This window comes from Pristiophorus japonicus, chromosome 5 (genome assembly GCF_044704955.1).
Source record: "Pristiophorus japonicus isolate sPriJap1 chromosome 5, sPriJap1.hap1, whole genome shotgun sequence".
Lineage (NCBI taxonomy): Eukaryota > Metazoa > Chordata > Chondrichthyes > Pristiophoridae > Pristiophorus > Pristiophorus japonicus.
Genome location: NC_091981.1, coordinates 57,960,808 through 58,032,896, shown reverse-complemented (window position 1 = coordinate 58,032,896; position 72,089 = coordinate 57,960,808). Strand labels below are relative to the sequence as shown.

Genomic DNA, 72,089 nt, shown 5'->3' with positions numbered 1-72,089 from the left:
CTTTAAAGTTTTGCCATTGCCGTCAAACCCTTTAAGTATCATTCGCCAGTCTATCCTAGCCAATTCACGTCTCATACCATCGAAGTTACCTTTCTTTAAGTTCAGGACCCTAGTCTCTGAATTAACTGTGTCACTCTCCATCTTAATGAAGAATTCTACTATATTATGGTCACTCTTTCCCAAGGGGCCTCGCACAACAAGATTGCTAATTAATCCTCTCTCATTACACAACGCCCATTCTCGGATACCAGCTCTCTAGTTGGTTCCTCGACATATTGGTCTAGAAAACCATCCCTTATACACTCCAGGAAATCCTCCTCCACCGCATTGCTATCAGTTTGGTTAGCCCAATCTATATGTAGATTAAAATCACCCATGATAACTGCTGTACCTTTATTGCACGCATCCCTAATTTCCTGTTTGATACCATCCCCAACCTCATTACTACTGTTTGGTGGCCTGTACACAACTCCCACTAGCGTTTTCTGCCCTTTAGTGTTCCGCAGCTCTACCCATACAGATTACACATCATCCAAACTGATGTCCTTTCTTATTTTGCATTAATCTCCTCTTTAACCACTAACACTACCCAACCTCCTTTTCATTTCTGTCTATCCTTCTTGAATATTGAGGTTAGGTGAGTAGGCAAATGCATGACAGATGCAGTATAATGTAGATAAATGTGAGGTTATCCTCTTTGGTGACAAAAACAGGAAGGCAGAATATTATCTGAATGGTGACAGATTAGGAAAAGGGGAGGTGCAACGAGACCTGGGTGTCATGGTACATCAGTCATTGAAAGTTGGCATGCAGGTACAGCAGGCGGTGAAGAAGGCAAATTGCATGTTGGCCTTCATAGCGAGAGGATTTGAGTATAGGAGCAGGGAGGTCTTACTGCAGTTGTACAAGGCCTTGGTGAGGCCACACCTTGAATATTGTGTACACTTTTGGTCTCCTAATCTGAGGAAGGACATTCTTGCTATTGAGGGAGTGCAGCGAAGGTTCATCAGACTGATTCCCGGCATGGCAGGACTGACATATGAAGAAAGACTGGATCGACTAGGCTTATATTCACTGGAGTTTAGATGAATGAGAGGGGATCTCATAGAAACATATAAAATTCTGATGGGATTGGACAGGTTAGATGCAGGAAGAATGTTCCCGATGTTGGGGAAGTCCAGAACCAGGGGTCAGTCTAAGGATAAGGGGTAAGTCATTTAGGACTGAGATAAGGAGAAACTTCTTCACTCAGAGAATTGTGAACCTGTGGAATACTCTACCACAGAAAGTTGTTGATGCCACTTCGTTAGATATATTCAAAAGAGAGTTAGATGTGGCCCTTACAGCTAACGGGATCAAAGGGTATGGAGAGAAAGCAGGAATGGGGTGCTGAAGTTGCAAAAATGATCCGCCATGATCATATTGAATGGTGGTGAAGGCTCGAAGGGCCGAATGGCCTACTCCTGCACCTATTTTCTATGTTTCTATGTTTACCCCTGGATGTTGAGTTCCCAGCCTTGGTCACCCTGGAGCCATGTCTCCGTAATCCCAATAACATGATATCCGTTAACAGCTATCTGCGCAGTTAATTCATCCACCTTATTACGAATGCTCCTCGCATTGAGACACAGAGCCTTCAGGCTTGTTTTTTTAACACTCTTTGTCCTTTTAGAATTATGTTGTAATGTGGCCCTTTTTGATTTTTGCCTTTGATTTCTCTGCCCTCCACTTTTTCTTATCTCCTTTCTACCTTTTGCTTCTGCCTCCATTTTATTTCCCTCTGTCTCCCTGCATAGATTCCCATCCCCTTGTCATATTAGTTTAAATCCTCCCCAACAGCACTAACAAACACTCCCCCTAGGACATCGGTTCCGGTCCTGCCCAGGTGCAGACCGTCCGGTTTGTACTGGTCCTATGTCCCAGGAGACGGTGCCCAAGTTAAAGAGTTGCTCATAGCACACAAGCAGAGATATAATTTAATAATTCTTCTGAACTAAAATGGTAGAAATGCTGAGTGTTTGCGATCAGTGTGTTTCCAGTCATTCCTTTGGCTCCAATTTTCGATCAAAGCATTTAAATAATAATTCATACTATTGATTAAGATGTATCTCAGAAAGATTAGAGTTAAAGGGCACAGGTTCCGACCCTTAGTCTAAAGCTTAACAGGGAAGTAACCCAAGATTACCTAGCTTCATTACAATCCGGCAGATTTACATTCTAATTAATGAGCCAGTGCATCATTACAATTATAAATGTAATATTTTAATACTTACACTTGCAGATGCAACAAGACTGTTCCATCGCTTGGGGCACTGGTCTGGCTCTCTCATATCATGAGCCACCAATATGAGACTACCTCAGCAATATCAGCACATATTTTCCTGTATTTTCTTGGGGGAGGGGGGGGTTCCCACGCCCACCCTGGGTTAATTGGACCCACCGAGTCTCCACCTCGTGGACCAAGGCCTCGTTCGCCTCTTCGGAGAACAGTCTCGCCCTCCTTCTCCCTCCAACCTCCCCAACACTCTCTCCTGACATCTCCATGCTATCCAAAGCTCCACAATAAACACCCTTCCCTCAGAAATCCTCTCTCCCTCTCCCTTTGCGTTCTGAGCATGCGCATATGAAACTTGTCCTCCCGAATTTTGGGAAAAATTCTATGCCTAAAACGTACATACGCAGAATGGCCATTGCTATGGATGTCAGCCTTGCATGACTGAATACATCGCTATCGCCCATTTCACATCACTAAGGCTATCGCCCAAATTAAAAAGGTGGAACTACCGCTTTTTAAAATGGGCGATATTTCGCCGATCCTGAAAATTAAAAAAACCACTAAGGCTGGAAATATCGCCCAAAATGATCAAAGAGGAAAGTCTAGCCCAATAGGTTCTCATCCCTTCAGTTCGGTTTCCATCCCGCCCCTGTCCCCCTCTCGGGCTTCATTTGATGCTGCTGCATAGTATAAGAGTTCTCATCCCTTCAGTCCAGCTTCTCCCCCACCACCCCCGGGGCTTCTTTTGAAGCCGAGCCCTGAACCCATCTCCAGGCAAGGGAGCGATTCCCATGGTCAACGCTCCGACCCTCGAGTCCGGTTTGAAGACATTTCGTGGTAGTGTGGCACTTTGGAAAAAATCCAAAATGAAAGAATTGCATTCAACTTCCATTTTCTGCGTTTTAAGTTAAAAAAAATTATGCTTCCTATTCATGCATATTTAACGTGTTCTCAACTCCCTCCAAAACTTCGCACAAAAACAATGCCATCTTTCTGTGCTGATTTTTTGATGTGCACTGGTTTTTCTTAAGTGTGCAGAAGGTTTTTTGGGAATGGTCACGTACGCCATCCTAGGAGAAATGTAAGTTGGCCAAACGTGCATAAATGTGAAAAACTGGCGCAGACATCAAGTTACGCCCCCTATGACGCAAAACAAAACAACCTAAAAAAATCGTAATTAACTGAGTTATGCTGGCACACAATCTTTGGGGAAATTTGGATTTTTAAATTTAGGCTAAAAAAAACAGCACGAGCCAAAAAAACAGTATAAATCACTGGGGAAATTGGCACCAAATAATTACGTTCAAACAGCTCTGAATATTGAAGAGCTAAAATGAAGTATAAACTAAACTCACAATAGAGTAAAAGTGAAAATCTCAGAATTTATGCCCAATCACTCCCAAGTGTAAACTTCACACTCTCCTAGCCTTCCACACACCACTGACCTCTTGCATGATTCTATAATAGTTTGTTGTTTCCCAAGATCATTAGTGGTGTGTGATAGCTCCTCTAGTCAGTATTACAGGGCATTTATTATCTTCATATTAAATTTCTTACAGCTGACCGTCAATAAAGTGTTTTAAGTTTCTGTGGTTTGAATTTAGACCCTGGGATGCTCATTAACAATGCAAACTCCAGCATATACTGGTAGGACTCATGCATCATAGGCCCTTTGCAGCTGGGTTTCATGGATGCCTAAAACTAGCTCTGGTTTGTAAGAGATATCTCTGCCTGTCTTAACTTGAAAGTCAATTTGAGATGTGTGTAGATGAGAGCAGAACATTGGTATATGTAAGAGATGTCACTAACTGAACAGCACCAATTGGGATTTTGATTCCTGATCGCTGTGGACTTTGAAAGTCAGTCACATAAATTCATCATCATCATAGGCGGTCCCTCGTATCGAGTATGACTTGCTTCCACGCCAAAAAGGGATGAATTCACAGGGACACATAAATGACAGCAACGGGACAAGCCATACAATGATGATTTAAAAGGTAAAGTTTATTTTATTTTTGCAGTTCAATCTAGAATCAGATATGTGAATCAAAACAAACCAACTGAATGGTTATGGTTTTAGTGCATGGTAAAATACTACATTCCAAAATGATCATTAGCCATCAATGTGTAGGAAAGGGTGGCTGAACAATTAATCCAGTTGTCCACACAATAGTATCATATAGTTTCAGGTGGGGTGGAGTGTGTATGTTGTGATACACAAGGTATCGCAATTGTGTGGGACAGGCTCGATGGACCAGATGGTCTTTACCTGTCCGTCATTATTTGTATGTTCCTACCTAGATTTCAGTTTCTTCCTCTCGCTCATGTACAGGACAGGAGTGTAGAGAAGTCCAGAAAATCATGATAGGTGTCAGGTATGGTTCTGCAATCTGCACTCCTAGCAGGCTAGTGGGATCTGCTTCCTGCCGGGATAGCCTGATCATGGAATCACCCTGTATCTTTGTTACAGCATATTGCTTCCAACCTTCTAAGCACAGACAAATCATTGGAATTTAAACATCCCCAAATGTTTAATACCAGAATCATAGAATCTTACATCACAGAAGGAGGCCATTCAGCCCATCGTCCGTGCCGGTTCTTTGAAAGCACTCTCGAATTATTCCCACTCCCCTGTTCTTTCCGAATAGCCCTGCACCCCTTCTAAAGCCTCAATCATTTCCACAATGTGAGGGGGCCAAAATTGGACACAGTATTCTAACTGAGGCTGAACCAAGGTCAGAATGGAAAGAATTTCTAGCTGCACACAATTGGAACCAAATTATTTCAACCATTCTCTACATTACTTCATTAATCAGCCTGCTCAGTAGTCACTGTGATAATTTGTTAATTTTAGTAGAAGACAATTGTAAGTGGTTTCCCTTAGGTGTTTTCAACACATCCCCACGTTACAATAGTTCTAGACCTGGGAGTGATTACTATACTGAACAGATGAATGAGTTACGGACAAATATCTTGGTCTCAACCGTCAATGCTTTATTAAAGCTACCTCAACACAGCAAAACTACAAGGAAACACAGTGACGATGTAGTACAATTCAATACCCTGGCATGTCTAAACCGCTCCTATCACGAAGTACTCAACGTCTAAACCCTCTGCTTGGATCCACAGTGTATCCCCGAATCTGTACCAACTGGCAGGGCGTACCCCTATGGTCCTCGCAGCAAAACCTCCCCACTAAAACCCTTCTAAGGCTTGGTTGGGAGAACACACGACACCTCCTCACACAGTGGTTATGATCTTAAAGATGCGTGGACAGTGATGATGCTCACCGATTTGTTGGCTTACTCGCTGCTTCTTCTGGTTCGGTACTGTCTATGGTTTCTTCTCTGTTAATGAAGAGAGGCCTCAAAACCAGGCTCTCCCTTGTACACCCGGATCTCAATGATCATGTCGAAACCAGAAGGCTACGGCAGAATGGTATCACAATCGTGCGGCCATATCACGTGACATGATCCTGTGTTAGTCCTGAATTATGGACATGGTCCAAAGTGGGTTGCTGGCACGGTTTTGGCCAAGGAGGGGAACAGGGTGTTTGCAGTCAAACTGTTAAATGGCCAAACATGCAAGAGGCACATCGACAAACCAAACTGTGATTCGCAGACAACACAGAACAAATTGAAAATGACATCATCATCGACCAACCAACACACATCCAACCATCAGTTGACCCTTGTGTCATTCACAAAGACGAACCTATCATCCCCGACAGTCCTGTCAGACCGACTGCTCCGCAATGCAGCAACGGTCCTACTAACTCACCCAAGCTTGGGTTCGAACTAAGAAGATCAACCAGGGAGCGGAAGGCCCCGGATCGTCTTGACTTGTAAATACAACCTGTAACAAGGACTTTGGGGGGGAATGATGTTATGTATGTTAACTGGGTTTTAACTGCCACCGGAGGGCGCGACTGTCGGAGTCCTAATGGTGACTGGCAGACACGTGCACGCCGTGTATATAATGTTGGCAGCCATGTTGAATCCTCACTTTGAGAGTAAATAAACTGGAGTACGGTCATGCCTGAACTAGCTCACTGTACTTAGCCTCGTGGAGTTATTCGATACATAACAATACCTATGTTAAAAAATCCCAATAGAGCTTGTACTTTAACTAACCTTTTTGCAGCCCGATGCCAATGGAAATATTCAAATCATACTGTTCTTTTACCCCATGAGGTGCACAAATAATCATATACACTGCAATACAAGCAGCTGAACCTGAAGAAGACCAAAGTATGATTTGCAAAGCAGCTGAAGCATTTTAAAGGCTTCCAGTGAATGCCTTCATTGGGCACTCATGCATCCAACTTGTCTCTTTCCATTTCTCCAAAACAATACTGGTTTGAGTTCAAGTGTACTAATTGTGGTTTTAATATACATGTAAATTTTGTTTGTTGCCACCCCAGCTGCAGAGCCTCGCTCAATAAGATTGCAAAGTAGAGAATTGAGAGTGCACAGTATTCCTGGTTTTCATTGATTAATTTTAGGGACCAGAACTTTGAGAACATTGCGGATCCTGCCCAATTTTCTGAACCATGATCTGGTCAGGTGATTCTCTACACCTTATGCTATATAAATGCAAGTTGCATTTGTTGTTGTTTTTATACAAGGCATCTTAATCGCAGTGTAATTTTGCACACCATAATTGTATTGAAAATATGCAATGGTACCTTTCTGTGATGTAATTATTCTAAACTAATTACAACATAATTGCTGCTCAGACATTGAACATCCACAATGCAGCCTCCACAGTACATTCACATTAATATTTTGGGGGACAGGGGAAGCACTACAACTGTTCGATTTATATAAAACATAAATTCTGTGTTGAGGTGATGTGGAAGAAAGGATCTATGAATCTATGGCTTATGGAAAAGGGAAGGGTTAAATTCAGTTTTTGCTATGCTTAAAGAAATAATAGGACTAGAAAAATAGCCACGCTTTTTAGCCTTGAAACTTAGAGATGCAATTAAATGACCATCTGGTATTAAAAGGGAGTCTCCTTTTGCCTTTGCTTATCAGACTGTGAATAGAGAGAAACTATGCAAGGATAGATAGAGTGTGTACCTCCCGAGACGACCTTTGTACTCGCGGGACTAATGAATAAGATTCCTTTTATATTTCTGTATTCAATTTCTGTATAAAGATAGGGACAATTTGCCTGTACGGCAGAGTTTTTGCCTTGGTACGGTCCAAGCAGGCGCTCCAAGATATCTTGCTTTTTAAAATAAATTCTTTCTCTCGAAGTGCAGTTCTGAAAGTCTCCGCCTGAGTTAATTTAAGCTAAATATTTCCTCGACAGATTCTGGCGTAGTCCGGCAGGATCTCTAAAAAAAACGAGATCCAAAAGAACTAAATTTAACTTTTAAAGAGAAAAGAGGAATTTTAAGGACCTTCCTAGCTGAAAGGAGGAAGGTGCCTAGGCCGTCCTAGCAAAAGGGGGACGGGCCGCCGAGATCCCCGAGAGGGTGAGGCATAAGGTAGCTACCGCAAAGAAGCTAAAATAACAAAAAGGCAAAAGGAGACCCCGAGCTGAGCAGAAAAGAGAACACTGGTGAGCGCTTTGTAAATTATTGTATATTTTGTAGGATTGTCCTAACTCTCATTTCAGAAAAGACGTTGCACCCGGCAGAATGGGAAATGGCTCTAGTCGAGCAGGGCGCTCGTGCCCAGTTTCTAGAAAAGGAAAGAAGGACGACCTCTCAACTGAAAGAATGAAAGTACATCCCAAGACCGAGAAAAGAATCCATAAGGTAGTAAAGCAACGAGAGAAGGTAGGAGATCCCATTGTGCCGCCCGGCTCGCCGGCGGACACTGTAATTAAAGAAACAGGAGACGACAGATATGCGGTAATGTTTAGTAGCGATTTGTACGGTTGGTCTGATGGGGATTGGCCATATGGAGGAAGTTTTAAATTGTCCTTAATTGAGGAATGGAGACAGACCACCAAAAATGGGACAGGGGACCCCACTTGGGATAAAGATTATATGGAGAATTGTTTTTAAAAAAAATATATCAGCCGCCCCTAATCCTGTTAAGAAGCCAGTAGCCTTTCACAACTGGCTTGAGCAAACCTGTACCATTTATAACCCCCTCCCCGGAGATGTGAAATTATTACTGCAGGCAGCATATGGGTCCTCTTGGCAAGGGGTAAAAGATGAACCTTTGGCAGTGCAAACCTTGTTAAATTGTATGTTGCCACAACAAGCAAGAACATACAAAATAAAGGTTTTGGATTGGCAAGGAAAAAGTTGGAAAGAGACAGTTACAGTACTGGCTAACATGGATAGAGAGGGACTATTTACCTATAAGGAAAATAAGGCTAAAACAGCAGGTCAGTAAATCAGCAAAAGGGACGAGGACAGGCACAGAATAATCAGCATAGGGATACCCCTGAGGCTTAGTGGTACAGGCGCCAGCCCTCCACTTATCGGCAGACATAGAAGAAAACCCTCTGGCAGTAGTAAAAGTAGGAGACACTTATGTGAAATTCCTGGTGGATGCCGGTGCTACTATGTCTTCTGTACCATCCTCTGTGGGATTACCTGTAAGCAACACCACCGTCTTAAGTATGGGTGTGGCCGGTATCCCCATGAAAGAATTTTTATCTGAACCTACCAAATTGATAATTGAAGGACAATCAGTTAATGATGAGACTTTGATAGTCTCTAAAATGACACCGCTCCCTTTATTGGGAAGACAGACTTTGTGCAAACTAGGAGCCACAATTTATTGCACAAAGGAAGGAATGTACATGGAGCTCCCTCCAAATAATATTCATCAGTTCTTTAATGGGATTGAAGAAGAGAGAAGGGAGGATAACAAAGAAAAGGCTGCCCTCTATTGTTAGCAATTGATTGGCAACTTCTATTCCCCCTTGATACATGAAGTAATACAAAACTTAAAAGCTAAATTTGACTCTAATACTGAAGAATTGATGTATATAATTTTGACAAGCTTTGAGGCAGTTCAGCTTCGCTGTACAGCCTGGTACACTTGACAAAAAGCTGAAACTTACCAGTGTTTGGTACAATCCTTTTTAAATAGAGAAGAAATAATAGAAGCTACGCCCCGCATTTATTTTGGACCAGAAGGATTGGGGGTAGCCATGAATTTGACACCCTTACAGCAACAGCGGTTTAGAGAAGCGAACTCGACACCCCATCTGACCTTGGCTGTAAAACCGCCAGCGAAACCTAAAGATATGGGTCCGATGATTGTAGGAATAGAAAGAGAAAAACAGCAACACGGCTATCAACCTTGGGCAGTAATAAAATTGCAAAATGTTCAGATAGACTTTATCACCCACAACAGGGGGATTCTCCAGTGGAAAGGTAAAAATCATGCCTCCACTTTTGAAAAACAGCAACCCCCGGAACAACCAAGCCCTAAGCTGCCAATGGCATTGAATCAAATATCTTCTGAACTTTGGGCAAAGCATAAGAATCATGTTGGGCAAGTACGTTCTGCAGTACCCCATCGGGTACAATTGATAAAAAACGCCGTGTTACCAAGCATTAGGCAGTACAGACTGCCTCCAGAGGCAGAAAATGGGATAGAGCCAGTCATTTCTGCATTGTTGGAACAAGGAGTTTTAGAAAAGACACAGAGCCCGTGTAACACTCCGATACTGCCCATACCAAAGGTTAATAGGCCGAATGAATGGAGATTTGTGCAAGATCTGAGAGCTATTAATAAGATAGTAGTCCCTATCACCCCTGTGGTACCGGACACCAACATTATACTATCTGCTATACCACCAACAGCAACTGTCTTTACTGTAATAGACCTGTGTTCAGCTTTTTTCTCTATCCTGTTAAATCAAGAGAGTCAGTATCTGTTTGCTTTCACCCACAAGAAGCAGCAGTGCACATGGACCAGGTTGCCCCAAGGATACACCGAAAGCCCCGCAGTATATGCAGCAGCAGTAAAAAGAGACCTCGAAGACTGTTCATTATCAGACCAGTCTGTACTGCTGCAGTATGCGGACGATTTGCTTGTGGCTTCTAGCCACGGATACAGGTGCATGCAAGATTCCCTGAAACTGTTACAGCACCTATGTGAAAGAGGGCACCGAGTGTCGTTACAAAAGTTACAATTTTGTCAGACTCAAGTCCAGTACCTGGGTTTTCACATATCTCAAGGCCAGAGGCAGCTAGGACCAGAAAGAATGGATCCCCGATCGAGAATGGGATGCGGTCCTAAGATCAGCTGCCCTGAATAATGCCCCACCCAAGGTGGAGTGGTGCCCAGAGAGAGAGGAGGCATTTAAAGTTAAAGAAAGCCATTACTAATGCTCTAACGTTGGGACTTCCGAATTATGGTAAACCTTTTCAGATGTATGTGAATGAGAAAGAAGGATTTGCAACAGCAGTACTAACCCAAGAACATGGAGGGGGAAATTGTTTTGGATCATCCATGTACTGTCATTACAGCCCATGCTGTGTTATTACTTTTGAATTTAGCTGCCACACAACACTTTACAGCGTCTCGAAGAACAGGTTATGAAGTATTACTGCTGTCACACCCTAACTATACCTTTCGACGTGCACCGGTAGTGAACCCAGCCACCTTTCTTCCTACTAAAGAAGTAGAGGATCCAGACCAGCATGATTGTCTGTTAACGGTGGAAGTAGCCACTTTACCAAGACCAGATTTGCTCACAGAGCCCATGGACAATCCTGATCTTAGTCTCTATACGGATGGATCATCACATAGGCCGTTGGATGATTTGTTTTTGGCAGGCTATGCTATTGTAAATCCCCACGAAACTGTTGAAGCATTCGCCCTGCCTCCCGGAACCTCGGCTCAGGCTGCTGAATTGTTTGCCCTCACTAGAGCTTGTATAATAGCTAAAGATCATACTGTTAATATCTATACTGATTCTAGATATGCATTCGGTGTGGTCCATGATTTTGGACAACTGTGGAAAAACAGAGGCTTTATCACCTCTGGTGGAAAGCATATTAAGCACTCTCAACTGGTGCTTAGTCTATTAGACGCCATTCAGTTGCCAAGTAAGGTAGCTGTTATCAAATGTGCAGCTCACACAACCTGTGAGGATGAAGTATCAGTAGGAAATAGGAGGGCTGACGAAGCAGCCAAACAGGCCGCTTCGGCACAGGCAGACTGCCTTCAAGCAGTCTCAGTTTCCCCTCCACAGGTACTTGACATCCAACAACTTAAAACAGCCCAACAACAAGTTACCATGCAGGAAGGAAGAACTTGGGAAAACCAGGGTTGTTTTCTAAAAAAACGACATTTGGTATCACCCTGATGGGCGAACTGTTTGCCCTAGATCTCTATTTTTGCCCCTGTCTCGCCTAGCACACGGTCAGGCTCACATGGGCAAAGGAGGGATGATACATGCTATTAATGCACAGTGGTATGCACCAGGAATAACAGTAGTAATTGAGAAAGTTGCTAGGACATGCCAAATTTGTCAACAAAATAACAGAGGTAAAACACCTGCTGGATATGATCATCTACCCCAACCAAGTATGCCCTTTGAAAATTTGCAAATTGACTTTGTCCACATGCCTCCAGTATCAGGTCTTAAGTATCTATTAGTCATAGTAGATATGTTCACAAGGTGGGTAGAAGCGTACGCCACTAGGAAAGACGATGCCCGAACAGTAGTAAAAATTCTATTTAAAGAAATAGTACCAAGATATGGGATACCTATGTAAATCAACAGTGACAGGGAACCCACTTCACTGGAAAAATAGTGCAAAACCTTGCAGAAGCGTTAGGTTTTCAGTGGAAGTTACATATACCATATCAGCCACAGTCCTCAGGAATGGTAGAAAGAGTAAATGGGATAATAAAATCTACCCTTACCAAGGTATGTCAGGAGACTGGACTGAAGTGGCCAGAAGCCTTACCATTAGTATTGTATACAATGAGAAACCAGAAAAACCGAAACACTGATTTAACACCACATGAAGCCTTATTGGGAAGACCAATGCCTACTGGCGTAAAACCACCACTGGCAGATGAAAAAATAGCATTAATTTGGAATGATGAAAAATCACTAAAGTATGCTCAGGCCATGTGTGAAATAGCAAGAAGTCTGCATGAACAAATAAAGCAGACACAGGTGCCCCCGTCGGAAGGAAATATGCACCTTTCAGACCTGGAGATCAAGTGTTAGTAAAAACATTAAATAAAGAATCCTTTTCTCCTAGGTGGAAAGGACCATATCAGATAATTCTCACAACACGAACTGCTTTGAAGTTGGAAAAGCACCCGAACTGGGTGCATGCAACCTGCTATAAATATTATTTCCCCGACGAATTATAGCCGAAGGAAAAGGCATTGAACCAGGACGTACTACGGTCGCCCGACTAAGAAAACAGCCATCTTCTCGCTGAAGAACTGTACCTGCTATTGTACTAAATTTGGACTTGAAAATATTGCCCAAAATTCACGGACGGATGTCAGAGCTCATTTGTGTGCCAGTTTGGGCCTTTATTATTTGGGTCACTGTTACTATCGTGTGGACGTGTTGTTATTGTAACGACTTAATTCAAGAGTGGTATAGAAACAAACAAGAAAGGGAAGATGGGAAGGGACTCTTGGAAGAATTATAAATGGACGTTAGGTATACTGATCATTTTAGCAACAGGGAACTCCCGGCAGGAAGAAGAAGTCCTAAAAGAAGGAAGAGTATGGAAGGGAAATGTGAGGCATGTGGAATGAAGGAAGAAAGAGGGGAGTTCCAATTTATATTGGGGAAAGGGTATCAGTTGTTCATAGAATACCAGGCCGATGTGTGGATGAAGTGTACCGGGAGCACAGGAAAAAACAAGAGATGGGGGTACATAGGAGGGCCGGAAGGGAGAAAAGACTTCCTCCGTTATTCATATACAAGTATGGTAGAAGGGCAGCGGATGTTGTGCATGAATAACACCCCAGTGAATGGAGGAGACCCATTTGTGGTAAAATGGTCAGTAAAAGAATCCGGCCACCTAGAAGACCGAGACCCGGGACATCTAAAAAGAATACTGACCACTTGCATCCCAGTGGTAAGATCCCCAGGTGTATTAAATCTAACAATACGAATTAAATATCCCCCAAAGAAAGAAGATGGTTGCCACACAACCAGTGTTAAGGTATCTTTTGAAAAAGAAAGACCCCAAAGAAAGAAACGGGATGTATTAGAGACTGTGTTAGGTGGAGTGGGAGCAGGAATAGGAGCATTGAACTCCATGGATAGAGAACCTAATGAAAGAACAACAGGGAGTAAACAAGTACACCCATTTCCTGTTTAAAGAAATGATCAGACAGCTATTAAGAGCCGAGTTAGAAAGGAAAATATTATCCTGGGCAGGACCGGAACCAATGTCCTAGGGGGAGTGTTTGCTAGTGCTGTTGGGGAGGATTTAAACTAATATGGCAGGGGGATGGGAACCAATGCAGGGAAACAGAGGGAAACAAAAAGGAGATAGGGAATGGAAGACCAGCAGGAAGAGTAGTGCAAGGAAGGTAGTGCAGGGGTCCCCTGTGGTCATCCCCCTGCAAAACAGATACACTGCTTTGAATACTGTTGAGGGGAATGACTCATCAGGGGAGGGCAGCAACAGCCAAGTTCATGGCACCGTGGCTGGCTCTGCTGCACAGGAGGGCAAGAAAAAGAGTGGGAGAGCGATAGTGATAGGGGATTCGATTGTGAGGGGAATAGATAGGCGTTTCTGCGGCCGCAACCGAGACTCCAGGATGGTATGTTGCCTCCCTGGTGCAAGGGTCAAGGATGTCTCGGAGCGGGTGGAGGACATTCTGAAATGGGAGGGAGAACAGCCAGTTGTCGTGGTGCACATTGGTACCAACAACATAGGTAAAAAAACGGATGAGGTCCTACGAAACGAATTTAAGGAGCTAGGAGCTAAATTAAAAAGTAGGACCTCAAAAGTAGTAATCTCGGGATTGCTACCAGTGCCACGTGATAGTCAGAGTAGGAATCGCAGGATAGCGCAGATGAATACGTGGCTTGAGCAGTGGTGCAGCAGGGAGGGATTCAAATTCCTGGGGCATTGGGACCGGTTCTGGGGGAGGTGGGACCAGTACAAACCGGACGGTCTGCACCTGGGCAGGACCGGAACCAATGTCCTAGGGGGAGTGTTTGCTAGTGCTGTTGGGGAGGATTTAAACTAATATGGCAGGGGGATGGGAACCAATGCAGGGAGACAGAGGGAAAAAAAAAGGAGACAAAAGCAAAAGACAGAAAGGAGATGAGGAAAAGTGGAGGGCAGAGAAACCCAAGGCAAAGAACAAAAAGGGCCACTGTACAGCAAAATTCTAAAAGGACAAAGGGTGTTAATAAAACAAGCCTGAAGGCTTTGTGTCTTAATGCAAGGAGTATCCGCAATAAGGTGGATGAATTAATTGTGCAAATAGATGTTTACAAATATGATGTGATTGGGATTACGGAGACGTGGCTCCAGGATGATCAGGGCTGGGAACTCAACATTCAGGGGTATTCAACATTCAGGAAGGATAGAATAAAAGGAAAAGGAGGTGGGGTAGCATTGCTGGTTAAAGAGGAGATTAATGCAATAGTTAGGAAAGACAGTAGCTTGGATGATGTGGAATCTATATGGGTAGAGCTGCAGAACACCAAAGGGCAAAAAACGTTAGTGGGAGTTGTGTACAGACCTCCAAACAGTAATAGGGATGTTGGGGAGGGCATCAAACAGGAAATTAGGGGTGCATGCAATAAAGGTGTAGCAGTTATAATGGGTGACTTTAATATGCACATAGATTGGGCTAGCCAAACTGGAAGCAATACGGTGGAGGAGGATTTCCTGGAGTGCATAAGGGATGGTTTTCTGGACCAATATGTTGAGGAACCAACTAGGGGGGAGGCCATCTTAGACTGGGTGTTGTGTAATGAGAGAGGATTAATTAGCAATCTCATTGTGCGAGGCCCCTTGGGGAAGAGTGACCATAATATGGTGGAATTCTGCATTAGGATGGAGAATGAAACAGTAATTTCAGAGACCATGGTCCAGAACTTAAAGAAGGGTAACTTTGAAGGTATGAGGCGTGAATTGGCTAGGATAGATTGGCGAATGATACTTAGGGGGTTGACTGTGGATGGGCAATGGCAGACATTTAGAGACCGCATGGATGAATTACAACAATTGTACATTCCTGTCTGGCGTAAAAATAAAAAAGGGAAGGTGGCTCAACCGTGGCTATCTAGGGAAATCAGGGATAGTATTAAAGCCAAGGAAGTGGCATACAAATTGGCCAGAAATAGCAGCGAACCTGGGGACTGGGAGAAATTTAGAACTCAGCAGAGGAGGACAAAGGGTTTGATTAGGGCAGGGAAAATGGAGTACGAGAAGAAGCTTGCAGGGAACATTAAGGCGGATTGCAAAAGTTTCTATAGGTATGTAAAGAGAAAAAGGTTGGTGAAGACAAACGTAGGTCCCCTGCAGTCAGAATCAGGGGAAGTCATAACGGGGAACAAAGAAATGGCAGACCAATTGAACAAGTACTTTGGTTCGGTATTCACTAAGGAGGATACAAACAACCTTCCGGATATAAAAGGGGTCAGAGGGTCTAGTAAGGAGGGGGAACTGAGGGAAATCTTTATTAGTCGGGAAATTGTGTTGGGGAAATTGATGGGATTGAAGGCCGATAAATCCCCAGGGCCTGATGGACTGCATCCTAGAGTACTTAAGGAGGTGGCCTTGGAAATAGCGGATGCATTGACAGTCATTTTCCAACATTCCATTGACTCTGGATCAGTTCCTATGGAGTGGAGGATAGCCAATGTAACCCCACTTTTTAAAAAAGGAGGGAGAGAGAAAACAGGGAATTATAGACCGGTCAGCCTGACCTCAGTAGTGGGTAAAATTATGGAATCAATTATTAAGGATGTCATAGCAGTGCATCTGGAAAATGGTGACATGATAGGTCCAAGTCAGCATGGATTTGTGAAAGGGAAATCATGCTTGACAAATCTTCTGGAATTTTTTGAGGATGTTTCCAGTAAAGTGGACAAAGGAGAACCAGTTGATGTGGTATATTTGGACTTTCAGGAGTCTTTCGACAAGGTCCCACACAAGAGATTAATGTGCAAAGTTAAAGCACACGGAATTGGGGGTAGTGTGCTGACGTGGATTGAGAACTGGTTGTCAGACAGGAAGCAAAGAGTAGGAGTAAACGGGTACTTTTCAGAATGGCAGGCAGTGACTAGTGGAGTGCCGCAAGGTTCTGTGCTGGGGCCCCAGCTGTTTACATTGTACATTAATGATTTAGGCGAGGGGATTAAATGCAGTATCTCCAAATTTGCGGATGATACTAAGTTGGGTGGCAGTGTGAGCTGCGAGGAGGATGCTATTAGGCTGCAGAGTGACTTGGATAGGTTAGGTGAGTGGGCAAATGCATGGCAGATGAAGTATAATGTGGATAAATGTGAGGTTATCCACTTTGGTGGTAAAAACAGAGAGACAGACTATTATCTGAATGGTGACAGATTAGGAAAAGGGAAGGTGCAACGAGACCTGGGTGTCATGGTACATCAGTCATTGAAGGTTAGCATGCAGGTACAGCAGGCGGTTAAGAAAGCAAATGGCATGTTGGCCTTCATAGCGAGGGGATTTGAATACAGGGGCAGGGAGGTGTTGCTACAGTTGTACAGGGCCTTGGTGAGGCCACACCTGGAGTATTGTGTACAGTTTTGGTCTCCTAACTTGAGGAAGGACATTCTTGCTATTGAGGGAGTGCAGCGAAGGTTCACCAGACTGATTCCCGGGATGGCGGGACTGACCTATCAAGAAAGATTGGATCAACTGGGCTTGTATTCACTGGAGTTCAGAAGAATGAGAGGGGACCTCATAGAAACGTTTAAAATTCTGACGGGTTTAGACAGGTTAGATGCAGAAAGAATGTTCCCAATGTTGGGGAAGTCCAGAACCAGGGGTCACAGTCTGAGGATAAGGGGTAAGCCATTTAGGACCGAGATGAGGAGAAACTTCTTCACCCAGAGAGTGGTGAACCTGTGGAATTCTCTACCACAGAAAGTAGTTGAGGCCAATTCACTAAATATATTCAAAAGGGAGTTAGATGAAGTCCTTACTACTCGGGGGATCAAGGGTTATGGCGAGAAAGCAGGAAGGGGGTACTGAAGTTTCATGTTCAGCCATGAACTCATTGAATGGCGGTGCAGGCTAGAAGGGCTGAATGGCCTGCTCCTGCACCTATTTTCTATGTTTCTATCCTTCCATGCTAACACATGGGAAAGGTTGCTGGAAATTAACAAAAGAGATAAGCTTCTTAATTTAACCATTAGCCCTCAAAAAAGATATACCAGTTGTAATTCAAAAGGATGTAACGTTACTGGAGAGATAGTAAGTATGACACGAAAATAAATTTGGTGTCAGTTCCAAGTAATGCCCCAGCTGTTTGGACAGAACTTCTTGTACCCAGAATTTAAAGGAGATTGGGTCGATGAGAAGAATATGACACATCACCAGAGGGGATGTGCTAGGTGGCCATTCGGAATATGTCCCTATCAGACCGCCATACATGAACCATGCTCACTGCAGCACTCCATTGGAATATGTAAATGGGAATTAAAGCTAACGAATGACACTGATATAACGGAAATAGGACAGAATGAGATCTGTGTGACAGGAAATAAACCTGTCTATCTGGATGGAATTTTGTATAAACCCCCAATTAATAAATGCGTGAGAAGAGTCTACACCCTGTATGACCCTGAAGTAAAAAGAACTTATACCTTTGGGCAGTGGCAAAATGTAGAAAAATATCTGTCTATGCACAAGATTGAACCCTTACCCGCTGTAATTAATTTGACCAGACTGCACAATTTGATACGGAATGACAAGAAAATTGAGGAAGCTCTGTCAAAGCAAGGCAGAGACATCCACCAATTTAAAGTCGAAATGAGTTACAAGAAGGGGCAGCTAGTGAGAATCGCAGATGAAGTCACCTCTTTGACAGTACACCACCGGTGGGATGTGTTTACCGGATGGTCCCCAAAAGCTTCCGCAGTACTGAAGCTTGCTATACACCCCATAGTAATCGTAGGTGTGGTTATGCTTGTATTATTAATAATCCTTTGCGGAATGTGGATAAAATTAAAAAATGTAATTAGTCAAGTAATAGGCCTGCTCTCCGAAATAGAAAGAAAAGGTGTATGCATGAAAGGGAGGTTAAGTCGCTTAGAGGAAAAGGTTGATGAAACCGATTATCTCCAAATGCGACCCTATCCTGAAGGGTATACACCCCCTTTTGCTCAAGAAGAGAATACAGGAAATTGTGTTGATCTAAAACAATAAAAAGATCAACAAGGAGGGAATTGTGGAAGAAAGGATCTATGAATCTATGGCTTATGGAAAAGGGAAGGGTTAAATTCAGTTTTTGCTATGCTTAAAGAAATAATAGGACTAGAAAAATAGCCACGCTTTTTAGCCTTGAAACTTAGAGATGCAATTAAATGACCATCTGGTATTAAAAGGGAGTCTCCTTTTGCCTTTGCTTATCAGACTGTGAATAGAGAGAAACTATGCAAGGATAGATAGAGTGTGTACCTCCCGATACGACCTTTGTACTCGCGGGACTAATGAATAAGATTCCTTTTATATTTCTGTATTCAATTTCTGTATAAAGATAGGGACAATTTGCCTGTACGGCAGAGTTTTTGCCTTGGTACGGTCCAAGCAGGCTCTCCAAGATATCTTGCTTTTTAAAATAAATTCTTTCTCTCGAAGTGCAGTTCTGAAAATCTCCGCCTGAGTTAATTTAAGCTAAATATTTCCTCGACAGGTGATCACTCGTACAATGTATTAAATCTGTCCTGCTTGTATCCATTATGATGGCAGCACTTCATCAGGAATTTGAAGCCCACGAGCAGCAGCCAAAGCATTTTCAATCAATCTCTCCATCATTTTTTTACTGGTCTTATCAGTGGCAGTTCCAAGATGGGGAGTCAGAATGACATTTGGTAAGTGCAGCAAAGGATGATCCCTTTAAAAAAAAACATACAAGATAGTTGTAATATCAGCTGGGTTTCTGTAATTAGGTTACTTACTTCTACTTTTCAAATTAATATTTCTGGTATTTTGAGTAAGTAAAAGTGACAAGATACCTTGGAAGTGGCTCTGGGTCAGTAACATCCAGAGCTGCTGCACGTATAAACCCCTTCTGAAGCACTTTCACCAAAGCATCCTGATCAACCACTGCACCTTAATACATCAATAAAACAAACTCTATTAGTCTGGACTACATGTCCTAGTGAATGAGGAAAATGGATTGTAACTATGCTAAAACCTTGCCTGCAAAGCGGCAGTTGTATACCTTTTAACACCAATTGTACTACAAGAATCTATCCCAAGATTCTTTTACTACAATCATGAAGATGAATCATTAATTTATATTGAAATAAATGCCAGAGAAACAAGCAATATATATAATTAAAGATATTGCATCGAGCGCACGTTCATAATGTAAAATTTTTCACAGATGTCACACCTCACAAACCTCATAAATCCATAGGGCAAAAATACAGACGCACTTATTTGTACTGCCAAAATGACCACCCTTTGTCTATGATTGATCCACTTGGAGGATAAGCCACACCCAGAAGTTTCACAGGAATGTGTAACTGGAACCGCCCATCTCAAGGTCTCACTGACTTTGCAAATTGTAACTCGTGAAGCAAGAGGACAGAGCGCCCCAGAAGACAGCAAGGTCCAGCTAAAGTGCCTTACCCCAGTCAAAGTGCCTGTCCGCCCCCCCGCCACAGCCTACCCAGCCTAAGTGCCTTACCCCAGTGCAAGTGCATCTTTCCCCCAGCCAAAGTGCATCCCTCCCCTGGCCAAAGTCCCTACTTACACCAGCACAAGCGCATGACCTTACCCCACCCACCCCTCCAGAGATGGGGCATCGTGTATGGATTGTTAACAGGTTTATTGGGTATGAAGTTAATAGTGACAGTGTCGTGACTTCTGGATTTCATCCACTCCAACGATGACCCTTGTAGGGGGTCGGCTCTCTCCCTCTCTCTTCCCCAAGTCTCCCTCTATCTCGCTCCCTTCCTCTCCTCCCCAGTCACTCTCTCTCTCTCTCTCACACCACCCCCCACCCCATCCTCTCTCTCTCTCTCTCTCTCTCTTCCCCAGCCTCTTCTCTCTCTCCCCCCCCACCCCCAGCCCCCCTCCCTCTCTCTCTCTTCCACCCCCCTCGGCCCACTGCTGCTTCTCTCGGCTGCCCGCTGGTCCTCTGGGCCATCCGCTGCCACACTCGGACGCCTGCAGATCCTCTCGCCCCCGCCAAGATCAGGTCAGCAGTCTCGGGCCTCAGGTTCTGCTTCTCGGCACCACGTGAAATGAATGATTCGGGGGGTGGGAAAAGGGGGGCACAGCTTGACAAACGCATGCGCAAAAAACCCGCAAAAATAGATGACTGATTCAGGTAACCACTATCCGCCCCGCTCTTCTTGGATTAGTGTCATGATATCTTTTTATAATCAACCTGAGAGCAGTCTGGTTTAACATCTCATCTGAAAAACGGCACCTATGCTCAAATCCTGGAGTGAGGCTTGAATTCCTGATCTTTTTATATATTCCAATGGTTTCTCCTCCCTTCCCACGTGGTCATTCTGGTGTACCTGAGGATTTCATTCTTGGTTCTCCTCTCTTCATTGTCAAAATGCTGCCCATTAGGATCAGGAATGCGATGACACTGCGTTTTACCTTCCCAAATCTTCTTTTGATTCAAAGGCTATTATTTTGTTTGTTTGACATAAACTCTCGGATGAATTGAAATTCCTTCCAACTCATTGCAGCCAAAACTGAAGCCATTCTCTTTAGCTCCTGTCAACTCTATGGCCTAGAATTTCATTTCGGGCGGTGGTGCAAAACGGGAGGTATTGGATTGGCTGCCCGTTATATGCAGCACCTGATATTCAGTTGCATTGACTGCAATGGACCGGAACCAATGTCCTAGGGGGAGTGTTTGCTAGTGCTGTTGGGGAGGAGTTAAACTAATATGGCAGGGGGATGGGAATCAATGCAGGGAGACAGAGGGAAACAAAAAGGAGACAAAAGCAAAAGACAGAAAGGAGATGAGGAAAAGTGGAGGGCAGAGAAACCCAAGACAAAAAACAAAAAGGGCCACTGTACAGCAAAATTCTAAAAGGAAAAAGGGTGTTAAAAAAACAAGCCTGAAGGCTTTGTGTCTTAATGCAAGGAGTATCCGTAATAAGGTGGATGAATTAACTCTGCAAATAGATGTTAACAAATATGATGTGATTGGGATTACGGAGACGTGGCTCCAGGATGATCAGGGCTGGGAACTCAACATCCAGGGGTATTCAACATTCAGGAAGGATAGAATAAAAGGAAAAGGAGGTGGGGTAGCATTGCTGGTTAAAGAAGAGATTAATGCAATAGTTAGAATGGACATTAGCTTGGATGATGTGGAATCTATATGGGTAGAACTGCAGAACACCAAAGGGAAAAAAACGTTAGTGGGAGTTGTGTACAGACCTCCAAACAGTAGTAGTGATGTTGGGGAGGGCATCAAACAGGAAATTAGAGGTGCATGCAATAAGGGTGCAGCAGTTATAATGGGTGACTTTAATATGCACATAGATTGGGCTAACCAAACTGTAAGCAATACGGTGGAGGAGGATTTCCTGGAGTGCATAAGGGATGGTTTTTTAGACCAATATGTCGAGGAACCAACTAGAGGGGAGGCCATCTTAGACTGGGTGTTGTGTAATGAGAGAGGATTAATTAGCAATACCGTTGTGCGAGGCCCCTTGGGGAAGAGTGACCATAATATGGTGGAATTCTGCATTAGGATGGAGAATGAAACAGTTAATTCAGAGACCATGGTCCAGAACTTAAAGAAGGGTAACTTTGAAGGTATGAGGCGTGAATTAGCTAGGATTGATTGGCGAATGATACTTAAGGGGTTGACTGTGGATGGGCAATGGCAGACATTTAGAGACCGCATGGATGAACTACAACAATTGTACATTCCTGTCTGTCGGAAAAATAAAAAAGGGAAGGTGGATCAACCGTGGCTATCAAGGGAAATCAGGGATAGTATTAAAGCCAAGGAAGTGGCATACAAATTGGCCAGAAATAGCAGTGAACCCGGAGACTGGGAGAAATTTAGAACTCAACAGAGGAGGACAAAGGGTTTGATTAGAGCAGGGAAAATGGAGTACGAGAAGAAGCTTGCAGGGAACATTAAGACGGATTGCAAAAGTTTCGATAGATATGTAAAGAGAAAAAGGTTAGTAAAGACAAATGTAGGTCCCCTACAGTCAGAATCAGGGGAAGTCATAACGGGGAACAAAGAAATGGCAGACCAATTGAACAAGTACTTTGGTTCGGTATTCACTGAGGAGGACACTAACAACCTTCCAGATATAAGAGGGGTCAGAGGGTCTAGTAAGGAGGAGGAACTGAGGGAAATCCTTATTAGTTGGGAAATTGTGTTGGGGGAATTAATGGGATTGAAGGCCGATAAATTCCCAGGGCCTGATGGACTGCATCCCAGAGTACTTAAGGAGGTGGCCTTGGAAATAGCGGATGTATTGACAGTCATTTTCCAACATTCCATTGACTCTGGATCAGTTCCTATCGAGTGGAGGGTAGCCAATGTAACCCCACTTTTTAAAAAAGGAGGGAGAGAGAAAACAGGGAATTATAGACCGGTAAGCCTGACATCGGTGGTGGGCAAGATGATGGAATCAATTATTAAGGATGTCATAGCAGTGCATTTGGAAAGAGGTGACATGATAGGTCCAAGTCAACATGGATTTGTGAAAGGGAAATCATGCTTGACAAATCTTCTAGAATTTTTTGAGAATGTTTCCAGTAGAGTGGAGAAGGGAGAACCAGTTGATGTGGTATATTTGGACTTTCAGAAGGCTTTCGACAAGGTCCCACACAAAAGATTAATGTGCAAAGTTAAAGCACATGGGATTGGGGGTAGTGTGCTGATGTGGATTGAGAATTGGTTGGCAGACAGGAAGCAAAGAGTAGGAGTAAACGGGTACTTTTCAGAATGGCAGGCGGTGACTAGTGGGGTACCGCAAGGTTCTGTGCTGGCCCCAGCTGTTTACACTGTACATTAATGATTTAGACGAGGGGATTAAATGTAGTATCTCCAAATTTGCGGATGACACTAAGTTAGGTGGCAGTGTGAGCTGCGAGGAGGATGCTATGAGGCTGCAGAGCGACTTGGATAGGTTAGGTGAGTGGGCAAATGCATGGCAGATGAAGTATAATGTGGATAAATGTGAGGTTATCCACTTTGGTGGTAAAAACAGAGAGACAGAATATTATCTGAATGGTGACAGATTAGGAAAAGGGGAGGTGCAACGAGACCTGGGTGTCATGGTACATCAGTCATTGAAGGTTGGCATGCAGGTACAGCAGGCGGTTAAGAAAACAAATGGCATGTTGGCCTTCATAGCGAGGGGATTTGAGTACAGGGGCTGGGAGGTGTTGCTACAGTTGTACAGGGCATTGGTGAGGCCACACCTGGAGTATTGTGTACAGTTTTGGTCTCCTAACCTGAGGAAGGACATTCTTGCTATTGAGGGAGTGCAGCGAAGGTTCACCAGACTGATTCCTGGGATGGCAGGACTGACCTATCAAGAAAGACTGGATCAACTGGGCTTGTATTCACTGGAGTTCAGAAGAATGAGAGGGGACCTCATAGAAACATTTAAAATTCTGACGGGTTTAGACAGGTTAGATGCAGGAAGAATGTTCCCAATGTTGGGGAAGTCCAGAACCAGGGGTCACAGTCTAAGGATAAGGGGTAAGCCATTTAGGACCGAGATGAGGAGGAACTTCTTCACCCAGAGAGTGGTGAACCTGTGGAATTCTCTACCACAGAAAGTTGTTGAGGCCAATTCACTAAATATATTCAAAAAAGAGTTAGATGTAGTCCTTACTACTAGGGGGATCAAGGGGTATGGCGAGAAAGCAGGAATGCGGTACTGAAGTTGCATGTTCAGCCATGAACTCATTGAATGACGGTGCAGGCTAGAAGGGCCGAATGGCCTGCTCCTGCACCTATTTTCTATGTTTCTATGTTTCTATGTTTCTATGTTTCTATGAGCTGAGATTCTTTCCCTGCATTTTTCTGTCACCAAAAGCATTTCTTCACTTTCAAAACGTTGTTTGCACCTCCTCCTCTTAACTGCTGCAACTCTAATCCCTGCTTTTTACACCCTGAGGCTTGACTTCTCAAGCCAGCTTTCCTGTTTTCACTTTCCTTATATGAATACTCATTCAAAATGCTGCTGCCAGCGTCCTTAGCCATTTTTCATCATCCCAGTTCTTCCCAAGCTCTACTGTACTTCTTTGAATCAATTTCAAAATCCTTACTCTTACCTTAAAATGTCATCATGTCCTCATCACACCCTCTTCAACTTCTGAAACCCCTTCAGCCCTATGACCCTACTTGTAATTTTTGCTCCTCCAACACTGGTCTATGCCTTGTTCCCTTCATGACCCAGGTGCTCTTTTGGCCACCATGCATGCATGCTGGAACTCCCTCCCAAGTTACTCTACCTTCCATTCTTTCAAAAGTTTTCTCGAAACTTTTCTTTGCACATAATTCCATTTCTGTCTGTTCTTTTATCTTGCTCTGTGAAATGTATGACATTTTTCTAATATAATTTGATAGGGTACACTATATGCAAAACTTTTATTGTATTATCATTCTATATCACTTCTGTAGCACTTTTATGTAATGTTTCTTGATCACTCGAACCTAATCAAATTAATTCTACAATATCTGCTAGAGTCACTGGGGCCGAAATTGCCCACCACTGGAAACGGGACGCTCCCACCCCATTTCTAGCATTTTCACCACCACGGTGGATGAGGTGGCCTCCTGAGCGAAATTCTGTTGGCGGACAGGAAGTTTCTCATAATGGGTGCAGATATGCAGTGGTAAGCACACTTGAGGGGTGGAAGTTGGGGATGGGCGGAGTGGCCACCGCCATCAGTCATCAGCGTAGCGCTGATGACATCATCACGGCACCACGTCACTATGGCTCTCCCCTTCACTTGAAGGGGAGAGCCTGCGCGATTTTTAAAGTTTGGTCCACTGGGCCACCAGGAAGGGTTTCGGCCAGGCCATGGCAGTCGGCCGACAAAAAAAAAATGGTGGCAGCGGCAGTGCGTCCTCCCCTTTAATGGGAGTCATACCGCCATTTCAGAAGCCACAGTGTCACTGCACCATCTGAAAAAAGCAGCTTTCGCCCGGCGTGAGGAAGATTTTCTCGGCGGAATTTCGGGAGGAACATCAGTGGTGCGCACTTTGATGACGCGTTTAGGATGGATCGGCAATAGCGGAGCGGTGGGGGGGGAGCGGATCACTGCAGAGTTACCGCAGGAGCGGAATTTTGATAATGGCAGCCATTACACGAAAGGTCGATGGCCATTGCAGTCCGCAGCGTTGCCGCCGATTTCTGGTGATAAAAGACCTTGAGGAAAGGGGCAATTTCGGCCCCACACGATTGACTCCCAACCCTGGTCTTGCCAGTCCTTCGATTTTCTCAACAGCTGCAGTGCACTAGGGAGAAGTACATTTAAAACAGTTGAAAAGTTGCACGTTAGAGCTTGTTCTTGTTCCCTATGATGCTTATCTTCAGGAAATTGAATGTCAAATGCCTATGCTTATAACTGTAAATTTTATCATGGCAATCATTTGGAGAAATCATGAACTAATCTCAGTAAAATGTCAAAACTAATACTAATTATGAAAAGTCACAGATTTTATGATGACCAAACTACCTTTACTTTGCTTTAGTTCTTTCAGTTTTTTTCTCCTTCACTCTTCTCTCTCTCTGTCATGACACAAGCACCTGCTTACTAAGAGGACTATATCTTGATAACGGGGAGTGAGAATGATTCCCCCTTCCCATGAAGAAGAAGAGAAGAATTCCTGGGAATTATTCCCCCTTCCAACCAACATAAAAGGTAATCCAAAAATATTCAATAGGCATATAAATAGGCATATAAAGGGTAGTAAGAAGGGGGGTGGGGTCAATTAGGGAGATCCACGCATGGAGGCAGAGGATATGGCTGAGGTAATAAATGAGTACTTTGCATCTGACTTCACCAAGGAAGAGGATGCTGCCATTGACATAGTGAAAGAGGAGATAGTAGAGCCACTTAATCGGATAAAAATTGATAAAGAGGCATTAGAAAGGCTGGCTGTACTTTAGTAGATAAATCACAAGGAGTGGATGGGATGTATCCTCGGATGCTGAGGGCGGAAATCGCGGAGGTACTGGCCATAATATTCCAATCCTTCACAGATACAGGGGTGGTGCCAGAGGACTGGAGAATTGCAAATGTTACACCATTGTTCAAAAAGGGGAGTAAAGATAAACCCAACAACAGGCCAGTTAGTTTAACCTCGGTAGTGGGGAAGCTTTTAGAAACAGTAATCAGGGACAAAATTAACAGTCACTTGGATAGGTGTGGATTAATTAAACAAAGCCAGCATGGAGTCGTTAAAGGCAAATCACGTTTAACCAAGTTGATCGAGTTTTTTGATGAGGTAACAGAGAGGGTTGATAAGGGTAATGCAGCTGATGTAGTGTACATGGATTTCCAAAAGGCGTTCGACAAAGTGCCTCGCCAACAAAATTGAAGCCCATGGATTAAAAGAGAGTGGAAGCATGAATACCAAATTGGCTAAGTGTAGTGGTGAACAGTTAGTTTTTTGGACTGGAGGAGGGTATACAGTGATGTTAATGACTTGGACGTGGGTGTACAGGGCACAATTTAAAAGTTTGCGGATGACACAAAACTTGTAAGTATAGTGAGCAGTGAGGAGGAGAGTGATAGACTTCAGGAAGATATAGGCAAGCTGGTGGAATGGGTGAACACGTGGCAGATGAAATTTAATGCAGAAAAGTTTGAAGTGATGCATTTTGGTAGAAAGAATGAGGAGAGGACATATAAACTAAATCCTAAAGGAGGTGCATGAACAGAGACCTGGGGGTATGTGTGCATATGTCATTGAAGGTGGCAGGGCAGGTTGAGAAAGCAGTTAAAAAGACTTACGGGATCCTGGGCTTCATAAATAGAGGTACAGAGTACAAAAATTTGGAAATTATGATGAACCTGTATAAAACATTGGTTCGGCCCCAACAGGAGTAATGTGTCCATTTCTGGGCACCAGACTTTAGGAAGGATGTGAAGGCCTAGAAACAGTGCAGAAAATATTTACGAGAATGATTCCAGGAATGAGGGACTTCAGTTACTTTGATAGACTGGAGAAGCTGGGGTTCTCCTTGGAGCTGAGAAGATTGAGAGGAGATTTGATAGAGGTGTTCAAAATCATGATGGGTCTGGATAGGGTGGATAGAGAGAAACTGTTCCCATTGGCAGAAGGGTCGCGAACCAGAGGGTATAGATGTAAGGTGATTGGCAAAAGAACCAAAGGCAACGCTAGAAAAAACAGCGAGTGGTTAAGATCTGGATTGCACTGCCTGAAAGGATGGTGGAGGCAGACTCTATTTTATCTTTCAAAGGGGCGTTGGATAAGTATCTGAAAGAAAAAAATGTGCAGGGCTACGGGTAATGGGCAGGGGAGTGGGACTAGCTGAGAGTCGGCATGAACCCGATGGGCCGAATGGTCTTCTTCCGTGCAGTAACCATTCTATGGGCCCAAGTTTCCACATGATTTGCGCCTGATTTTTAGGAGCAACTGGTGGAGAACGGACTATCTTAGAAATCGCAATTCTCCATATTTTTTTTTCTGCAGTTCTAGTCAGGTAGAACAGTTCTAGTTTAGAACAGAATTTTTTCTTCAAAAGGGGGCGTGTCCGGCCACTGACGCCTGATTTGAAAGGTTCTACAGTGAAAACGTACTCCAAACGAAAGTAGAATGGAGCAAGTGAAGATTTTTGTAGAACTGAAAAAACCTGTTCTACACATTAAAAAATCAGGCGCAGGTTACAAATTAGGCGTCCAGAACGAGGTGGGGGGGGAGGGGGGGGAAGGGAACTCATTAAATTCGACAATAAATCCTTATTTATACATCTACAAATATTATACAAATAAATCCAACCTGAATAAACATTTATAAGCAAAGAAAAGATTAAATAAACCATCTTCCTACCTGTGTGAAAGTGCTTCAGGCCAGGGAGAATTCTGCAGCCGTTCGTTGCCGCTGAGCGGGAGTGGGGGGGAGGAGAGAAAGCCGTTCGTGCTGCTGAGCGGGAGGGGGGGAGGGAGGAGAAAGCGGTTTGTTGTTGTGGAGGGGAGGGAGGGGAAGGAGACAGCTGTTTGTTGCCGCGGAGGGGAGGGAGGGGAAGGAGACAGTGAGAAAGATAGCCTCAGTGCTGATGTGCTGATGGCAATATGATTTTATTAAAAAATGTTCAAAAATTAAACAGCTACAAAGAACTACAAAAATGGGCGAGTGCCAATGTTTTTTTTCACACTGAGCATGCGCGAACGCTCCAACGCGCACGCGCAGCGTTGCCGGCAGGAAAAAAACTAATTTAAATAGTACCCGCCCCCTCCCACTTACAAAATCAGCGCGAGTGTAGGCTCCGCCCCCCTGGGCGCCGTGCCAAACAGACAAGGAGCTGCAAAGCGCTCGAGAATAGCGAGTTTTTTTTCTGGCGCCGTTTTAGGCGCGAAAAACGGGCGCCCAGCTCAGAGGGGCACCCGTTTTTTATCCTGTGAAACTTCTATGAATGCAGTTGACACTGCAGAGTTTTCTTATCACACACATATCTGTACTATGGTTAGAAGTGTTCCAGAGCTAGCTTTACTGTTCTTAATCTTCAAGGATCTGTTCTTGGGACCCTCCTCATCCTCATCTATATATTGCTCCTTGGCGATATCATTTAGAGACATGCCATTAGCTGTCTAGGCCCAATCGTTCGAATTTGCTTCCTAAATCCCTCCAACTCTCCAACTCCCTCTCCTCCTTTAAGGCCCTCCTTAAAACCCACTTCATTGACCAAGCTTTTGATCACTCCTAATATTTTCTTATTGTCTCAGCATCCATTTTTGTCTGTTTGTGGTCTGTGAAATGCCTTTTCTACATAAAAGGTGCTATATTAATGCAAGTTGTTGTTTATTCCATATGTTTTATATACCAGGTACATGTCCACTTTCCCTTGCAGATGGGTACTCCACTTTGTTAGGGAAACAATGAATATCATTTTTAATTGGAGAGGGTGTTGCAGGTGGCTGTCCTGCAATAGGTTGTCATGTACATGAGGTGCAGGGGCTGAGTCCTGATTGATCCTTACTGGTTGGGAAAGGGAGGCTCTGTGAAGGGAAACAAGCTCAGCAGGTTTCACTGAAGTGATCCATAAAAGGTTGGACACCGAGAACTACAATGATGGCTACTGCCATCAGACCTAAAAATTTGAAACCATCTATCACTGGGATCCACACCTGTTCCTGTAAAGGGGAGACTAGATCCTGGAATCGTGTAAACCAGTCCAAAAGGTGTAAAGAATTGGCTTTTGATGATTTCAAGTGTGGTTTAGAAATAGGTCATATAAGGGAAGAGTTGATGCAATTAAACAATTACAGAAAACGTTTGAAATAAGGAAACTTAATCATAATAGGTAAATTGTGAAAATAGTTTTGCAGACTACTGAAATGTTTTCAAAATAAGCAATGACATGGTGCTCTCCTACCTCGAGAGATATTGACGAGGGTGGCGGTGGGTTTCATTAGACAAAGCTCTCTTTCCCCAATCAGTTTGTGGGTTTGAGGAGTCAGATTTACTACCAACATCACAAAGTCCGACTCCTGAAGGAGATCATCAATCTTTGCACAGTAATGAGCCCCGACCAGTCTCTCCTCCTCCTCAGCCCTAAAGAGAGATCAGACAAGTGTTGTAATTAATATAAAAGAACTGAATTTTGAATACCTGCTGTATATTTTGGTTACTATAAATAATAGTTTGATAAAAAACGTTAACTAATTAAATAATCAAATAAATAAAAAAAGACTAGAGATGCTGGGCAGGCTATATGTTGGGACTGTAGTATGTGGGAGGTGTGGACAGTGAGACTGTCTCGGATTGCCAAATCTGCAGGAAATGTCTCTGCCTTCAGTCACTCTGGCTCAGAATCACTGAGCTGGAGTGTGAGTTAGAGACACTCCGAAACATAAGAGGGGAGGAATTTCTGGATAGGTTTAAGCAGAATAAAGTCACTCCCCAGAGGAAAGCATAGGTTCAGGCAAAGGAGGCTGTGACTGTTAGGGCGCTGGGTAGCAGGGACTTAGGAGAGGTTGAAAAGGAAGTCCCGCAGACACTGGTCCTGTCCAACAGGTACAATGAACTCGCTACCTGTGAGGACAAGGAGAAAGATTGCAGGGAAAAAAGCCACAATACAGACTAAGGCACTGTGGCTCAAAAAGCTGTCCGGTGGTGGGGGGGGGGTGGGAGTGGAAGAGAGGGGTGGAGAAAGAGCAGAGTACATATGTGATAGTGATAAGGGATTCTATAATTAGGGGGATAGACAGTGTCCTCTGCAGCCAAGAACAAGAATCCCGAAGGGTGTGTTGCCTACCCGATACCAGGGTAAGGGATATCTTGTGGCAGCTGGAGAGAAATTTGGAAAGGGAGGGGCTAAATCCAGTTACCATGGTCCATGTCAGAACAAACAAATTAGGTAGGAACAGGGAGGAGGTCCTGCTGAGGGAGTATAGGAGTTAGGAGCTAAATTAAAAAGCAGGACCTTGAGGGTAATAATCTGTGGATTATTGCCAGAGCCACATGCAAATTTACATAGAAAGTCAGGTCTAGAGAATTAACATGTGACTAAAGGAATGGTGTGGGAAAGAGGGGTTCCTTTTCATGGAACACTGACACCAGTACTGGGACAGAAAGGAGCTATGCTGTTGGGACGGGCTCCACCTGAACTGGGATGGGACCAGTGTGCTAACGGAAAGGGTTTAAACTAGTAAGATGGGTGGGTGGGAGGGAGGTGGGGGGGTGATCTGATGGTTTGCATCCTAGGGTCTTAAGAGAAGTAGCGGCAGGGATTGTGGATGCATTGGTTGTAATTTACCAAAATTCTCTGGATTCTGGGGAGGTCCCAGCAGATTGGAAAACTGCAAATGTGACGTCCCTATTTAAAAAAGGACGCAGACAAAAGGCAGGAAGCTATAGACCAGTTAGCCTGACATCTATGGTGGGAAAATGTTGGAGTCCATTATTAAAGAAGCAGTAGCAGAACATTTGGAAAAGCAAAATTCGGTCAGGCAGAGTCAGCATGGATTTATGAAGGCTAAGTCATGTTTGACAAATTTGTTGGAGTTATTTGAGGATGTAATGAACAGGGTGGATAAAGGGGAACCAATGGATGTGGTCTATTTGGACTTCCAGAAGGCATTTGACAAGGTGCCACATAAAAGTTCACGGGGTTGGTGGTAATATATTAGCATGGATAGAGAATTGGCTAACTAACAGAACAGAGAGTCAGGATAAATGGTTCATTCTCTGATTGGCAACCAGTAATTAGTGGGGTGCCGCAGGGGTCAGTGCTGGGACCCCAACTATTTACAATCTATATTAACGACTTGGAAAAAGGGTCTGAGTGTAACGTAGCCAAATTTGCTGATGATACAAAGATGGGAGGAAAAGCAATATGTGAGGAGGACACAAAAAATATGCAAAAGGACATAGACAGGCTAAGTGAGTGGGAAAAAATTTGGCAGCTGGAGTATACTGTTGGAAAGTACGAGGTCATGCACTTCGGCAGAAAAAAATCAAAGAGCAAGTTATTATTTAAATTGAGAAAGATTGCAAAGTGCTGCAGTACAGCGGGACCTGGGGTACTTGTATATGAAACACAAAAGGATAGTACAGCAAGCGATCAGGAAGGTCAATGGAATCTTGGCCTTTATTGCAAAGGGAATGGAGTATAAAAGCAGGGAAGTCTTGCTATAGCTATACATGGTATTGGTGAGGCCACACCTGGAATACTGCATGCAGTTTTGGTTTCCATATTTACAAAAGGATATACTTGCTTTGGAGACAGTTCAGAGAAGGTTGATTCCAGAGATGAGGGGGTTGACTTATGAGGAAAGGTTGAGTAGATTGTGCCTCTAAGCATTGGAATTCAGAAGAATGAGAGGTGATCTTATCGAAACATATAAGATTATGAGGGGGCTTGACAAGGTGGATGCAGAGAGGATGTTTCCACTATTGGGGGAGACTAGAACTAGAGGGCATGATCTTAGCATAAGGGGCCGCCCATTTAAAACAGAGATGAGGAGAAATTTCTTCTCTCAGAGGGTTGTAAATCTGTGAAATTCGCTGCATCAGAGAGCTGTGGAAGCTGGGACATTGAATAAATTTAAGACAGAAATAGACAGTTTCTTAAACGATAAAGGGATAAGGGGTTATGGGGAGCGGGCAGGGAGGTGGACCTGAGTCCATGATCAGCTCAGCCATGATCTTATTGAATGGCGGAGCAGGCGCGAGGGGCCGTATGGCCTGCTCCTGCTCCTATTTCTTATGTTCTTAAATGAAATCAGCCTAAATATAAACAAAACAGGAAAGAAGAGCATAGGAAAGAGTAAAGTAAGGGGGAACATTGATGGCCAGGGAATAAATAGAGTTATAGAACAAGTGTGTAAAAAGATGGTTAAAAATAAAGTGAGAGGACTGCTATTAAAAATGAGTGAATCTGTCTATACAGCAATGCACACAGTGCCTGTAATAAAACAGGGAATCTGGAGGCAATCATGCATTGTGAGGAACCAGACATAGTAGGGATTAGCTACAGAAAAATCAGGACTGTGAATTAAACATTGCAGGGTATATAATATATTTAGAAAAGATGGAGGGGGGAAAAGGGGAGGTGGAGTACCGTTCTTATTAGGGATAACATAATGGCAGTAGAAAAATGTGACGCAGCTATCAGCAAAACCGAAATAGAATCCATGTGGACAGAGATAAAAGTTAATAAAAGATCAACCACCCAATAGTGGAAGGGAGGTAAAGAGACAAATATGTGAACAAATTAGGGAAGAGTAAAAAACATAGAATAATAATCATGGGGGATTCCAACTATCCGTACATTAATTGGACAGAAGGGGTAGGAAAAGGGGATAAGGGATTGGAGTTCCGACAGTGTGTACAGGACTCCTTTCTACCCAATATCTAAAAAGCCCAACATGGGAGGATTCACTATTGGATCTAGTAATGGGGAATGAACCAGAGCAGATAAGAGAAGGAATAGTAGGGAAGCATCTAGGCATTAGTGACCATAATATAATACGTTTTAAGATAATAATTGAGAAATACCCAAGTACAACACAGACCAGGGTAATAGATTGGAGAAATGCTCATTTTGAGGGGCTGAGAATAGAACTTGGGAAAATGAAATGGACAACAATATTGGCAAACAGTGACATAGAACAGCAATGAAAAACATTTAAAACAGTGTTCAACAGAGTCCAGGAAAAATATAGTATGCTAAAAAACAAGAACAAGATAAAAACTAATGAGACACTGTGGATGAATAAAGCCATAAGAGAAAAGTTGAGGGTAAGGAAAGATACATTACATTAAGTACATGGACAGTAGGCGAGAGCATGATAAGGAAGAATATGAAGAGATTGGGAGAGTAGTCAAAAATAATTCGGAAGGCAAAGAGGAATTATGAAATTAAATTATCAAGGAACATAAAACAAAATAGTAAAATATTTTAAAGGCCAGGATGGGAATTGGGCCACTGAGGGATGGACAGGATAATACCATAGGCAACGATAGAGAGATGGCAGAGAAATTAAATAATTAGTTTGCTTCAGTATTTACCAGGGAGATAGAACAGGTGGAGATGACATCAGATGATGAGATTAGTAATAAGATAAGTACATTTGAAATAAAATGAGGCGATATATTAGATAAACTAATAAAACTCAAAAGAAGATAAAACCCCTAGTCCGGACGGATTATATCTGCCCATTTTAAAAGAATCTAGGGAAGAGATAACAGAGGCATTACTACACATATTTAGTAATTTGTTAGAAAACGGTGTTGTGCCACAGGACTGGCGGATAGCTAGTGTAATACCTATGTTTAAGAAGGGAGATAGAACATGTCCAGGGAACTATAGACCAGTCAGCTTAACATCGGTGATAGAAAAAATAATGGAATCCCTACTAAAAGAAGAAAATGGAAGAACATCTAGAAACAAAAAATATAATAACAGTCAACATAGATTTCAAAAGGGAAAGTCTTGTTTGACCAACCTAACTGAATTTTTTGAAGAGGTATCAGAGAGAGTAGACAAGACTAATGCAGTAGATGCAATTTATTTAGATTTTCAAAAGGCCTTCAATAAGGTACCACATAATAGACTAATGAATAAGGTCAGGAAATGTAGAGTCAGGGGACAAGTAACAGAATGGATAGCTAGCTGGCTTCAAGGCAGAAAGCAGAGAGCAGGGGTACGTGTTCCACAAGGATCAGTACTGGGACCACTGTTGTTCACTATTTATATTAACGATTTAGACTTTGGAATCAAAAACACAATTTCTAAATTTCCAGATAAAACCAAATTGTAAGGCAGGGTTAGTCAATACTGATAAGAACTGCAACAACTTACAAGAAGACATGAATAAACTTGCAGAATAGGCATATATTTGGCAAATGAAATTCAACACGATAAATGTGAGGTATTTGGTAAGAAAAATAAGTAGGTGACATATTACTTGCAAAATAAGAATATATATGGGGTAGAGGAGCAAAGGGATCTCGGAGTACAATTACACAAATCACAAAGTCTTGACGCAGGTTAAAAAAAGCAAACCAATGAGGTTTTATTTCTAGAAGGATAGAATTGAAAAGTAGTGAAGTTATGCTAAACTTGTATCAAACCTTGGTTAGACCACACTTGGAGTACTCTGTACAATTCTAGTCACCATATTATAAAAAGGATATCGAGGCACTGGAAGTTGCAGAGAAGGTTTAGAAGAATCATACCAGTAATGTGAGGGTATACCTATCAGGAAAGGATGAATAGACTGGGTCTCTTTTCTCTTGACCTAATAGGTCTTTAAAATCATGAAAGGTTTTGATAGAGTAGATACAGAGAGTTTCCACTTGTGGGGAAGAACAAAACTAGAGGCCATCGATATAAGATAATCATCAAGAAATCAAATAGGGAATTCAGAAGAAACTTCTTTACCCAGGGATTGGTGAGAATGTGGAACTCACTATCACAGGGAGTGGCTGAAGCGAATATTATAGATGCATTTAAAGGGCGGTGAGATAAGCATATGATGGAGAAGTGAATAGAGGGTTATGCTGATAGAGTTAGATGAGGAAGGACGAGAGGAGGCTCGATTGGAGTATGGACTGGTTCAGCCGAACGGCCTGCTTCTGTGCTGTATATCCGCTCGCCTAGGGCGCTGAAGAGGATTGCTCAAAGTGCTGTCCTACAGGGGTTGAGTGCTGGTCACAAATCAACTAGTGGTCACTATGCTGTGATGCAAGTTGGTCAATTTCCCTCCTCCTTAGTTTGTCGCCAAAATACAGAAGTTTATTGACTTCTCTGGGACAAAAGGAAGCATTGGGTCTCTGCTGCAGTTCTAAATCTCTCGCTTAGAGAGGGTGGTCAGGCACTGGTGTGTGTGCGTACCCAGGCTGTGACTTTCCGTCTTCAGACCCTGCAGAGACACCTGTACGTTGAGGAACATCCCAGATGGTGTGGACTGGCGACATATTTCTTCCGCCAGCTCAATTACGACACGCAGCTCCTGTTTATAAAACTGGGGTGTAGCATGCCTCATTGCAGGAGCTGCCTGTCTTTTACCAGGAACTGATCTTGAACATGGTTACCTCCAGCCGGTGTTATCCTCTGTCAGGAGTGGCAGCTATCCTCCGGGAGCCGATGCTCAGGAATCCATACCTCCAAAATCGTGGTTTCAGGTGGCCGGTGGAGGGGAGGGCCCTGGCTGGCAAGATGACCAGAGTCAGGGACATACCGGATGGTAGAGGAGCAAGCTGGATGTCGCCACTGGAGTTGGCATAGCGCATGTTCTGGTATGGCATCTGGTTCGCGCCCAAAGCCATCGAGATGCGAAAGGAGGCACTCGGCCCTGACTCCACTTGGTGTGTTGAGGAGGCTCAAACGTGTGGAGCGATCCCATCCAAGCTGAGCCCTGCTCGGATGGAATTTCTCATCAGCGCCAGGCCCAAAACCTCCCTCGGAAGCTGGTGTCTCACAGCTTGAGCCCTCTCTCGGTGATCCCTTGTATGTCTTTCCACTCTGTATGGAGGGTTTTCCTGTACGGGTTGCTCTTGCACACTCTCCACTTTGTCTTCCTCATCTGCCATCCGGACCATCTTGCCATCTGGAGGACGCGGGGGGTCCGCACTGGAGGGCTCTCTACATGGGAGTCCTCACCTTTTCTATTAGGGACTTGGCGTGGGAGGTATGGAACAGAGCAGTCCCGCGCCACAAATTTTAAAGTTGGTTCACGGACTCCCAGGCTGTCTGCAATTTCTGTGGCCTGGAGGAGTCCGTATTCCATGTATACACAGAGTGCGAGAGGTTGCAGCCCCTCTTCAAATTTTTGAAGCGGCTGCTCCTCAATTTGGTTGCACTTCAGTCCCACGCTCCTGATCCTTGGGCACCCGGTGCAGGGGAGAGTGGGCAGATCGGAGGACCTCCTTGTTGGACTGCTCCTGGTGGCTATTAACAGTTAACAGTTCCAGGCTATGGACGGTCAAGGGGCTCATTCGGCCTGACTGCCTGCCTCTCTTCTGCGGATATGTTCGCACCTGAGTGTCCATAGAGAGGGAGCACACGGTGTCCGCCAGTACGCTTAAGACTTTCCGCGACCAGTGGGCACCGGAAGGACTGGAGTGCCCCGGAAACAAAATTCTGATTTGATTTGTTAAATTTCATTTAAATTTGGTTTAATTTAGTTTATTGTTTGTGCCCCTTCAAAAGGGGGCACTTGCTTTCTTTTAATGGTGCTGGCACCAGCCATCAATCACTGAAATCAACTGTAAGCAAGTAAAGACTGGGCTCTAGCACCAGAAACAATAACCATGCTGGATTGTTGTAGAAACTCAAAAGGCCAACAAATGTCCTTCAGGGAAGGGAAACTGCCGTTCTTGCCAAGTGTGGTTTACATGTGACACAATGCCTTCAGAAGTGGCCTAGCAAGCCACTCAAACAATTGCTACTCTCGGGGGGAATTAGGGAAGGACAGTCAATGTGGTCTTGTCAGCGTTGTCCACTTCCTGTGATGACATTGCAAACAAATCACAAAGGTATCGATTTTTACGGTGGGGGGAGGGCAGGAAGATTGTGCTCAAGCCAGGTAGTGGGTGGCACAACCGGCCAGATCGGAGGCCCTGACAATCTTAATGGCAGGGTTTCATTTAAATATAACTTCCCTGACTCGTACCCAACACTCGGGCAGATTCATTACCTGGCCGGTGGATGGAAGCAGGAATTTGGCTGAAGGAGGCCGTGGCTGGGAACCTGTGTGAACAGTCTCCAGCAATCAGTGGTCTGGACAGTCCCTTAACATCGGGATGGCTGGGGATTCCTTCTTTGTGATCAGTGGGATGTCAGGGCTGAAAGTTTCCTGAAGATTGGGGGGATGCCATGGCTATGGAGGCCCATGGGTTCCTTGAGGGGCTTGGGAACATCAGCAGTCTATGACTTTTGAATCTTACATTGGCCCCCAACTGCTATTAGCGTGAGCCTAATCCAGGGCCTGAATCAGCACCGTAATTATTATGGCAGTAGGGAACGCGGCAAGTTGCAGGTGGGACCTTGATTTTTAAGGTTGTAACTCCTCGTCCAACTCTGTCCTGTCCATTATGCCATGTGTACCTCAATACACTCTGTTATCACAATATGTCTATGTGTACCTCAATACATAGTTACAAAAGCTCCTTTCATGGAACCTCTTGCAAATCCTACCTCCTGTTCCTGTTGTGATATAGAATTTTCATATCAAATCCTTTGGCTCTTTGAGCAATTTTGTATCCAATCCGCCCCATTCCAATGATTCCAAGAGTGGCCCCAGTCACTTCTACTCCATACCAGTTAAAAGGATAACTTTTAGTATCTGGAGAAGTTGCAATCTTTTGACCTAAAATTTAAAAAGCAAACCATCAAGAATGCCTCAGACTACCGTAGAGCACTTACCGAGTTGAATACCAATGAACATTTTTTTTGAAAAGCTGGAAAAAGGTGAAAACTGGTCAATGTTATGCAAAAATCATCCTAGTGTAGAAATGAAAAGGCAAACATTCTGTAACCCCTGCTGCAATACTGATTTCACATGAAGGTCAGCAATGTATCACCCCTGATCTGTGAGCCTGTGAATATGATGCCCTTTGGGTTTAGTTAACTATTATACATGCAACAATTAACTTGACAAACGTAACACATATCTTCAGCACCATAGCACCTCCTCCAAACAGTAAGTTAGCACTGTGTGAAAACGAAGCAAAACATGTGCACTACACGGATATTACTGTTCTGTAACCCTTGTGGAGGTGTTAAATGAAACACCAACAGTAATTTCCAGGGTTATGTGTAAAGGAATTAGACTTTCCTTTTATATGCCAAATAATATAAAGGCCTACTGCACAGATAAAGTACCATATCCACAAGATAAATAAACTGGTTTTGTGACATAAAATGTTCCCATACAGTAAGAAGTGCAACCACTGACCAAATTGCCCCTTTAAATGAATCAAGCCAATGATACTGAATCAAACTTTGAGGACAGTAGATACAGATATAATTTTTGAACACTGTTTGGGAGTTACTAATTTTAATCCGATAAGTAATCCAACATTTTCATGCTTTGTGCATTTTTTTTTTTACAAGTAACATTTGTCTGTCATCACTGTGATTTATAACTTAATTATGCAAATTATTAATAATAATAACTTTTATTTATATAGCGCCCTTAGAGTAGTAAAATGTCCCAAAGCGCTTCACAGCAGTGAAACAAGACAAAACAGATAAATTTGACACCAAGCCACAAAAGAAGAAATTAAGGCAGAAGCTTGGTTAAAGAGGTAAGTTTTAAGGAGCGTCTTAAAGGAGAAAAGGAGAGAGGCAGCGAGGTTTACGGAGGGAGTTCCAGAGCTTAGGCCCAAACAGCTGAAGACACGGCCACCGATGGTTGAGCAGTTATAATGAGGGATGTTCAAGGGGGCATAATTTGAGGAGCGCAGACATTTTGTTGGGTTGTGAGGCTGAAAAAGATTACAGAGATAGGGAGGGGCAAGGCCATGGAGTGATTTGTAAAGAAGGATGAAAATTTTGAAATCGAGTTGTTTAACCGGGGTAGCACTGTAGCACAGGGGTATTGGATGATCATGACTTGGTGCGAGTTAGGACACGGGCTGCTGAGTTTTGGATGACCTCAAGTTTACATAGTGTAGAATGTGGGAAGCTAGCCAGGAGTGAGTTGGAGTAGTCAAGTCTAGAGGTAACAAAGGCATGAATGAGGGTTTCAGCATCAGAAGAGCTGAGGCAGGGGCAGAGGCGGGAAATGTTACGGAGGTGGAAAAAGGCAGTTTTAGTTATGCCGCGGATATGTGGCTGGAAACTCATTTCAGGGTCAAATATGACACAGTCTTGTTCACCCTCAGATAGATGCTATGGAGAAGGATGGAGTCAGCGGTTAGGGAATGCAGATTGTGGCTGGGGCCAAAGATATTGGCTTCGGTCTTCCCAATAGTTAATTGGAGAAAATTTCTGCTTATCCAGTACTGGATGTCGGACAAGCAATCTGACAATTTACATACCAAGCAGGGATCGAGAGAAGTGGTGGAGAGGTAGAGCTGGGTGTGTTGGAGGAGGATGGTGTGGTCAACTGTGTCAAAGGCTGTAGACAGGTCCAGAAGGACGAGGAGGGATAATTTACCTTTGTCATAGTCACAAAGAATGTCATTTGTGACTTTGATGAGAGTTGTTTCAGTACTGTGGCAGGGGCGAAAACCAGATTGAAGGGATTCAAGCATTGAATTCAGGGAAAGATGGTCACAGGTTTGGGAGGCGACAACACGTTCAAGGAAAGTGAGGTTGGAGATAGGGAGATAGCTAGCAAGTGAAGTGGGGTCAAGGGTTGTTTTTTTGAGGAGAGGGATGATGACAGCAGATTTGAAGGAGAGGGGAACAATACCCGAGGAGAGAGAACCGTTAACAATGTCAGCTAACATGGGAATCAAAAAAGGAAGTTGGGTGGTGTTGGGGAAGCTAAAAATATATAGGGCTAAAGCTAAAAGTAAGCTAACGATATATTTGGTTAAACTCAACATATTCTAGTTTAACAATATAGTGCTAAACCACATTTAATTGTACTAGCATGGCAGAAGCAGAATGCCTGTGCACAGGATGTCACAACTCAAGATAAGGGGGGACAGCGGTCTTCACGATGGTGTAAGGAACCAGCTGCTCAACCCGTGACAGTGATATGATGGGCTCCCCAGCTCCAACGACACCACCTAGCTTTTACACTCCAAACTTATTTTTGCACAGTCAACCAGAACGTGCCATATATGCTACAGGAAATGCACAATATAATCTCTATAAGAATGATGCTCCAACTGTATTTGATATACGGTGGAGGCAGACAGCCATACCACTCCCCTGCTAACTTGTAATAAAGGTCGGTTCGATTGGACTCAACATCTGACTCTGAGTGGTGATTCCCCACAACAGGTGGTCAGCAGTTTAGTGGGAATAGGGTCAAGGGAGCAGGAAGTGGGTCTCATGGACAAGAATTATAAAAGAATCTATGCAGTGTTGAGTTTCACAATTTAAGAGCAAATCCTGTATGAAAAGCTGAAAGCATTGACTCTGAGAGGATGAAGGGGTACAATTATGAAGAGAGACTTTCAAAGTTTTTTTTTTAACCAGACTTGATAGAGGCCTTCAAAGATTAAAAAAGGTTGTGATAAGGTAAACAGTGCTAGTTATTTCCATTGGTTGGGGATACGGTTAAAAGAGGAACTTAAGATAACCCCAAAAAGAATTAAAGGACTGGTTGAATTACACAGAGGATAGTTAAAATGTAGAATTCTCTGTCACATAACATTGATGATGTAGTATCTATAAGTTCTTTTTAAAACAACGAATTAATTTTTAATAAGGACTTTGGAAGAGCAGGAGAATCGGATTAGGCTAGGTAAATAGCCTGTTTCTGTGTTGTAACATTCTATGATTCCAACCTGTATGTTTTGTACTTATTAAAAGATGCCCTACTCCTTGGTATTAAACCAGTTATAGTTTCCCAAAGCCAGCTATTGTCCATTTTGCACAAATAAGTTTACATTTTCAATCCTCATCTTACCTTCCACTATATTCCTGGCAGATGCCAATAGTAAAGCCATGCCCATGTCAGCAGTAGCATTGTCCACCACGTGAGGAGTGTTGGCCACTTTCACGCCAAAACTGGAGATCAACGGTAGGTCAAGATGATCCACACCAACTCCACTGTTTACAATAGCCTTCAGCTGAGGTAGAGATTTTAGTAGCTTTTCATCTATTTTGGGAGAATGCTCCCAGATAAAAATGATCTGGATTTTATCAGCAAACTGCTCTTTGTTTTTCAGGAATTCTTCAAAGTAGATGATGTTGAAATGTTTCTTGATGATTTCTGCATACCTTTCTGGGATACCCAAGGTTTCATTAAGTTCAGAGGCTAAAACGTGAACACAATCACTCATTGTCTGGGGAGGGGGGGGGGGGGGCGGGAGGGGAGAGGGGAAGAAAGACAGTGTTATTCTGTAAATTATTTGTATGTTATGTTGCTAGATTTTCTTCTCCTCCTTTCCCCATACTTCACATGCATCAAGCACCGCCACCAGGCAGAGGGCTAAACAGGCTTCACCCACCCATCATCTGCTGCTTTGTGACCAATCTTATTATGTATTTAACCCCTTGTAACTGTATTACACTACCACCAGAGGGCCTACCTGTTGGAGTCCCAAGGGATCCCAGCATCCCTTGGGAGCACGGTATATAAGCAGGTCACCTACGAGGTACCTGCACTCTGGAGTCTTATTAAAGATACTTGCTCATTGTACACAGTACTCAGTTTCATCCTTTATTTTGAGTGTACCAAATCTGCTGGAGGTTTGACTCATGAGATGGAAATCAGCCAAGGGCAGATTCTTTGTGATGAAACAAATCTTTTCCATGATGTACTGCTCAGCTGGCACCTGCCATTTAACTAACTAAACCTGCAAAGTAAAACTTTTTTTACTGTCCCTTTTATTTTACCTTTTATTTTGCATTTTGGTTACTTTATTTCTATTTATGTTTGGTGTACTTATTATTTTCTGCTTTTTAACTCTATACAAAGTAAGGGAAGAAAGGAGATAAAGATGCACAAACCCAGGAGGGAGATGTTGATACAGTTGAAATAGGGAGTAATACAGATTGCTACTAGAATAAAGAGGTGATTGTAGGATGCAGAGATGAGAACTAAAACTGAATATAGAGTTATACAAATTGAACCAGGATTGTGTAGATGCTGTAGGCCTCGGTGACATCTATATTCAGACAAGTGTATTGGACACTTTGGTAGTGTAGTGGTTATATTAATAGACAAGTAATCCACTGGCCTGGACTAACAATCTAAAGAAAGTGAGTTCAAATTCCACAATAGTTTGGAAAAAGAGAAGACTGAGAGGTGACCTGTTCGAGGAATTTAAAATTATGAAGGGGTTTGATGGGGTAAATATTGAGGAGATGTTTCCACTTGTGTGGGAGCCAAAACTAAGAGCTATAAATATAAGATATACACTAATAAATGTAATAAGAAATTCAGGAGAAACTACTTTACTCAGAGTGGTCAGAATGTGGAACATGCTACCACATGGAGTGGTTGAGGCAAATATCACAGATGCATTTAAGGGGAAGCGAGATAAGTACACGAGGGAGAAAGGAATAGAAGGATTTGCTGATGGGGTGAGATGAGGTAAATTGGGAGAAGGCTCGTGTGCAGCATAAACACCAGCATAGACCTGTTGGGCTGAATTGCCTGTTTCTGTGGTGTAAAATTCTATATCATGTAATGGCAATTTGAATTAAATTTTTTTAAATCTGGAAATAAAAATAAGTGTCGGTAAAAATCACCATGAAACTATCGGATTGTCAAAAAATCCAACTTGTTCACTAATGTCTTTTGGGGAAGGAGACCTGCAGCCATTATCCCTTCTGGCCTATAAGTGACTCCAGTCCCACATCAATGTGGTTGACTTTGAAGTGGTCGAGTAAGCCACTCAGTTGTACCATGGTCTGCAACGGTTCAAGAAGGCCCACCACCAACTTCTAGGGGCATCTATGGATCGGCAATAAATGCTGGCCTTGCCAGTGACATCCACTTCCCAAAAATGAATTTTAAAAAGCCACAGGAAAGGCAGGCAGAGGTCAGATTAAAGGGTAATACAGGGAGAACATTAATAAGAGATAAACTAGGAGAAATGTAATGGAGAGATCAGACAGATCAGGCTTGATGTGACATGCAGTAAGGAATCAGTCCATTGCGTAACAGATACAAAAAGATATACCACTCCTAAAGATGAGATGGCCAGTAATGTATTACCATTGTTTAAACATTGGTTGTAAGTAAGTTTTAAACATTTTGTAACAACCTAGATTCAGGCTGCATTTACACTAAAACTGCACCATTTGTGGGAAGCCTCTTGTTGACACTGTAGTTGGAATGTGAAAGCACCCTAAGTATTCAAGCAGGAAAGTTATTCCATCCATCTCCAGCAACAGGTTTGGATCAGGTGATAAGAGAATGTAAAATTGCCTATTACACTCTGTAGAATTGGATCTAGTTCACCAATAGGCAGAAGTTATTAAAATCAAACCATCCTGCTCCCGCCCCCCCGCCCCTGCATACCAGAATGCTTTATCACTTTACAGCTCCTCAGTGTCTACATTCCTTGCTCCATTCCTGTCCCTCTGTCCTCACCTTAATGCGAGTCTTGTGCCATTTATCCTTTCAGATAACCAGGCAGAAGTTGTGCAGCCGGCAACTGAGCCCCCACCCCCCCGCCAAACAGATTCTGTAGGGAGAGGAAGAAGAGCAGGAAGAGGAGTCGGAGTCGAGCACTGTGTCATTGCTTCTCTCACCCGCACTCACCAGCTCAGAGACTGGCACTATGCGTTCCTTAGAGGTTAGTTTAGTAGAGAGGTCTGCACTGGGTGATGCACCAGGGCCTAGCGGGCTGCAGGAAGGCCAAGGGGAAAGGGAACCTCTGGAGCCATCTCCTCGGAGGGCGAGTTCGCGCACGAGTTCTGCTCCACAGGATTCAGAGGAGGATTTCGATGGGGAGGTGCACTCTGGCATCATAGGTGCAATAACAAAGGTGCCCGAGAGTCTATCGGCAGTGATAAGGAGCATGGAGGAGTCCGCCTCCAGCATTGCAGAGAGCTCTGCGCACACCATGGAGCTCATCATTGCCAGTCTGTAGACAATGGTTGACTCCCAGAGAGACCGTGCGGATCCAGACTTCATGGCGCGAGTCATGGGCAACGTGGCAGCTTCCATTGCAGCACAGTCGGAAGCCACTCAATGTCTCAGTGCTGTAATGCAGACAATGGAAGGTAGCATGGAAGCTTAGACTGTTCTCATGCAGTCTCAGGTTGAGGCCATGCAACGTGTTGGTGCTGTCATGCAGTCAATGACTGCTGGCATCAAGTCTCAGACTGCTCTCACTCAGTCTCAGCTTGATGCCACGTGTGCTCTGACTGCTGGCCTCGTTGCTGGGTCCACCACAGTCCACCATGGATCTCACGGTGTTGCAGCAGCCCACCAAATTATTCTCCAGCAGAGTGATGCGGATGCTGAGGTGCTGCCCCGGGGGAGTGGCAGTGAGTCAGTGGAGCAGAATGACAGCATTCCTGAGCCCACCACTGCCACTCCGTCATTGCACTCATCACTGGCCGTCATCCAGCCAGCCCAGACTGTCACCGCTCAGCCTGAGGTGGTGTAGTCTACAGCGGGCTTTCCAGGCCCAGAGCTGGTCGAGGGCATCCTGCAAGGACATTTGCAGTCTCTGGCCCTGACACACAGCAGCTTTCCACCAGCCATGCAGCAGCCACAGGGGACACACTGCGAAGGTGCACTAGATTAGTTAGAACAAAAAGGGGATATAAGGAAATGCACAAGGGTGAGTAGTTAATATATTATCTAAGCCTTTGTTGTAATTATGATATAAATTCTGATTGGAATGTTTAATCATTGCTGTTGTCTCTCATTTCAGTTTTGGGGCTTTGCAATGGAAGGGAAAATGGATGTAGTGACGGGAACATCCAGAGGAACTGGGAAGGGGGATGGAATTTACTGGAACCAAAGTCTCATGAGATGGTCGTGTGCCTCCCTTGCAGCAGCGCGAGGGCCTCGCGGCCTCCTCCGTCGCTCATGTTGCTGCTCCTGCTCCTCTTCCCCCTTCTCCTGCCCTTCCTCCTCTTGCTCCTTCTCCTCAGGTGGTGTGGCTATGCCTGGTGGCAATGGCTGTGCCCTCATGATGGCGAGGCGAGTACTGGAGGGCTCCTCCCGAGTGATCAAGGCAGCGGAAGTGTTGCTTCAGCACTCCGATGGTCCGCTCAATTATGTTCCTAGTGGCGGCATGATTCTCATTGTATGAGTGCTGGGCAGGAGTGGTGGAATTGGGGAGGGGAGTCATGTGCCAGGTGGATAGCGATAGCCTTGTCTCTGAGTAGCCAGCCGCGAGCTTCATTTGGCGTCTGGAACAGAGCTGGCACACCGGTCTGGCACAGAATGAAGGCATCATGGCTGCTGCCGTTGAGTATTCTGCGTGTGTGGGCACACACCAACTGGACATTCAGTGAGTGGTAGCCTCTGCGGTTACGGAAGATCTCAGGATTGTGATGCGATGCCCGCAAAGCGACATAAGTGCAGTTAATATCGCCCTGCACCATGGGAAAGCTCGCCATCCTGACGAAGCCACATACATGCTTGTGTTGCTTCTCTCTGCTCATGGGGAAGGAGATGTAGTCCCTCCTCCTTCTGTACAGAGCATCTGTGACCTCGTGGATAGAGCAATGGATGGCAAAATGGGAGATGTTGGAGATGTCTCCTGTTGCTCCCTGAAAAGATCCATTAGCATAGAAATTGAGTGCGATGGTGACCTTGACTGCCACTGAGAGAGCCGTCCTCACCCTGGTCTAAGACTCGAGGTCTGGTTGCAGCAGATGGTACAGCTCTGTGACCACGTCCTTGCTGAAACACAGCCTTCGCACGCACTGTTCCTCAGTGAAATTTATGTAGGAGAACTGCTGCCGGAATACTCTGAGAGGGTAAGGTCTCCTGTTGCCAGCCCTGTGGCACCTTCTTCCTCTGGCCGCATTTTGCTGTGCTTCTCCCTGTCCAGCTGCCTATCTTTGTCTGTGCCTTCATCTGGGCCTTGCTCCCTGTGCCTCTCCATGGGCCGCTCCATGTGTCTTTCTCTCTCCCTCCCTCCATACCTTTCTCTCTGTAATTGTCGCCATCTTTTTCTTTGCCTAAGCAATCTCCGACGGTAACATCGGAGCAGGAGCTCAAGTGCCACCACAACCCCCATGAAGCGAGAGAAATGTTGTAACTTCAAATCTGCCCTGAGTTATACAGGGAAATAGTTGGGAGGCAAAAGACTTGTTGTGTAAAAGTCGCCGCTATCAGTCCACCAGCCACTCTGCCTATCGGTTTGAAAGCAGAAAAAGGTAATGACCGACAGAATTTTTTTTTCAAGATGGCACCTTTAAATAGCGCTGATCCAGCTGGTACCCGACTGCAACTCGACAGCTTCATCACCAGGCGGTAAGCGAGGTTGCCTGGGGCAACTTAACTTCCAGGGTGATAATGGGGTGATGCGCACAGCGATGACATAATCATCGCTGCGTACAGCAGAGCGGGGCACTCCTGACAGGAGCGAGGCGCTCATTGCCTCTGCAAAACCCTCACCCAATTCCACAGGGCGGGTTGGGGGGCATTTTTGTGCCACGCTCAGGCGCCTCCGCTAAATGGGGTAATTTGGTCCCCTTAATCTCATTTACCCATAACTTAATCTAGATCAAATAAGTAGTCAAGAAAGTAAACTGTAAACTAAGTTAATTAAATACAGATTTAATTAAATAAAACAATGTCATATAGGGATGGCAGTGCAGGTGGTGTGCCGCAACTGCAGCTAGTGGGAGTTTGTGGCGAGAATTGTGATCCCAGGCAACCACGTTTGCAATGCCTGCATCCTGAGAAACTTCAGCTCAGAGTTGTTGATGAGGTGCAGACATTGCAGGGCATCAGGGAGGGGGAAAGTTAAATGGACACTTTGATTCAGGAGGCAGTCACACTCCTTAGATTAGGTAGTGGTACAGGTCTAGTTGGTGGTCAGGGAGGGTGTGACTGCAACTCAGGCAGGTAAGGGGACCCCAGGTGCAGTGCTGGAGAAGCCTCTGCCCTTGCCCTTATCCAACAGGCATGAGGTTTTTGCTGCCTATGTGGATGAGGGAAAAGCCTGCAGGATGGATGAGCAGGCTGACCATGGCACATGGTGCAGGAAGCCGCTCAGGTGGGAGAGTGAAAGGGAATGTAGTTGCGGTAGGGGACAGTAAAGCCAGAGGGATAGATACTGTTCTCTGCAGCTGCGACCAGGAGTTCCGACAGTTGTGTTGTCTGCCTGGTGCCAGGGTTAAAGACATCTCCTTGTGTTGGAGAAGAACTTGGAATGGGAAGGGGAGATTCCGGTCGTCATGGTTCACCTAGGAACCAATGACATAGGTAGAACAAGGAATGAGGTTCTGCTGAGAGAGTTTGAGGAGTTGGGCTTAAAAGGCAGAACTTCAAAGATACTTATCTCGGAATTGTTATCTGAGCCACGCGACAATTGGCACAGGGATAAGCAGATTACAAGGTTAAATGCGTGGCTGAAAGAGTGGTGTGGGAGGCAGGGGTTTAGCTTCATGGGACACTGGCAAGAGTACTGGGGAAAGAATGATCTGTTCTGTTGGGATGGGCTCCACTTCAACAGAGCTGGAACCAGTGTCTTGGTGAATTGAATAACTAAGGCAGTAGACAGGACTTTAAACTAATGACGGGGAGGGTGGGAGAATTCTGGAAAGAGTAAATTTTAAAGCAGCAAGAGAAATGTCCAGGCTCTGGAACAAAGCAGAGTTTTGGGTAAAAAAATAAGCAGCATGTATACTTGCTTTGGAGGCAGTTCAGAGTAGGTTCACTAGTTTGATTCCGGAAATGAGGTGGTTGACTTATGAGGAAAGGTTGAGTCGGTTGGGCCTCTACTCATTGAAATTCAGAAGAATTATTAAAGATGAAATAGCAGCGCATTTGGAAAGCAGTGACGATCGATCCAAGTCAGCATGGATTTATGAAGGGGGAATCATGCTTGACAAATCTTCTGGAATTTTTTGAGGATGTAACTAGTTGAGTGGACAAAGGAGAACCAGTGGATGTGGTGTATTTGAACTTTCAAAGGGCTTTTGACAAGGTCCCACACAAGAGATTGGTGTGCAAAATTAAAGCACATGGTATTGGGGGTAATCTACTGACGTGAATAGAGAACTGGTTGGCAGACAGGAAGCAGAGAGTCAGGAATAACGGGTCCTTTTCAGAATGGCAGGCAGTGACTAGTGGGGTGCCGCAGGGCTCAGTGCTGGGACCCCAGCTATTTACAATATACATTAATGATTTAGATGAAGGAATTGAGCGTAATATCTCCAAGTTTGCAGATGACACTAAGTTGGGTGGCAGTGTGAGCTGTGAGGAGGACGCTAAGGGGCTGCAGGGTGATGTGGACAGGTTAGGTGAGTGGGCAAATGCATGCCAGATGCAGTATAATGTGGATAAATGTGAGGTTATCCACTTTGGTGGCAAAAACACGAAGGCAGATTATTATCTGAATGGCGGCAGATTAGGAAAAGGGGAGATGGAACGTGACCTGGACGTCATGGTATATCAGTCATTGAAAGTTGGCATGTAGGTACAGCAGGCGGTGAAAAAGGCAAATGACATGTTGGCCTTCATAGCTAGGGGTTTTGAGTATAGGAGCAGGGAAGTCTTACTGCAGTTGTATAGGGCCTTGATGAGGCCTTACCTGGAATATTGTGTTAGTTTTGGTCTCCGAATCTGAGGAAGCACGTTCTTGCTATTGAGGGAGTGCAGCGAAGGTTCACCAGACTGATTCCTGGGGTGGCAGGACTAACATATGAGGAGAGACTGGATCGACTGGGCCTGTATTCACTGGAGTTTAGAAGGATGAGAGGGGATCTCATAGGAACATATAAAATTTTGACGGGACTGGACAGGTTAGATGCAGGAAGAACGTTCCCGATGCTGGGGAAGTCCAGAACCCGGGTACACAGTCTAAGGATAAGGGGTAAGCCATTTAGGACTGAGATGAGGAGATACTTCTTCACTCAGAGAGTTGCTAACCTGTGGAATTCTCTACCGCAGAGAGTTGTTGATGCCAGTTCATTGGATATATTCAAGAGGGAGTTAGATATGGCCCTTACGGCTAAAGGGATCAAGGGGTATGAAGAGAAAGCAGGAAAGGGGTACTGAGGTGAATGATCAGCCATGATCTTATTGAATGGTGGTGCAGGCTCGAAGGGCCGAATGGCCTGCTCCTACACCTATTTTCTAAGTTTCTATGTTTCTATCTTAACGAAACGTATAAGATTATGAGGGGACTTGACAAGGTGGATGCAGAGAGGATGTTTCCACTAATAGGGGAGACGAGAACTAGAGGGCATAATCTTAGAATAAGGAGCCGCCCATTTAAAACTGAGATGAGGAGAGATTTCTTCTCTCAGAGGGTTGTGAATCTGTGGAATTCACTGCCTCAGAGAGCTGTGGAAGCTGGGACATTGAATAAATTTATGACAGAAATAGACAGTTTCTTAAACGATAAGGGAATAAGGGGTTATGGGGAGCGGGCAGGGAAGTGGACCTGAGTCCATGATCGGATCAGCCATGATCGTATTAAATGGCAGAGCAGGCTCGAGGGGCCGTACGGCCTACTCCTGCTCTTATTTCTTATGTTCTCATGTTCTTATGGGTCAAGAAGGGACAGAGAGAGTATCAAAGGTAATAGAGCATCAGTGACTAAGGTGACATCAGGAAAAAATAGGAAAAAGTCAAAGCTAAAGGCACTATATCTGAAGGTGTGAAGCATTTGCAACTAAATAGATGAATTAATAGCGCAGATAGAAATGAATATGTTTGACCTGATAGCCATTACAGAGTCGTGGTTGCAAAGTGACCCACGGTTGGGAACTAAATATTCCAAGATACTTAACTTTTAGGAGAGATAGGGACAATGGAAAAGGCGGAGGGGTAGCCCTGATAATAAAGGATGGGATAAAGACAGTGGAGAGAAAGGTTCTTAGCTCAGAAAATCAAGAAGTAGAATTAGTTTGGGTGGAGCTAAGAAACAGTAAGGGGTAAAAAGCACTGGTGGGAGTTGTTTATAGGGCAGAGTATAAATCAGGAAATTAGAGGCACATGTAACAAGGGCAATACAGTAATCATGGGAGTCTTTAATCTATGTATAGACTGGGAAACCAAATTTGCAATAATAGTGGGAGAGACGAGTTCATGGAATATATACACAAGATCGAATTCTGGAACAGTATGTTAAGGAACCAACAAGGAAACAAGCTATTTCAGATCTAGTATTATGCAATGAGAAAGGGTTAATTAATAACCTTGCCTTTTCCATTATGCCTATCTCTTTTAAAAGTTAAGTATCTTGGAATATTTAGTTCCCAACCGTGGTCACTTTGCAACCACGTCTCCGTAATGGCTATTAGGTCAAACATATTCATTTCTATCTGCGCTATTAATTGATCTATTTTGTTGCAAATGCTTCACACATTCAGATATAGTGCCTTTAGCTTTGACTTTTTTCTATTTTTTTCCTGATGTCACCTTAGTCACTGATGCTCTATTACCTTTGATACTTTGGGGAAGAGTGACCATAAAATAGAATTTTATATTGAGTTTGAATGTGATTTAGTTAAGTCTGAAACTAGGGTCTTAAATCTAAACAAATCAAACTACATAGGTATGAGAGGAGAGTTGGCTAAGGTAGATTGGGACACTACATTAAAAGGTTGACAAGTAATGGCTAGCATTTAAAGAATTAATACATAAACCTCAGTGATACCTACAGTTTATGTTTTTAATTTCCTGTCAACTATGAACCAAGGCTGAGAAATTGGACATGCACCTAAAATGGGTACAAAATCGGCAAAGTGATTGCTCAGCATACATGTCCGTGCGAACCTCAGGCTGGTTTGAAATTTGTCATTGGGTCTCATTTGAACTAAACTGGCGAGCTGCGGGCGCCAATATAGTGTCCCGATGCAGTTTGCCAGTCGGGTCTGTCACCAGTTCCAACACCGAGCTGACCATGAGGTAGGTGCTAAGAGAGGGGGTGGAGGCAAAGTGGAGGAGGGCGAGACTGGGTTGGCAGCAGTCCTTAGTATTTTTGTAGAGCTAGGAGGAGCACTCCTGCTCCTCACTACATGAAGCTGAATTGGATCTCCGTAAATGGAAACTTAAAAAAAAAATTCTGCCCATTTCTTGAGTTGCCTCCAGCGGTCCCTTTAAAGATCACTGGTTAGGCCACAGAAGACCTGATGCAACAAATTCCACCCATTTGTACACAAATTTCAACTGGGGTCTAAACCTGGTTTACCCAATTTACACATGCAAGGCACCCAGTGCTTGTTTCGGCAGGCACTCTAGTCATCTAAAAGTCACCCGCTTCCCGTTAAACTGCTGGGGGAGATCAAGCACAAATCCCACAGGATCAGGTGGAATTTTGCATCATGCCCAATATTACTCTCCATTATCTTTAATGGAGTGTAAAATCAGGTGGGTGTAAAACCACCATTGCACCTGATCCCATCAGTTTCCCAACCGGCGGGTTAGATGCGAGTTCATTGTGGATAAGGCAAGTCCTGCTGCTTATTCCAGGCAACAAAGCTAAAACGATTACCAGATCAGTTAAAACCGTCACCAGTATTAGAGACTAAACTGCTAAGTAAATGTACTCTCTTCATTTTAGGAGGTGGTGGGTGCCATCGGCTGCACACACGTGGCAATCCAAGCACACCCAGAATAACCAGGAGCATTCATCACCACAAGGGGTTCCTTCCATCAATGTTCAGCTAGTGAGCAACCACAAAGAGCAACCACAAAAAAGGTTTGTGCAGGTCTGCGCCATATTCCCTGGGAGCTGCCATAATGCTTTCATACTGCGGCAGTTCATCAGTCCAAAAGTGTTCAGACTTGGAACCAGCCTTAAAGGGTGGCTGCTAGGTGACAAAGGATACCCCATTCAATCCTGGCTGATGACACCTCTGAGGAACCCGACCGATGAACATCAGGAGCGCTGCAATGCAAGCGTATAACCAAATAGGTCATTAAGCAAGCCCAAGTAGTGCTTCATGTGCCTGGACAGGACTGGAGGAAAACTTCAGTACTCACCAGCGAGGGTCTCCAATATAATCATGGTGTTCTGCGTTCTGCACAACCTAGTGCAGCAGCAAGGACTAGATGTGCAGGAGGAACAAGTCGCTCAGCACTCCTCATCTGATGAGGATTCCAATACCAAGGAGGAGGAAGAGGAAGATACATAAGAACATAAGAAATAGGAGCAGGAGTAGGCCATACGGCCCTTCGAGCCTGCTCCGCCATTTTATACGATCTTGGCTGATCCGATCATGGACTCAGGTCCACTTCCCTGCCCGCCCCCCATAACCTCTTATTCCCTTATCGGTTAAGAAACTGTCTATCTCTGTCTTAAATTTATTCAATGTCCCAGCTTCCACTGTTCTCTGAGGCAGCAAATTCCACAGATTTACAACCCTCTGAGAAAAGAAATTTCTCCTCGTCTCAGTTTTAAATAGGCGGCCCCTTATTCTAAGATTATGCCCTCTAGTTCTACTCTCCCCCATCAGTGGAAACATTTTCTCTGCATCCACCTTGTCAAGCCCCCTCATAATCTTATACGTTTCAATAAGATCACCTCTCAATCTTCTGAATTCCAATGAGTAGAGGCCCAACCCACTCAACCTTTCCTCACAGGTCAACCCCCTCATCTCCGGAATCAACATAGTGAACCTTTTCTGAACTGCCTCCAAAGCAAATATGTCCTTTCGTAAATATGGAAACCAAACCTGCACGCAGTATTCCAGGTGTGGCCTCACCAATACCCTGTATAACTGTAGCAAGACTTCCCTGCTTTTATACTCCATCCCCTTTGCAATAAAAGGCCAAGATTCCATTGGCTTCCTGATCACTTGCTGTACCTGCATACTATCCTTTTGTGTTTCATGCACAAGATGGTGCACCCAATGCTAGAGCTACTCAAGATGCCAGGGATGCCCTAATAGTTCAACGGTTCAGTTAGTCACTCACATTGGACCAAAGTATCAATCGCATCCCCTTCCCTTCCCCCTTCCCCCCACCCCCCACACAAGCAGTCCTGTAACCATCTATCCACTCATTACACATGCACCAATTGGTCTCAATCAATTCCATGTCTTCAAATTCAGCCATGCAAGAATGGGGAACATAGGATTGTGGTGCAAAATAAAAAATGTAATATGACTTAATCAATTAAAAGTATTAATATATTTTCAAAAACGCTCATGTGCATATCCTTGCTGAACTACAAAGGGCTGGATTTTGGCTCATTTGCACCTCAGCTGGCGCCCCGACGGTGCGTTAAATGCTGTTTCTCGGCGTTATGCCGGGCATCCATGATTTACCGCCTGGGCGGAAGATTCAGCTATTGCTTTGCACCAGCACAAAAACATACCGCCGCGCCCTCCATTTTTAGCGTGATGATGACGTCAATCATCATGCCACACTGCGCTAGTGCCCCAGATGGAACATTCAGCCTTAACGCCTCATTTAACGCCCGCCCCAGGAAACGCCTGAAAAAAAAAACAGGCGGTCCCAGAGTGCGGCAGGCGGTATTGGCAGCAATTTTAAATGGATGGATGAGGATCCTACATTGCAGATCATATTGACAACAGTTGTGCACATAATGCTGTGTGAAGCTCCAACTTGCAAACTTCACTTTTATCTGTCATTACAGTGCCCTTACAACTTCAGTAAGAGAATTTAATGCCGGCATTACTAGTTCGCCAGCTTATCATGCTCCATGCTATTGCCAGGCGGTGTCAAGCAAGAGGAAGGACTCTTGGCCATGTCAGCACACAGATGACGAGAAGCCAAAGACGTCCGGGGAGGAGGGCTTACCCCTCCCCCCCGCCCCCCCCCCATGGGCTCAGACCTCCAGCTCTCTGAGGAGCAATGTGTGAGAAGGCTGTGCTTCCGAAAGGAAGTGCTGACAAAGATACGCTATCTCCTATAGGCAGTCCCATGCCTGGAGGCAGCCTTCAATGCTCCCCTCAACAGGTTTCTGAATTCATTGTGGTGTGCTGCATGTTGCACAGCTTGCCATCATGAGGGGCCAGGCATTGTCAATGGGGATTCCATGCCCACCTCAGGAGGAAGAGGGCGATGAAGAGGAGCCTGGCGAGGCCCCCATTTGATAGCCACCCCATCCACGGAAAAGGCAGTATGGAGATGCTGCTAGACCAACATTCGCATGTTGCCAACTCATATTGGACCGGCTCTCCTAAATGGAGGAAACTGAGGGATGGAGCTAATACTGGACACGCTATGTGCCCCCATAAAGGAACATCACCGGTGAACGTTGGAATGATGCACAAGATGCCAATGGCAAATGATGAGTCATAAATTCTCCAGCAACAAGTCACAAAAATATCCCCACCAAAATCAAACCATACAATATACAACATTATGTTGCAGGGCACTAAACAATGAAACTTCTTTACCACTGCAAGTTTCACCTGGGCGCACAAAGTCCGTTGTGTAACGCCAACGCTCCTCCAATGTACATTTGCCGGAACTTGCAGTTGGAGGTGCAAACTATTTTCAGGCACTAACTTTAAGGCCCCGCCGCGATTAACGCCCCAAAATCCAGCCAAAAGCTTTTCTCTTTCTATCTCTCCACTTCCACATGGCACAATCCGTGTGGCTGCAGCAGAGGGAGTGGCAGGCTGCGCCGATGCCTGCTCCGACTATTGAGGTGCTCGCGGCCGATGATCTCCAGGTGTTGCAGCCCATGAGGGCCCCGCAAGACGGATGCTGGTTGAGGGGGGCAATGAATGAGACGGGAAAATGCTTTCAGAGGAGTTTGCACTTTCATCTCACCTATCGCCATCATCCCTCTCCTGGGCCAGCGGAACATCACTCCTGCCCCTCTGCGGGAGAGCAGCTTGGAGAAGATCAGTGACACGCTGGATGCCCATGCATAATCCTGTATAAGGCGTTAGGCATATTGCCATCCATAGTTTGCTGTGCCGCCGTCTGGGCCTGCAGGGACTCATTAGTGTGCCGTGATTCAAGTTTCACGAAGGAGGCCACACCCACAGTGGAAAATTGGATCTTCGCAAGGGCCTGTGACATCACTCCACAAAAGTTTGAGCTGGACTACTCCATTCTTTGGGACATTGTGGTTAGTGTGCTTGGCAGGACTGACAGTAACTGGTTGTGGTGGTTGGAGGTCAATCAACACAGCCCTAAGCCCTAACTATTCTATTTATTTACATATTTACTGTTGTCCCTTGGTTTAAAGCACTTTACACCTCCTACCCTTCTACACTGAATTTCCACTCTCACCAAATTTCCATTGTCACTCTGTTTAACATAGTGTGCACACACAACTCTGTGTGCGTCGCAAATATCCCTCTCATATATATCTTTTAAAAACACACTAGTTACAACTAGTCATTCAACAGCCAGCCACAACAATTAACACCTAGTCAGGTACTCACTTACAGCTGTTAATTATTAAGTGACAGTGACTTGCAGTTTTAAAGTCAAGTTTTAAACTAAGAAAATTATGTTGAATTTCAGGCTGATACAACACACTATCTGCACTATTTGCCCACTATGTATCAGTGAATTCCCACTCTCATCAAATTCCTGTTGCCACTCTCTTTAGCAAGCCGCTAATTTAGCAGATTCACCCAACTCTGAACACAGCACCGAAGAAGGTGATGATGCAGCCGCAGATCAAGATAAACCCACGAAGGTCCACTTCTGAGACAATATTTTCTTTTCCATCATGGACTCAGTTATAAGTGGTCTCAAAAAGTGCTTTAATGCATTTGCGAGTATCTGCAAAAGATTTAAATTCTGATGGAACTTTCTTGAAATTGAAGAAGTTGGTCTCAATTGTTCTCTCAATTTTTATTCCACTGATATCTCAGGTGAGGGAAGGGCAGATCTGCGAGCATTAGGGTTTGGGAGAATTGAGGTGCTGTGACGGGTGAGAATGCTGGTGTTTGGTAGCCTTGTGAGGCCACAACATACCTGAACCACTGGAAAGAGAGAAAACAGCAGGATCTGATTTTCAGTCCTTGGTATGCAGTGTTCTCTGTACGTCGACAAGGGTTCAGGTCCGTTTTAAGCTCTGATCTCAATAAATCGATTATTTAAAATTAAGCAGTGTCGATAATTCTAAATTTGGATAGTTTAAAAATTATTTTTCAATAAATGGAAAATCAACTTTTCCCCCATCTGTGTGTGATATTTTATGGTTCTATCTCATTTCTTGCTTTCCCCTGACTATCCCAATTTTTTTCTCCATCATTTTTCACAATCATTGTGTCATTTTTGACAATGCTTTTAGCAGCCTTTGAGTAAGTCTATCTGATATATCTGCTTACAAGTGTTTTCGTAATCTCTACAGCAGCTTTGAGTCCAGTACACTTCTACACCGCACTCCGGAGATGGTTTATTCAGTAGTAGCTTTCTACACTGAAGCTGAATTCAGCAAAGGCACATCCAGTTTGATTCCCCTATTTATTAGGACCACCTTCATTTAAAAATCAACTATTAGAGAAACTATTGCTTTATAATTCAGATCATTTTGAAATACTGTTTATAAACATACTCATATCTAACTCCTCCCCATGCTACTACAATTATGGCCCAGAATTTCTTGTAATTATCATTAATTACACCGTTTCATATCTTGATCTTCATGTTGCGAACTTACTCCAAAATTTCTTGTGAAAATAATTTACACACAGAGGGCATAATGATATAAGAACATAAGAACATAAGAAATACGAGCAGGAGTAGGCTATATGGCCCCTCGAGCCTGCTCCGCCATTTAATACGATCATGGCTGATCCAATCATGGACTCAGGTCCACTTCCCTGCCCGCTCCCCATAAACCCTTATTTCCTTCTCAGTTAAGAAACTGTCGATCTCTGTTTTAAATTTATTCAATGTCCCAGCTGCCACAGCTCTCTGAGGCAGCGAATTCCACAGATTTACAACCCTCTGAGAGAAGAAATTTCTCCTCATCTCAGTTTTAAATGGGTGGCCCCTTATTCTAAGATTATGCCCCCTAGTTCTAGTCTCCCCCATCAGTGGAAACATCCTCTTTGCATCCACCTTGTCACGCCCCCTCATAATCTTATACATTTTGATAAGGTCACCTCTCATTCTTCTGAATTCCAATGAGTAGAGGCCCAACCTACTCAACCTTTCCTCACAAGTCAACCCCCTCATCTCTAGAATCAACCTAGTGAACCTTCTCTGAACTGCCTCCAAAGCAAGTATATCTTTTCGTAAATAAGGAAACCAAAACTGCACGCAGTATTCCAGGTGTGGCCTCGCCAATACCCTGTATACTTGTAGCAAGACTTCCCTACTTTTATACTCCATCCCCTTTGCAATAAAGGTCAAGATTCCATTGGCCTTTTGCAGATTTTGTGTGTTCTCCTCAGACACTGCTTTTCCTTCCATTTTTGTATCATCAGCAAACTTGGCTATGTTACACTCGGTCCTTTCTTCCAAGTCATTAATGTAGATTGTAAATAGTTGGGGTCCTAGCACTGATCCCTGCGGCACCCCACTAGTTACTGATTGCCAACCCGAGAATGAACCATTTATCCCGACTCTCTGTTCTCTGTTAGTTAGCCAATCCTCTATCCATGCTAATATTTTACCTCCAACCCCGTGAACTTTTCTCTTGTGCAGTAACCTTTTATGTGGCACCTTTTCAAATGCCTTCTGGAAATTCAAATACACCACATGCACTGGTTCCTTTTTATCCACCCTCGTTCGTTACATCCTCAAAGAATTCCAGCAAATTTGTCAAACATGACTTCCCCTTCATAAATCCATGCTGACTCTGCCTGACCAAATTATGCTTTTCCAAAGGTCCTGCTACTGCTTATTTAGAAGGCCGATAAATCCCCAGGGCCTAATAGTCTGCATCCCAGAGTACTTAAGGAAGTGGCCCGAGAAATAGTGGATGCATTGGTGGTCATTTTCCAACATTCTATAGACTCTTTATCAGTTCCTATGGATTGGAGGGTAGCCAATGTAACCCCACTTTTTAAAAAAGGAGGGAGAGAAAACAGGGAATTATAGACCGGTAGTGGGGAAAATGTTGGAATCAATTATTAAAGATGTAATAGCAGCACATTTGGAAAGCAGTGACAGGATCGGTCCAAGTCAGTATGGATTTATGAAAGTGAAATCATGCTTGACAAATCTAGAATTTTTTTTGAGGACAAGAGTGGACAAGGGAGAACCAGTGGATGTGGTGTATTTGGACTTTCAAAAGGCTTTTGACAAAGTCCCACACAAGAGATTAGAGTGCAAAATTAAAGCACATTGTATTGGGGGTAATGTATTGATGTGGATAGAGAACTGTTTAGCAGATAGGAAGCAAAGAGTAGGAATAAACGGCTCCTTTTCAGAATGGCAGGCAGTGACTAGTGGGGTACCGCAGGGTTCAGTGCTGGGACTCCAGCTATTTACAATATACATTAATGATTTAGACGAGGGAATTGAATGTAAGATCTCCAAGTTTGCAGATGACACTAAGCTGGGTGGCAGTGTAAACTATAAGGAGGACACTAAGAGGCTGCAGGGTGACTTGGACAGGTTAGGTGAGTGGGCAAATGCATGGCAGATGCAGTATAATGTAGATAAATGTGAGGTTATCAACTTTGGTGGCCAAAACAGGAAGGCAGAATATTATCTGAATTGTGACAGATTAGGAAAAGGGGAGGTGCAACAAGATCTGGGTATCATGGTACATCAGTCATTGAAAGTTGGCATGTAGGTACAGCAGGCGGTGAAGGTAAATGGCATGTTGGCCTTCATAGCGAGAGGATTTGAGTATAGGAGCAGGGAGGTCTTACTACAGTTGTACAGGGCCTTGGTGAGACCACATCTTGAGTATTGTGTTCAGTTTTGGTATCCTAATCTGAGGAAGGACATTCTTGCTATTTAGGGAGTGCAGTGAAGATTCACCAGACTGATTCCCGGGATGGCAGGACTGACATATGAAGAAAGACTGGATCGACTAGGCTTATATTCACTGGAATTTAAAAGAATGAGAGGCGATCTCATAGAAACATGTAAAATTCTGATGGGATTGGGCAGGTTAGATGCAGGAAGAATGCTCCTGATGTTGGAGAAGTCCAGAAGGATAAGGGGTAAGCCATTTAGGACCGGGATGCTGAGAAACTTCTTCACACAGAGAATTGTGAATCTGTGGAATTCTCATCTACAGAAAGGTGTTGAGGCCAGTTCGTTAGATATATTCAAAAAGGAGTTAGATGTGACCCTTACGGCTAAAGGGATCAAAAGGTATGGAGAGAAAGCAGGAACGGGATACTGAAGTTGCATGGTCAGCCATGATAATATTGAATGGTGGTGTAGACTCGAAGGGCCAAATGGCCTACTCCTGCATCTATTTTCTATGTTTCTATAATGAACTCCAACATTTTCCCAATCAATGATCTCAGAAGCAATGTTGCCAATGGCTTACCCTGAAAACCTCTCACGCCACTATGAGTACTTGTTGAATTAAAAGTTTTTCTGATGTTTGTTGGATAAAAGTTTTTAAAACTATTTTTGGAGCACAATATTCATTGCTGTTGTTTGTTGACTGCAAGTTTAATGGCGTTTTATTACTGAATAAAAGTTCTGTTGTTTGTTTCCTTGCCTATTGTTCCTTGTATATCTGGGAGGGTGCTGAGCACCTAGAGTCTCATCACCGAGAGCATGCAGAAAACAAGCACATGCAGCGGAGAGTGCGGCAAACCAGTCCCACCCACCTTTTCCTTCAACCACTGTCTGTCCCACTTGTGACAGAGACTGTAATTCCCATAATGGACTGTACAGCCACCTAAGAACTCACTTTTAGAGTGGATTATTTTGAAGTACTGTTTATAAACACACTAATATCTAACTCCTCCTTATGCTACTACAATAATGGTGCAGAATTTCCTGTAGTTAATGTCATGTATCTTACATTATTATATATAACAGTGTCCTAACATGCTATACATGACTGTAATAAGATATGACCTGTAACCACCAGCATACCTTATATACCAGCAAGAGACAGGTATATAAGGACAGGTCTCAGGCAAGTGCAGCATTCCAGAGCTGTGAAATAAAGGTGCAGGTCCAGAGTGACTTTGACTTCACTACATGCCTCGTGTGAATCTGTACTGAGGGGACAGGACTTTACAGTTAACATCTGCACTAATCCGTTGGCCTGCCTGGTACATTTTCGCAGGCCATATCCTAAAGGCAGAGAATGTGTTCCGTACGAGCGCACCAAATAAAGACAGCTAATGCAGAAGAACTAAAATACTGAATTTGCCGTGGATTTGTTTAAAGTTCCCAGCGTGGGCGCATGTCTCCTGCGTGTGTGGCCCGCGGATAAATACCTGGCAGCGGAGTGCGCACACTGAAGTTGGCGTGTCAGGGATCGCACGGTAGGCCTTTGCCTCAGCTGGGTGTCTCTGGAGTCGAAAGGAGAGTCTGCGGATCACAAGCTGTAAATTGATAGGAGAGGAAGGAGTCTGTGCTGAACTTCCAACATTAAATTGTCAGCGGACCTGCCAGCCGCAGTTATACAAATCTACAGTTCAAAGTTCAGGCCCTGTGTGGGGCTATGTAGGGGACTGTTCGAGGTACGATTCCCATTGATGCACCCTCATTTTTCTGCAGATATTTCTCGGGACTATTTGTACGGAATATTTTGACGACAGGCGACAAGCCCCGCCCCCTCACGGCCGAATCAATCTATGCGCATGTGGGAGGGGAGGGAGAGAGAGAGAGAGAGAGGCTGGGGGGGGGCGGAAGAGAGAGAGGCTTGGGGGGGGGGGAAGAGAGAGAGGCTGGGGGGGGGGAGAAGAGAGAGAGGCTGGGGGGGGGGGAGAAGAGAGAGAGGCTGGGGAGAAGAGAGAGAGGCTGGGGGGGGGGGAGAAGAGAGAGAGGCTGGGGAGAAGAGAGAGAGGCTGGGGGGGGGGGGAGAAGAGAGAGAGGCTGGGGGGGGGGGGAGAAGAGAGAGAGGCTGGGGGGGGGGGGAGAAGAGAGAGAGGCTGGGGGGGGGGGAGAAGAGAGAGAGGCTGGGGGGGGGGGAGAAGAGAGAGAGGCTGGGGGGGGGGGAGAAGAGAGAGAGGCTGGGGGGGGGGGAGAAGAGAGAGAGGCTGGGGGGGGGGGAGAAGAGAGAGAGGCTGGGGGGGGGGGGGAAGAGAGAGAGGCTTGTGGTGCTGGGGAGGAGGGGGGGGAGTGAGAGGCTGGGGAGGAGGAGGGGGAGGGGAGTGAGAGGCTGGGGAGGAGGAGGGGGGGGGAGTGAGAGGCTGGGGAGGAGGAGGGAGGGGAGTGAGAGGCTGGGGAGGAGGAGGGGGGGGGAGTGAGAGGCTGGGGAGGAGGAGGGGGGGGAGTGAGAGGCTGGGGAGGAGGGGGGGGAGTGAGAGGCTGGGGAGGAGGGGGGGGAGTGAGAGAAGCTGGGGAGGAGGGGGGGAGGAGAGTGAGAAGCTGGGGGGGAGGAGAGTGAGAGGCAGGGGGGGAGGAGAGTGAGAGGCTGGGGAGGAGGGGGGAGGAGAGTGATAGGCTGGGGAGAAGGGGGGGGAGAGTGATAGGCTGGGGAGGAGGGGGGGGGAGTGAGAGGCTGGGGAGGAGGGGGGGGAGTGAGAGGCTGGGGAGGAGGGGGGGGGAGTGAGAGGCTGGGGAGGAGGGGGGGGAGTGAGAGGCTGGGGAGGAGGGGGGGGGAGTGAGAGGCTGGGGAGGAGGGGGGGGGAGTGAGAGGCTGGGGAGGAGGGGGGGGGAGTGAGAGGCTGGGGAGGAGGGGGGGGGAGTGAGAGGCTGGGGAGGAGGGGGGGGAGTGAGAGGCTGGGGAGGAGGGGGGGGGAGTGAGAGGCTGGGGAGGAGGGGGGGGGGAGTGAGAGGCTGGGGAGGAGGGGGGGGGGAGTGAGAGGCTGGGGAGGAGGGGGGGGGAGTGAGAGGCTGGGGAGGAGGGGGGGGGGAGTGAGAGGCTGGGGAGGAGGGGGGGGGAGGAGGGGGGGGGAGTGAGAGGCTGGGGAGGAGGGGGGGGAGTGAGAGGCTGGGGAGGGGGGGGGGAGGAGGGGGGGGAGTGAGAGGCTGGGGAGGAGGGGGGGGGAGTGAGAGGCTGGGGAGGAGGGGGGGAGTGAGAGGCTGGGGAGGAGGGGGGGGAGTGAGAGGCTGGGGAGGAGGGGGGGGAGTGAGAGGCTGGGGAGGAGGGGGGGGGAGTGAGAGGCTGGGGAGGAGGGGGGGGAGTGAGAGGCTGGGGAGGAGGGGGGGGGGGAGTGAGAGGCTGGGGAGGAGGGGGGGGGGAGTGAGAGGCTGGGGAGGAGGGGGGGGGGAGTGAGAGGCTGGGGAGGAGGGGGGGGGAGTGAGAGGCTGGGGAGGAGGGGGGGGAGTGAGAGGCTGGGGAGGAGGGGGGGGAGTGAGAGGCTGGGGAGGAGGGGGGGGGAGAGTGAGAGGCTGGGGAGGAGGGGGGGGGAGAGTGAGAGGCTGGGGGGGGGGGAGAGTGAGAGGCTGGGGAGGAGGGGGGGGAGTGAGAGGCTGGGGAGGAGGAGAGTGAGAAGCTGGGGAGGAGGGGGGGAGGAGAGTGAGAAGCTGGGGAGGAGGGGGGGGGAGTGAGAGGCTGGGGAGGAGGAGAGTGAGAAGCTGGGGAGGAGGGGGGAGGAGAGTGATAGGCTGGGGAGAAGGGGGGGGGGAGAGTGATAGGCTGGGGAGAAGGGGGGGGGAGAGTGATAGGCTGGAGAGGAGGGGGGAGAGTGATAGGCTGGAGAGGAGGGGGGGGGGAGAGTGATAGGCTGGAGAGGAGGGGGGGGGAGAGTGATAGGCTGGAGAGGAGGGGGGGGAGAGTGAGAGGCTGGAGAGGAGGGGGGGAGAGTGAGAGGCTGGAGAGGAGGGGGGGGAGAGTGATAGGCGGGAGAGTGATAGGCTGGGGAGGAGGGGGGGAGAGTGAGAGGCTGGGGAGGAGGGGGGGGAGAGTGAGAGGCTGGGGAGGAGGGGGGGGAGAGTGAGAGGCTGGGGAGGAGGGGGGGGAGAGTGAGAGGCTGGGGAGGAGGGGGGGAGAGTGAGAGGCTGGGGAGGAGGGGGGGGAGAGTGAGAGGCTGGGGAGGAGGGGGGGGAGAGTGAGAGGCTGGGGAGGAGGGGGGGGAGAGTGAGAGGCTGGGGAGGAGGGGGGGGAGAGTGAGAGGCTGGGGAGGAGGGGGGGAAGAGAGTGAGAGGCTGGGGAGGAGGGGGGGGAAGAGAGTGAGAGGCTGGGGAGGAGGGGGGGAAGAGAGTGAGAGTCTGGGGAGGAGGGGGGGAAGAGAGTGAGAGTCTGGGGAGGAGGGGGGGAGAGTGAGAGGCTGGGGAGGGGGGAAGAGACTGAAGCTTGGGAGGGGGGGAGTGAGAGGCTGGGGGGGTGGAGAGAGTGAGAGGCGGGGGGGGGGAGAGAGTGAGGGGGTGGGGGGAGAGAGTGAGGCTTGGGTGGAGGCGGTGAGAGTGAGCGGCTGGGGAGGAGGGTGGAGAGAGTGAGAGGGGGAGGAGAGAGTGAGAGGGTGTGCGTGAGGGGGAGGAGAGAGTGAGAGGGTGAGATGGAGGAGAGAGGGTGAGGGGGAGGAGAGGGTGAGATGGAGGAGAGAGTGAGAGGGTGAGATGGAGGAGAGACTGAGAGGGGGAGATGGAGGAGAGGGTGAGGGGGTGGAGAGAGTGAGGGGGTGAGGGGGAGGAGAGGGTGAGGGGGAGGAGAGGGTGAGGGGGAGGAGAGGGTGAGATGGAGGAGAGGGTGAGATGGAGGAGAGAGCGAGAGGGTGAGATGGAGGAGAGAGTGAGAGGGGAGGAGAGGGTGGGGGTGAGGGGGAGGAGAGGGTGGGGGTGAGGGGGAGGAGAGGGTGGGGGGAGGAGAGGGTGAGGGGAAGGAGAGGGTGGGGGTGAGGGGGAGGAGAGGGTGGGGGTGAGGGGGAGGAGAGGGTGAGATGGAGGAGAGGGTGAGGGGAGGAGAGGGTGAGGGGGAGGAGAGGGGGTGAGGGGGAGGAGAGGGGTGAGGGGGGGGAGGAGAGAGTAGAGTGAGAGGGTGAGTGAGAGGGTGAGATGGAGGAGAGAGTGAGAGGGGGAGGAGAGGGTGAGGGGGAGGAGAGGGTGAGAGGGGGAGGAGAGGGTGAGGGGGAGGAGAGGGTGAGGGGGAGGAGAGAGTGAGGGGGAGGAGAGAGTGAGGGGGAGGAGAGAGTGAGAGGGTGAGATGGAGGAGAGAGTGAGGGGGAGGAGAGAGTGAGAGGGTGAGATGGAGGAGAGAGTGTGAGGGGGAGGAGAGGGTGAGGGGGAGGAGAGAGTGAGAGGGTGAGATGGAGGAGAGAGTGAGAGGGTGAGATGGAGGAGAGAGTGAGAGGGTGAGATGGAGGAGAGAGTGAGAGGGGGAGGTGAGGGGGAGGAGAGAGTGAGAGGGGGAGGAGAGAGTGAGAGAGGGAGGAGAGGGGGAGGAGAGAGTGAGAGGGTGAGGGGGAGGAGAGAGTGAGAGGGTGAGGGGGAGGAGAGAGTGAGAGGAGAGGGTGAGAGGGTGAGGGGGAGGAGAGAGTGAGGGGGAGGAGAGAGTGAGAGGGTGAGATGGAGGAGAGAGTGAGGGGGAGGAGAGAGTGAGAGGGTGAGATGGAGGAGAGAGTGAGAGGGGGAGGAGAGGGTGAGGGGGAGGAGAGAGTGAGAGGGTGAGATGGAGGAGAGAGTGAGAGGGTGAGATGGAGGAGAGAGTGAGAGGGTGAGATGGAGGAGAGAGTGAGAGGGGGAGGTGAGGGGGAGGAGAGAGTGAGAGGGGGAGGAGAGAGTGAGAGGGGGAGGAGAGAGTGAGAGAGGGAGGAGAGGGTGAGGGGGAGGAGAGAGTGAGAGGGTGAGGGGGAGGAGAGAGTGAGAGGGTGCGGGGAGGAGAGAGTGAGAGGGTGCGGGGGGGAAAGAGAGGGAGAGTAAAACCGTGCCTAACAGGCATGCGATGAGGTCTCGGGAGTTACGTTCAGGCAGTACGCTGAGGCACTCACTTCAGCCGTTCCTGGAGAGTTGACGGGCGCATAGTCACGCGGGGAACCCCTTTCTAGATGGTAGAGAAAAGTAAGCCACTGAATCCCCAAAGTTCAGCACTTGTGTATTATACACAAAACTGGCTGGGCGATTCCTGGTTACCATGGTCGCAGAGATGCTAGTTCATGTTCCTGGTGACGTCTCTGTCCTGGATTGGTCATCTTGATGAAAACAATGGGAGGCCATTTCTGTAGATGAGCAGTTCTCGAAGTTCTAACTTTGTTGAGTTCTTGACTGCTCCTTCATTGAAAGAGTCCAGAGGTGTTACATTTGGCCTGCAAACCTCATTATCCATCCAGACATACCGGCTCCGTGGACAAAAGGTGTTTTTCCACAAATCACACAAAGTTCGAAATGAAAAAGCTTCTGCCTTTCATTATATCAGCTTTGAGACTGGTCCCACGGCAACCCAAGAGATAGACAGCTCCTGCTATACTTCACAGAACCCAAAAATCAGTCCTTTTAAAGTCCAAAAGTCCCAACTCCATTTCGAAACGCAGCACATGTGCGTCTCCATTTTAAAAGGATACAGATCCATTTTAAAAGTCCAAAAATCTATCCGGCCCATACACACACTGATGTTAGCACCGGCTAAATCCTACGGCGGGGGGAAGAGAGAGAGAGGCTGGTGGCAGGGGAAAGAGTGAGACGCTGGGGGGCGGGGGAGAGAGAGACCGGGTGAGTGGGAGAAGTGATCGGAGGGGAGTGAGGGAACTTAGGAAAGACAGATCACGTTCTTCCAACCCCCTACAAGGGACCTTGTCGGAGTGGATGATATCCAGAAGTCACAACATTGTCACGATTCACTTCATACCCAATAAACCTGTTAATAATCCGTACACAATGCCCCGTCTATGGTGCGGGAGGTGGAGGGGTGGAGGATGTACGTGCGCTGGGGTAAGGCACTTGGGCTGGGGAGGGATGTACTTGGACTGGGGTAAGGCACTTCGGCTGGGGGAGGGATGGACTTGGACTGGGGTAAGGCACTTGGCTGGGGGAGGGATGTACTTGGACTGGGGTAAGGCACTTGGCTGGCCCTTGCTGTCTTCTGGGGAGCTCTGTCGTTTCAGGAAGTTAAAGTGGATCGAGTTACAATTTGCAAAGTCAGTGCGACCTTGAGATGGGTGGATCCAGTGACACATTCCTGTGAAACATTAGGGTGTGGCTTATCCTCCAAGGGGACCGATCAGAAACAAAGTGTCATGTATGTAACCATCATGCAATGGTAACCTTCATGTAACTAACCTTCATGCAACTCCTGTACACTGTACTTATACCCTAAAAATGCACACCCTGACCACAGGGGGTGAACTTGTGGGAGACACTCCTCACCTGGGCTTCCAGGTATAAAAGGGGAGGTCCCACCCAGGGTCAGCACTCTTGGTCCTGGGAATAAAGGTTAAGGTCACGTAGTGACTGTGTCTACAGTACATGCCTCGTGTGAGTTTGTAGTACGGTGCAGGGACACCACATTTGGCGACGAGAAACGGGAATCACCGAACCACGAGGATGGCCACCGGTAGCACAGAGGAACGTTACTGTGTGGGTGAGGACTGGGACGACTTCGTGGAAAGACTATAGCAGAGCTTTGTCACGAAGGACTGGCTGGGAGCGACAGCGGCTGACAAGCGGAGAGCGCATCTACTGACCAGCTGCGGACCACAGACGTATGCGTTGATGAAAGACCTGCTCGCACCCTAAAAGCCAGCGGACAAGTTCTTTGAAGAGCTCAGCCAGCTGATCAGTGAGCATCTCAAGCCGGCGAGTAGCGTATACATGGCCCAGCACCGGTTCTACACACACCGGCGTCAGGAGGGACAATGCATCTCGGACTTCGTTGCGGACCTGCGGTGCTTGGCCAGTCTCTAAGTTCACAGACGCCTGCAGGGGGGAGATGTTAAGGAACTTTTTCATTGAGGGCGTTAATCATGCCGGGATTGTCAGGAAGCTCATAGAGGCCAAGGACTTGACTTTAGAAGGGCCGGCATTGATAGTTCAGACCTTCATGGCAGGGGAAGAGGAGACCAAGCTAATTTACGTGCGCAGCCCTGGTCCCAACGTGGTGATGGACCAGGGAGTTAACATTGTGAATGCGGTCAGGGACACCGCAGGCAGGCAAGGGCATTTTGAAACCGCCCAGGCAGCAACAGACACTAGGGTGGGCCCGCAACAGGGACAATGGAAAGGGGATCGGCAATTCACGCCATCTCGAGGAACAATGCGTCCCGCGATGGGACCATTAACACCCACCATCAGAGTGCTTAGAAACAGCCAAATGGGCAATCAGAGAGGAATGCCTAGTAACAGTCCCTTTGTTAACAGCAATCTCAGCTCATGCTGGAGATGCGGGGGTAGACATACTGCGAAAAGCTGCAGGTTCCAGCAATATACCTGTAGGATTTGTAACGTCAGTGGACACTTGGCCAGGATGTACAAAAAGGCTGTGGCGAGGCTAATCTGCGAGACAGAGGAACCAGATGAGGGGTCTGCAATGCAGGATGATGCCTGGGGAAAAGCCATGGATGCTGAAGTTCAGCGGGTTCACGTGGCTCACGTCCACAACTCATACACTAAAACGCCACCCATGATAATGAAAGTTTTATTGAATGGCATCCCGGTGCGCACGGAGCTGGATACGGGAGCTAGCCAGTCACTTATGAGCGCTCAACAATTTGAGTGACTATGGCCACATAGAGCTAGCAAACTGGAATGCATTGACACGCAGCTAAGGACGTACACCAAAGAGATCATCCCAGTGCTAGGCAGTGCAAACTTGATGGTAACACATAGTGGATCACAGAACCGGCTGCCACTCTGGATCGCCCCGGGGAATGGCCCCGCGCTCTTGGGGAGGAGTTGGCTAGCTGAGATGAATTGGAAATGGGGGGATGTGCACGCCATTTCATCTGTGGAGTGAAGTTCATGCTCACAGGTCCTACAAAAATTCGGGTCACTGTTTCAACCCGGTGTCGGAAGGGCACTAAAGTAGTGATACGCATCACTCCGGACGCCAGACCAGTGCACCACAAAGCCAGAGCGGTGTCGTATGTGATGCGTGAGAAAATTGAAAGTGAATTGAACAGGCTGCTCAGAGCGGGCATAATTTCGGCCGTTGAATTCAGCGACTGGGCAAGTCCCATCGTTCCTGTCCTTAAAGCAGATGGCTCGGTCAGGATTTGTAGCGACTACAAAGCCACCATCAACCGAGTGTCGCTGCAAAACCAATACCTGCTCCCAAGAGCGGAGGACCTTTTTGCCAAGCTGTTCATGAAGCTGGACCTCACTTCGTCCTACATGACTCAGGAACTGGCTGAAGAATCCAAGCTTCTGATCACCATCACGACGCACAAGGGATTATTTATTTACAACAGGTGTCCGTTTGGCATTCGTTCAGCGGTAGCTATCTTTCAGCGGAACATGGAAAGCTTGCTCAAATCCATCCCTGGAACGATCGTATTACAAGACGACATCCTTATAATGGGTCGAGACACCGAGGAACACCTCCACAACCTGGGGGAGGTGCTATGCCAACTGGACTGGGTAGGCTTGCGGCTGAAAAAAGCCAAGTGTGTGTTTTTGGCCCCAGAGGTCGAGTTTCTGGGCAGGAGGGTTGCCGCAGACGGGATCAGGCCCACCGAATCAAAAACGGAGGCGATCCGCCGGGCGCCCACTCCCGGCAACATGTCGGAGTTGCGATCATTCCTGGGACTTTTGAACTATTTCGGAAACTTTCTGCCGAACTTAAGCACATTGTTGGAGCCATTACACATGCTCCTGCGTAAAGGTTGTGAATGGCTTTGGGGGGACTGTCAAGAACGGGCTTTCAATAAGGCGAGGAACCTGCTGTGCTCGAGCAAACTGTTGACTTTGTATGACCCCTGTAAAAAATTGGTTTTAACGTGCGATGCATCGTCCTATGGGGTTGGGTGTGTGTTGCAGCAGGGTAATGATGACGGTCGACTCCAACCGGTGGCTTTTGCCTCCAGGTCACTCTCCCAGGCAGAGTGTGGATATGGCATCATCGAAAAGGAAACACTCGCTTGTGTTTATGGTGTGAAAAAGATGCACCAGTACCTTTTCGGTAGACGGTTCGAGCTAGAGACGGACCACAATCTGTTAACATCCCTGTTGTCCGACAGCAAGGCTGTCAATGTCAATGCATCAGCTTGCATACAGCGATGGGCTCTCACGCTGGCTGCATATGACTACACCATACGGCACCGGCCAGGCACTGAAAATTGCGCTGTCGCGCTCAGCAGGCTCCCACTGGCCACCACCAAGGGGGCAGTGGAGCAAAACGCTGAGATGGTCATGGCCGTTGAGGCTTTTGACACCGCAGGCTCCCCCATCACAGCCTGCCAGATCAAACTCTGGACCAACAGAGACCCCTCCTATCCATGATAAAGAAATGTGTCCTGACTGGGGACTGGACGCCCCCACACATGGCATGCCCCGAGGAGGTCAGACCGTTTCAGAGACAGATGGATGAGCTCTCCATCCAAGCCAACTGCCTGCTATGGGGCAGCCGTGTAGTCATGCCCTAGAAAGGAAGGGAAGCATTAATCAGGGAACTCCACAGCGAGCACCCTGGCATCATGTTAATGAAGGCCATTGCCTGGTCACATGTATGGTGGCTGGGGATTGACTCAGACCTGGAACACTGGATTCGCAGGTGCACAACGTGTGCCCAGCTGGGCAATGCCCCCAGGGAGGCCCCACTCAGCCCGTGGCCCTGGCCCACCAGGCCATGGTCACGCATTCACGTAGACTACGCGGGGCCATTCATGGGAAAAATATTCCTGATCGTTGTCGATGCATACTCGAAAGGGATCGAGTGCATCATATTAAGCTCGTGCACGACATCCATCACCGAGGAGAGTTTGCGTACGGTTTTTGCGACCCGGACATTCTGGTCAGCGACAATGGCCCGTGTTTCACCAGCCATGAATTCCAAGAGTTTATGTCGGGCAATGGTATCAAACACGTCTGGACAGCGCCGTTCAAGCCGGCTTCCAATGGCCGGGCAGAACGTGCGGTCCAAGTCATAAAACAGGGCATGCTATGCATCCAAGACCCTCCCTTCAGTACCGCCTATCGCACCTCCTGCTGGCCTACAGATCCCGCCCGCACTCGCTCACGGGAGTCCCGCCAGCGGAACTCCTCATGAAACGCATGCTTAAAACGCGGCTGTCCCTCATTCACCCAGCCCTGGCAGACATTGTCGAGAGCAAGCACCAGTCCCAAACCGAGTTTCACGATCGAAACTCAAGGGGGAGGTGTAAAGAAATGGATGACCCGGTATTTGTTCTTAACCATGCTTTGGGACCCAAGTGGCTTGAGGGCACAGTAATTGGCAAAGAAGGGAATAGGGTCATAGTGGTCAGACTAAACAATGGGCAGATATGCCGCAAACACTTGGACCAAGTAAAGAAAAGGTTCAGCATAGACACGGAGGAACCTGAAGAAGAGTATGAGATGTCACCCACACCACTGCCAGTGGACGAGCAACGAGGACAATCCACAGCATGCACAGTCCCTGCGGCCAGCCCGGACAGGCCGGAATCACCTCCGGTGATAGAGATACATGCCGAGGCTCAACCACCAGAGCCACAACTGCGGCGCTCCACGAGAGAGCGTCGACCACCTGAAAGCCTTAACCTTTGACACAAAAAGACATAAGGGGGGAGGTGATGTCATGTATGTAACCATCATGCAATGGTAATCTTCATGTAACTGTAACCTTCATGCAACTCCTGTACATTGTACTTATATCCTAGAAATGCACACCCTGACCACAGGGGGTGAACTTATGGGAGACACTCCTCACCTGGGCTTCCAGGTTTAAAAGGGGAGGTCCCACCCAGGGTCAGCACTCCTTGGTCCTGGGAATAAAGGTTAAGGTCACATAGTGACTGTGTCTACAGTACATACCTCATATGAGTTTGTAGTACGGTGCAGGGACACCACACAAAGGGTGGAGCATGTTGGCCATTTTGGCAGTACAAATAAACACGTCCATATTTGACCTGATTATCCCACACAACCACCTGTTTTGTTTTTTTCTGGAATATTTAATGTTTGCCTCTTTTACTCCAATTAGGCCATCAGATTATTAAAGCATGTCACCAAGATTTTAGCATCAGTAAGAGGTTGTTCACACAGTGTGGTATCATTTGCTAAATGTGTAAGTTGTCTGCAATGCTCAACAAAGGATCCAGCTCATAAATTCTGGGGAAGGTGTCATGATGCCTTTGTTCTACGTCACTCCAACATCTCGCGGACAAGACCTACCCGTCTGGAGTATTG

At 46.2% G+C, this 72,089-nt stretch overlaps 1 protein-coding gene across 1 annotated transcript; it reads right to left on the bottom strand.

Annotated features, from left to right (window-relative positions):
* Positions 1 to 17,378: 17,378 nt before the first annotated feature.
* Positions 17,379 to 61,482, bottom strand: LOC139263808 (probable 2-ketogluconate reductase). The gene is made up of 6 exons (XM_070879861.1): positions 61,148 to 61,482; positions 41,649 to 42,027; positions 38,255 to 38,426; positions 29,984 to 30,162; positions 19,415 to 19,511; positions 17,379 to 19,293 (listed from the first exon to the last, which is right to left on the bottom strand). Exons 2-6 carry the CDS (start codon positions 42,022 to 42,024, stop codon positions 19,137 to 19,139), a joined length of 981 nt encoding a protein of 326 aa, XP_070735962.1. The 5' UTR covers positions 42,025 to 42,027; positions 61,148 to 61,482; the 3' UTR covers positions 17,379 to 19,136.
* Between the last annotated feature and the right edge of the window lie 10,607 nt (positions 61,483 to 72,089).

Coding starts and splice junctions, on each gene's coding strand:
- LOC139263808 (XM_070879861.1), bottom strand. CDS start 42,024: ATGAGTGATTGTGTTCACGTTTTAGCCTCTGAACTTAATGAAACCTTG. Junction 38,427..41,648: donor TGCCAGGAATATAGTGGAAG/GTAAGATGAGGA, acceptor TTTAAATTTTAG/GTCAAAAGATTGCAACTTCT. Junction 30,163..38,254: donor TATCACAACAGGAACAGGAG/GTAGGATTTGCA, acceptor ATCTCTCTTTAG/GGCTGAGGAGGAGGAGAGAC.